Source organism: Medicago sativa, chromosome 4 (genome assembly GCF_051527215.1).
Source record: "Medicago sativa cultivar Bolivia chromosome 4, Bolivia_mono, whole genome shotgun sequence".
Classification (NCBI taxonomy): domain Eukaryota; kingdom Viridiplantae; phylum Streptophyta; class Magnoliopsida; order Fabales; family Fabaceae; genus Medicago; species Medicago sativa.
In genome coordinates this window covers 28,576,807-28,648,895 of record NC_140752.1, presented here as the reverse complement: position 1 = coordinate 28,648,895, position 72,089 = coordinate 28,576,807, and the positions used below count along the sequence as shown (strand labels likewise).

The following is a 72,089-nucleotide window of genomic DNA, read 5'->3' as shown; positions in this document are numbered from 1 at the left end:
GTCCATATGACCGAGAGGTTCACATGATCGATTTCGATTTGACAAAACAAAGAACGCCTACAATGTGTTGAGTTATGAAGGACACATTGATTTTCTTTTGTTTTTGTTGAACCGAGATTGATCAAGTCACCATCTCGAATGCGAGGACGACAGGAAATTTGAGCTTCTACTCGCAAAAGCTGTTATCTATCGTTATTGAAATTTCAGACAATTTTCAACAATAAATAAAGTAGTCAACCCTATACTTTGCCATTATTCACTAACGAATAAAGTAGTCACCGTTAGAACTTCACAGTACATCTCGTTTTTCCGGTTGAGACAATGACTAAATAGGTATTGGTTCAACAAAAACCAAGAAAAGCAATCATGAATTGAAATTTGAAAATCACATATTTGTTTATTATAGTCAAACTAGCACCGATCAAGCCCATGTCTCAACCGCGAGAACATGGAGAATTATGAACTTCTACTTCTAAAATCAAAGCCATAAGAGTACTCAAGCCAAAATTAATTTATGTGAAGAGAAAACTTACAATTTTAAGTTGGCCAATCTTTTCATAATCTGGATTTTCATTACCAAACACTTGAAAAGCTTCCTCCCTAGCCTTTGCTTGCCACTCAGGATTCTTGGCAAGTAACAACAAAGTCCAAACAAGCAATTCTGCATTTGCTTCTTGGCCTGCTAAATAGAATAGCTTCACTTCTTCAACAACTTCCCTTAAACTCATTCCTCCACCACCATTACCTTTTTCAGATTCCTTATAATTTGATTCCAAAAGTATGCCTAATAGGTCATTGTTAGTAGGTTCCCCTGCTTTTATTGCTTTTAACCTTCTGTTTATGATTTTCATTAGTGATGTTCTTATTTCTAAGTCAATTGCTTTCATCCTCCTGTTGGTATATGTTGGAAGGAACCTAACAATAAGTAAATAAGCATGATTAGAATCTACTTCATCTTTATGTTATCGATGTAACATTATTTATCGACACTGAAGTAGTCGATAATTATACTTCAAAATCAATTACACTCACATATTCATATATGACGACAATGATTATCAGTCGATAACTAAATAGTTTAATGAAAATGAATTGTCGATGAAAATTGCTTATCGACATCTAATGAGAACTTGTCATATTGTCGATGAAAAATGTATTTAAGTTGCTAAACAGTTGAAGGCTTACCTGTAACCTGGAATGAAAGCAAACTTAAAAAGTGTCATTGTAAGTGTAAGCATTTCTCTCTGAAGTTCAAAAACTCTTTTTCCTTCTTCAAAGCTACTTCCAAAGCCTGCACGAGCTAGGACATCACTTGAAACATTTTGGACAAAAGGCCATATATCTAACTCACAAGGCCCATTTGATGAAGACACTACTTTGTCCAATTTGTTGATCATATCATCGCATGAATGGCAAAATATTGGTATCAACATCTGTGAAAATTTTCAAAAGAAACATAAAACACCCATCATAACTATATGCATTTTGTCAAAGAAAAACAACTAAACCACAATAATGATATTATTTAAAAGCCATATTTCCCTACACAAACGACTCATGAAGCATGGATACAAACATGGATGCCGGACACTGACACGAACACGTCGACAACGATAAAAGTTTAAGAAATGATCTAATTCAATGTAATCACAAGTGTCAATGTCGTGTCTGTGTTTGACCCGACATGTGTCGCTTCAATCATAAGTGTAGGTGCAACAAAGCATACCACACTTGGTTTATCTAGTTTAAAAATATGTTTAATTCAATTAAGTATGTGATTGTTTACTTCTAATTAGTGTCAAAATTGTGGTGAATTCAATTACATAATTAACCACTATTTCACAATTTTCAACGTTATCCAAATTAACGATCCAGACAATTGAATTAACCATAATTTTGCATGTGATTAACCAGATGTCGCAAACTACCTTCATTTTCTCAACATTGAATGCTGGGCTGACAATTTTTCTGTGTTTGGCCCATTTGTCTCCATCATAATTTGCAAAGCCTGATGCTAGAAGCTTGAAAAGTGGACTTGTGTCAGGTTTTTGAAAATCATAAACCTTAGTAGTCATTTCTTTGATTTTGTCTGGTTCCATTATGAATACCCTTGGTCTTGGACCAAGCCACATAAATGAACTCTTCCCTGTATTTATATCATAGTATTCAGGTGTTCTGGTAATAATTAGCAATATTTATACTAAAAAAATACCAATATTTGGCCAAAAAATAAACACTAAATAAACAGCAAAATCAGTTGTAATGATCGATGCTACAATCTCATAAAAAGCTGAGTTAAGTAAGTTCAATAAATCATAGCAAAATAGAAGTTAATAATGAATTTAAGAAGAATTCTTCTTGAGAACCCAAATTTAAATCCTAAATAAAACAATCGTTCATCATACTTTACTCAACTTTCGATTGAATTATCAGAGATCAGGTCTCCATAACTGAAGGATTAATAAAAATAAGGCTAAATTGTATATTTGGTCCCTTAATTAATTTATGAGTTTCATTTTGATCCCCTAATTAATAAAAGTTTAGTTTTGGTCCCTTAATTCTATCTCAGTTTGCCAAATTGGTCCCTTCTGTTAGTCTAAAGTTCTTAATGAGTTTTTTTTTTTTTTAAGATTGAACCAAGGTGGTTAGAGTAAAGTTGGTAATGAGTTTTTTTTTTTTTAAAAGATTGAACCGATTGACAATAGTCGAATTTGATATCTAACTTATATAATCTTTTAAAAAACACACTTGGGTTTGGTCTGGTGTCTTGATTTAGAACTTTGGAGTATGTTCCTCTAAAGATACCATCTTCGATTCTTCTCGGTACCATTTTCGATATTCTTAGAAAAATAAGTATATAATCTTTAACCAAAATTTACTTACATCTCGCCCAATGTCAAACTAGCAAGTCTCATTTTCTTCAAAACATAGAGGATCAATACAAAAAACAGAGGAACCAAAAAATAAATGCAACTAAAGTAGAAAAGCTTGAATATATTGTAGTAACATACCGTATTTAGCAATAGTGTGAACAACATAAGGCAAAACACGAGGAGCAATATCATTAGAGTAAGGATCCATAGGTTTAGATTTAGCTTCTTTGATCATCTTAACCATATCTCTAATATCTCCAACCATGAGTCTATATGAATTTCCTTTTAGACCTTGTTGTTTGAGACGTTTCTCTATCCTTTTTGGTGTGAACCAAATCCAATCCAGTGCACTCCAAATCCACCATATCAACACTGAACTAATCACAGTGATGATTGCAACTTTTGTTGGCTGCAAATTTAATGATGATAATAATGTTCCTAAGTTTTCCATTATTTCTATGTGTGTGTGATAGTGCTCATGGAAACTCATCGTTGTTGCAATATAATGCTAGGATGGTTTATAAACTAATATTATTTTTATGATTATATAATACCACGTGAGTGACCCACGAGAGCCACGCAGTAATAATATAATATATGATACCATGATATAGGTTTGTAAAAAGGAAAAGAAATACACTTGAACGGTGCATATTTTTTGTAAGGAAAAAAAAATACAAAAGTATTCATCACAACAAAAGCAAAAAAAAAAACACAAAAGTATGATGTCATTTGTTACTGGCGTCTAGCGTTGTATCAGGTCGGTCTGCTAAATATAAACTATTTCCCAATTAAATAGTTTTTTTTTTGAGAGAATCCAATTAAATAGTTGTCAATAAAAAAAAAAAAAAAAACCTCTATATATTAGTCATGAGAAAAAACCTCTATTTTGATAGTTGAACGTCACATAAACGGTCCAAGTTGTCATGTAAATTCCATTAGGACATGTCTTGGCAACCGTATCCAGGAAATAATTATTGATGATGTGTAGGATGTGGAAGAAATGACATTGTTTTTTCTGACAAAATTGCTTGCAAGGGATTTTTTTACTATAATCACACAAGATTACAATTTTCTCAAACACACAGTAAGAGAACTTTTACAATCAAAGTTTTTCAAATAAAAGAAATTTTTTTCCACATAATATACAATCAGAAGGGTAATTAACTTAAAGAACAAGTCATTTTTGAACACTTAATGAATTATAGGATTGAAAGTTTGTATGAATTTTTCTATGCGTGATGCACTTTTGAATTTGACAAAGTATTGGAATTTGTAAAATGATAGAAGTCTATTATGATTCTTCAATTGTTCATATCCTTATATAGGAGAGAATAATAGAGCCATTGTTGAAGAGGAGCCAACACATCACTTAAATCCTTGAGAAGCTTGATCAAAGTCGTTGAAATTTTGCCTCTTATGGATAATGTCGTTGAGTAATATTCAAATATCCTTTGCTTATTATAGAATGATCTATTACATTCTTTTTGTCTTTGAATTTTCTTGTTTGTTTCTAGACATGGTCAGAAGAAGACAAACAGAAGCTTCAAGATGAAATTTCTCTTATGGTAAGAGCCTTGACTTTTGGGTTTATCTTTCTTCAATTTTTTTTTTGAAGTCACCAATGCTTCTATTTTGTATCAGATGATTTCCATTGCGTTCAGAGTCTTGATATATCAGAACCAAAACTTGAGTTTGAGAGTCAAAATTTAATTTTATGGTGTTGTGTACTTGAACTCAAACTAGCATATTAAATTGTTGTCTCATACTTTGTTATCATCAAAACATCAGAGACATTATTCAAAATCCATTCTGGTTCAACACACTCTACCACCTAAACTAACATATTTATTTTCCTATAAATTCAATCTTCGAGAGATAGTATATAATAGGGGCCTCAATGTTTTACCATGATAAAGGTATGCCCCTATAGGTAATCCTAAGTATATTAATGGTAAAGATCCCACTCTTCAATGAAGAAAACACTCAGCTATCCCTAGGAACTCGTCACTAACATTTACCCTCGTTACATTACACTTAGCAAAATTAACCTTCAAACAAGAGGCAAGCTTAAAACACAGAATAATAGACTTTAGGGTCCATAGGTTTCAAACATAGGCGTCTCCTAAAAAATGGTGTCCTCCGCATACCGAAGATGAGATACTGACAAACCTCCATTACCAATCTTGAAACAAGAGTACAAACTATGCTCATCCTCTGTCCTAATTCCCGCTCTAAGGCCTCCCACAACTAGAAGAAAAAGAAAAGAAGCCAAAGGGTCCCCTTACTAAAAGCCTATATGAATTTTGATTTCCTCATTCGAGCTTCCCTTTACCACAACTGACACGTTTCTGCAAAAAAGACATGTTCTAATCCACCCACACCACCTCTCCCCAAAACCAAACATTCTCATCGTATAATGAATAAAACTCCAACTAACAGAGTCATAAGCCTTTTAAGAATCCACCTTGAAAATAAGGCACTCCCTTATGGAATTTCTTGCCAAATCGATGATCTCATTGACATCCACCACTCCATCCACCAAGTGTCAACCTATAATAAAAGTGGATTGATTTTGCAAAATCTTATCCATAACCTTGGCCAATCTACCAACCAAACCCTTGGCAACTAGTTTATGGAGTGAGCCCCCTAAGGAAATAAGACGATAGTCCCCAATACCAAGGTGTTATCATCAACATAGAGGGGTGCATTATTCGCCTTCAAATCTAGATCTCTCAAAAACTTCATTTGTAACTTAATCCTCCTATTCAAGTCACCAAAAACCTCCTTGTTCCATCTTTTAAAATCCCCTTTAAGAGCTTTGAGCTTCTCTTTGAGATACCAATCCATCCAACCAGACATGGTAGGCCTATCCCAACTTTCTGTCAATATACTCTCAATATTTCCCTGTTCAAGCCAGAGACCATTGAATTGCATCAGTTTTGGACCCCAAGTTTATGATGAATACCACAAGAAAATTCGGTAATGATCAGAGACATATTAAGGGATACCCCACTGAGTCACCTCTCCCCAGAGATCACCATACCCATCTGAAAGTAAAAAACGGTTCAATCAACTCATAACTCTACCTTTAAGTTGGAACCAATTGTTAGACCAAAATTGGTTAATAAACCAAAGCCCTTAAAAAATTTATGATAACGAGGAAATGTACGAATGAAGCATGTTTTAGAACAATTAGGATTCTCTAAGGGTGTGTTTGGTTGTGAGAAGAAATTAAGAAGAGAGAAATAGGCAAGAGAGAATATAGTAAGAAAGATAAGATAAATAGTGTAGATTTGAGATGTTGTTTGGTTTAAAAGAGAGAGAAGAGAAATAGAAGAGAGAGAATTGTTGATTATGTTTAAAAATTCTAAAATACCTCTTCATTAAAAAACCTATCAATCTTACATTTTTATTTTACTTTAATTAATTTCAGTTAATTAATTAAGTCATTGTTTTCTATTTGGTAATCTAAAATATAATCAAATTAATTAAATTATTCAAATGCTTTAGGTATTTTATTTTGTTAAAAAAATAATTAATTAAGAGTTAAATTAATATTTAATTAACCACAAACGGAGGTTGTATACAAGGGAACAAATATTTATGTGTTACTCTCCTCTTTCAAAAACATAAAAAAATGTTGTTACTCTTCGTCTTTCAAAATAAAATGTGTGTTACTATCCTTTAAAAAAAAAATATTTATGTGTGTTGCTAAAAAAAATCCATATTTACCGTAAAGAAATAACAATATTTATGTGTGAAAAAAGGAATGTCACTGTATGCAGAACAAAAACGTATGGCAAAATGCTTTTCTCAAAAAAAAAAAAGAAATTTTTCTTTTTTGCAAAATGCTGTAAAAAAAATATTGCAAAATAAACAAAAATGAGGAAAGGGTGGGAAAAGGGTATCTAGTGGAAAGTGAAAACAGAAGTAGCCTTCCCCCAAATCTCTTCGCACATTAGCGAAGAAAGGAAAAAGTGATAGGTTCTACCATAAACATTTATCTCTTTCTTATTTCTTGGCATACCAAACATGAGAAGTTAGATATCTCTCAACAATTTCTCTCTCAGCAATTTCTCTCTCCCCTATTTCACTACAACCAAACACAATGTAAATGTGTGTTTGAATGTGCTAGAAATTTTAAGAATAGGTGAAGTAATATCTCTACACCAAGTCAAACCCATGGACCAAGTTAATCTCTGGAGAAGATGTCAAAGCTCTGTACTACCGGTCAAAGCTCTGAACTTGTGTTGCATGCTACACCAAGTATTTGGAAGTTGTGGAACTTGATGAGCTATGTGTCATAGATAAAGGCAAAGTTGTGTACCAAGACAAAGGTCAATTGTGAAAGTGAATGCTGATGTTCAATCCTTTGTACCAAAAATCCGACTTAACTAAATCATCATTGATTTATACAACAACTATCTTAAGAACGAAAGTTTATTTTGACTTATAGAAGGGAATTAAACTTCTTAAAAATCATCATTAATTGAATTGAATGACTGAAGTGTTAACCTTCAAATCTCCAAGATATCTTAGTATTCATTCAGGCATTTAAAGACGAATGATTTCTTCATGAACGATCATCTACTTCATCTCTATATAATGGACCAAGTTTGACTGAAGAAAGTTAAGAAACTCAAGAATACTCATGTATATATAAATGTTTAACCTATTCATATATATTATTCTAATTACGTGCATACTTGTTCATAATACATACCTTGTATAAGTAAAAGAAACATAGGTAGTGTATTGAGCTTCATGTTTACTACTCCTAGAGTTTGTGCAAGCACTGTCTCTTTGTAAACAAATTGTTGTATATCTATAGGTTGACTAAGGAAATCTAGGACAATGTTGTCTTAGTACTGTTGTTGAAATTAGGATTTGATAATACTGGAAAAATTCCTTGGAAGTGCAAGAGTACTTGGAAGTAATCCCGGGTTGTGCGTTGAACCAAGATAAATTATTTGTGTTGTCTCTTTCCCTTATCTCTTTACTTTCTGATGTTATCTGTGTTTTTGAAAGAGTTGCGAAAGCGTCAAACTCAATTCAAAGCTCACTTTCTTGTGTTTTTCTCATCTTCATCAGTGATGACATATCATTTTACGTTATTCTAAGCATATTTTTCAGTCATTTTTATTTAGTTTTAATCAAAAATAGAGAAGTTTTAGAGAAATTGCATATGGTTTTCAAGACATTTTGTAATGTTTTAGTTTCGAGTCATGTAATTCTAGTTTTCTGATGACAGTCTATCATATCATATTTTTTTTTTACATTCAATCAAGTTTTTACTCAATTTTTATTAGTTTCATATTTAAATAAGAATAATTTTGAAGAAACTGTAGTTTTTGATTTATTGAGTTAAGTAGTGTATCATTACCTATTATTACTATTGATCAATGTCCACATGACTTAAGAAGAGAAAGGAAGGTGTTGCATTGCATGCATTGGAGACTAAGGGAATTGGAAGAAATATGTCCTTGTATGATGGATCATTGAATAAAATCAAAGAAATTGGTTTGCACTTAGCTGATCTATTAATTAAAGGAGGCGTGAATATTAAAGAGAAAAAAACGAAGCAACATGTGCCTATGTTATATTGGAAGAAGCAAGTGGGCAATTGATCCAATTTCGGTTGGATAACCCGAGAGCACTAAAATGAGAATATTGCTTTTCTGACACTCAAAGTTTGTTAACAAGACATTGAATTGACGCAAATACCTCCGGCGGTAGTTAACTACCATTCGGCTTTTTCGACGGTAGTTAACTATCGCCGCACGAACGGTAGTTAACTGTAGTTGGGCCAACTGCACTTATACAAACTAATTCTCAAACTAACATGATAAAGATTTTTGAAGATGGTGTTTTTGAGCTAGAACCTACTGGCCCGTGCAATCTAACATACTTTTATATTAGTAACGGCATACCATTAAAATCTAGCTCATAATAACCTCTTTGTATTTCCAACTTTCCCGCATAAATTTTTCACAATTCTTTGTTGAGTTTTTAAGATACATGGTGATGTTTGAGAAGGTATTCATAACAACGATGTTAAGACATCTTTCCACCACCACGCATCTTATAACAAACATCGTGTTTAAATCCGCCCGAGAACATTTTGTATGTTGAGTTTAAGGGAAGAAAAGACATGAAATGAGAAGCAATATTATCGCCACTACTTATTTATAGACATGTGTGGATTGTGGACCACAAAAACTGTCGATGGATCAAAATCCACACAAATTGGCCCCTAAATGCAGCTGACCTAGCTGCAATTAACTACACCTGGCCTCAATGGTAGTTAACTACCTCTGACTCAACTGCAGTTAATTGCAGATGTACTCTGAAGGTAAAGGCAGTGGCTGCAACATTTTCAAAGGCATACATTTTCCTGTATACATTCAAACATACAATTTTTCAATCATTTTCTAATTGAAACGTACATTCATTCAATTAAATTATAAAACGAACACATTAAAGTTAACACAATTAATCATATAAGCACAATCAATTGTCATTAAATTAGATTAGAACCAAGTCAAAGTGCATTAGTACGAAATGGCATTAGGTTACATCAACAAAGTCAAAATGTAGATAAAATGAAATAAAAGTCAAGGTTTCCTAGGTTGCCTCCGCTTCGGCATCTGCCTCGTGTCCTAGTGATAAAATATGTCAAGGATGGCATACCCGCACTTCGAATCTGGCTTAAGGCCTCCATCAGATCCTCCCTGCTCAACTCGTCCTTCTGAGCCAACGCCTGATCTGCAATCTGAATGTAGGCCTTGATAATCTCTAATGAGTCAGGCCTAATTTTAGCATGCTCCTCCGCAATAATTTGCTCCCGATTCGTCGGTATGGGAGGAGATCCATCAATAGGCGGTAGAATCTTTGGGTGAGATACCCGGCCATACCAAACGATATAACCAGGGACATGATGCCACTGATCATCTACCCTCAAACCCCACTGATATGGAGGAATGCAATGCACATTGAAGTTTATGAAAGCATGTACGACCTGCTTTGTAGGAATATGGTGCACAAATGATGGATATTTAAGGATGTCCTGCACAAACCCATACTACCTTTTTACCCACTCAGGAAACTGATAGTACACCTCCGCTGCTCGTAGAGCACCATCCGTAATAACAATAGATCTCCTCAAACAGATGGGCCTCCAGATGACATCATGAACCTATATGCGATCAAGCGCAAATCGTAGGAAGCCATCTCCTGACACATGGCTTATGAGGGGCCCACTTAGTATTGCGCCTCCTTGGATAGAAGTTGGAGGAAAGTTTAGATTCCAGTTACGTGTGAGTCGGTTGATGATGAAGTTTAGGTGATTTGTTGTGGTTATGTTGATTTGATTATGGTGGTTGAGAAAAAGATAACCTAGTTGATTATGTTCGAATTAGCAGAATTGTGTGCAGGGGAGGTCCTGTCGTCTTCTCCGGCGTGCTCAGAGGCTCCAACATATTTTTTGGGTGGTTCTGATGGCATAGGTTTTTGTTCCAATGAAGAAGATTGGGAAGAGTGGGATAAAGGTGAAAGTATGGTCTCTGTACGGATGGGACTTGGTGTAAGTCGCTAGCTGGGGGTAAGCTTGTGAACTTTTTGATGGGACTATTTTCTTCTTTTGTACAACATCCAAATAGTCAACCTAACAATTTCTAGTTTTTATGTTGCAGTGCCACTCTGGTATAACACTGATAATGTAAGTTCTTTTAGTCTTTTAACTTTTTATTTAATATTATTGATTTATTAAAATTTAAAAGTTAAGTGTTTATGTGTTTACTTGATACATTTTTTATTGTTAAGTGATTAAATGTTAAGTATTTAAGTGATTAATTTATTTGTTTTCAGATTTGCTTTGACTGCGGATTTAGATGCACAAATGATGGGCCTAAGGTGGGAGAGCTTAGCCTCCCAGCTATGAGTATGGATTGGTTTTGGAATCCTGTCAGGGCATCTGGATTACATGAGTTGCTATATACATGGTATAAGAGTGTGACACATGCAAATATCACAACATTGTGCGATAGGTGGCACTCGGAGACTAGCAGTTTCCATCTACCGGTGGGAGAGATGACCATCACCTTGGATGATGTGGCTAATCTTCTCCACGTTCCCATTGAAGGGCTGCTAGACTATGAGAAGAAGGTGTCTCAGGAGCATGGAGTGAACTTGATGGTGAGGTGGTGAGGAGGCTGTTGCAGTGAAGGCGTACAAGAAGGAGTTCGGCGCATATATTACTTATACTATATCGCAGGAGCTTTATGAGGAAAATATGATTATAGCTACACTGCTGGAGGTGCCACATCGAGGGAGTAGTTGCATTAGAGAAATAGGAGGAGGTTGTGTTGTGTTAAGAGTTTTTTGCTTTATCTTCTCGGGTGTACGTTGTTCTAAGACGAACAAACACTCTGAGTTGATATTTTTTGAAGCGATGGTGGACCTGACTCAGGTGAATAGGTGGTCGTGGGAAGGGATGACTTTGGTTCACCTTTATCATTATGAGCATGAGTCCATCCTAACGGGAACGAGGACGATGGTTGGCAGCGCGATCCTCCCGATGGTAATAATTTAATTTTTTTCGCCTATTTAATTTTTGATTTTACTAGATTATTATTTTGTTTGTTCGTCTATTAATTAATTTATAATTGTCATACCCCAAATTTTGACCACTTTGCTCTGTTTTTACCTATTTTTGTCCGTATTTTAAAACGGCTCAATTTCTCTTCTTTTCGCCTTAACCGGTAAAAATTTCTTCAGTCGTTGTTTAATAATTTAAAGTCTTTTCTCTTGCAAGTAAAATTTTGTTCACACTTTATCTAGTTGAAATCGCTTTATTTGTTTTTTTTGACATTTTAAATTTTTACGCGTGCTTTTAAAGTCTTTTATTCATTTCTTCGATAAATAAACCTTTTTAGGTAATTTCCTTTTGTTCGTATGACTAAACTGTTTAAAAAGTTTTGTTCGTGTTTTAAAAACACCGCGAGTCTTAGTCGTCTCAGTCGAAGTTTCGACAGCTTTAAATTTTATTACTCTTTTATCACTTTTATTTTATTTTACAATTCTATTCTATTTTATTTTCATTTTTACTATTTATTCTTTTTGCTTTTAATGTCATTTTTATTTTGTTTTTATCAACAATTTGTTTTGTCTTAAGTCCACTTGTTATATTGTTATTGGTCCAAAGAGCATCCAAAGCATTTTCTTTCTCTCCAAGTTTCATTAAGGGCAGTCTTGTCTTTTGTCCATTCATTCCATTTAACCTAGTTGGTCCCTATATATAGACCCCCAATCATTGGTGAAAGGGGGGCTGCATAAACTTTTACACCAACACATTTTTTCACGGCAGCTGCTCCCTTTTGGATCAAAACCCCTTTTATTCACAAAAACTTATGAACAATCTCAAAAACATTCAACCAATTTCCAGCAACTATCATACAATCATCTCCACACAATAGTTCATTTTCGTTTCACACACAAATCATTCACAAACAATCACCAATAATCCAACACAAACTGTTCATTTTTTTCCTTTTTCCTTCGATTCTAACAAGAACACCACTACAAAGTTTGAAAACTCATAAACCTCCATTAATCCGTTTTATTTTCAAATCCAAACCGAATCGGTTGTTTCTTCATACTAACAACAACAACTGAATCTCAAACAAGGCACGCACAGGGACACAAATCTTTCAAGGTCATCATGAACTTGTAAATTCGAAATTCAGCCACAGTAGGAACTCGAATCCACTCAATCTCAAGTAATAACTTCGAATCAGCATCAACAACAACAACTGTGAGCTTGCCAATAGAACCAAATTCGTGAAACTCAAAAAGGAGAAGAGCATGAGTTCGTGCTGTACAAATCGGAACCGGATCGGAGCTCAACGCCGCCGTTATCAACGTAAGCATACTGTCTGGAACCGGATCGGAGCAAGGAGAGAAGAGTGGAAGTTTTCCGTCTCGTAACACATTTCCTCCGATTTGAATAGAGGTAACATCTCACATACGTTTCAGTCTGTTTAATCCCGTCGCATTTTATTGCTGTTTAGTAAAAATTGTTGAAAAAACCCACTGTAATTTGTAGATCCATGTTCCTGTGTTTGTTTTTTTTTTTAGGATTTTAAGTGCAGATTTGTATTTTATATGAAAAAGGATGTCTGATTTTGTCGTTTGATTTTAAAAAGAAGGAGTTAGGGGGCGCTGGTTTTGTTTCAGTAGAGAGGGAAGAGAGTTTGTTTAACTGATAGAGAGGAACGTGAAAGCAATTTAATCAGTATGCTGCAACTTCTTTTCTTTATGTTTTTTTTAATCCAATGTGTGCCAATCTTTTAATCCCATGCTCCCTCCTGCTCCTAGCTCTTTGATTTAAATTTGATGGCTGTGATGAGACAGTCTGAGCCCATTTGTCTTTGAGAAGTTTCTCTACAGCTTTGCTGCACACACACCCCTGTGGTACTGGTAGTTCTTTTGTCTCGTAAATCTTTCTTTGAAAACTCATGCATTTTAGAAAGAAAAAACTCATAGAATTTTAATTATGCTTCATGCATTTGTAATGATTCAATTTGCATAACATGCATTCTTTTGATTTTGTTTTAAGCGTTTTTTGGTTACTTTGTTTTGAGTGTTTCAAGACTCCATTTCATGCATTTCTTAATTTTTAGTATCATACGTGTTTATTTGGTAGCTTGTTCCAGTATATGATATTTTTAAGCATTTCGTACGTTATCTCTAGTTTTAACTCATGCATCTTATTTTTAGCTATATTTCATACATTTTAAATGTTTTTTACTCCATAATATCTTGTGTTGATTTTGCTTTAATATTTCAATTTCCACTTCATGCATTGCTTTAATATTTTGACATCATGCTTTCTTTTGATAATCCATGCAATGTTTTTTAAGTTTTTTATCATCTTATTATGATTGCTTTACTTCTAGTATAATCCCATGCTTTTTCTACTCTTGCAATTTATTTAATATCAATGTAGTGTGTATAATAGGCTTATGTAATGTCATTCATGCTTTATTTTCTTGCTTTAGAATGCCCCTAGGATGGTATGTAATAGCTTAGTAATTGCACACACCGACACTTGCACCGACACCATATCACTTTACTTATCGCTTTTATCTTGCTTTATTTTTCGCATTGTCACGCTAGCTTTTCGTTAATTAGAAAAAATCATTTTCATCTCAAAAATCAAATAAGCAAAAATCAAATCCTTTTCTTAATAAACCTTGGATCCAAATCCAAGAGATTTTTCCTTTATTTTCTTAATCAAATTTTCAATGAAGCTTTAATTAAACTTAGACTAAATTTCTCAAATAAAAATGAAACAACCTCACTTCTATTTTATTCTTCTATCCCTTGAGGTCTCGCAACCCTTCTCAAAAATCATGGCAGAGGCTTTATTCCTTCCAAATCAACCAAAAAAAAAAACAACAAAGCTCATACTTCTTCTCCCTCCATTCTTTCACTCATACTTTAATCAATAAATTTTCAAATAAAATAAAGTTAGAAAGAGGTTCTCACGGAGTACCGTGAACGACGCGGGTGCCTAACACCTTCCCGAATCGTAACTAACCCCCGGATCCAAAAAAAGGGTTTTTCAATCTCTTTTTCCCTTCCCAAGAATAAAATCGAGCAAGTCCGGTAGATTGAAGGTTCAAGTCCAATAAATGGCTTGACACCCGAAAATCTTGGTCTACAATAATTTTATTAGATTATTATTTTGTTTGTTCGTCTATTAAAATATGATTATTATTTTGTCTCATACAAGTTGCCTCATCCACTTCTAAGACTTTGCCAAAAGAACTCCCGAGGGGTTTGAAAAATTCAACACACCATATATGAGGTTGTACATCGTAAATATTCAACCAAACATATACCTGGGAAACCTTCACATCTGATGACCACGGTTGAAGGCAGCGAAACTACTTTATCCACCAGCCCTGATGTCACTTTGTAATAGAAAGGGATAAGGCCTCCACCCAAGTTGGTGGCAATGGTATTAAAAAAAACCTCCAATAGAAATATTTTATTTAAGAACTTCAACACATGTCATCTTTTAGGAGGTGGACGAGAATTTGTTTTTCCTTTAATTTGGTTTTTGTTGTTTTTTTTCCTTTATTTGTGTGTTGGGTTTATTTCCTCCGAAGTTTTATTATTAGAAAATACTTATTAATTGAAGAAAATATAATTTTAGTAATTAAAAAAATATTTCTTTGACTCCTTTAAATATTTCAATTACTTTTTAAAGAAAATAATAAATGATTATTATAATTTATAATAAAGTTGGAAAACATTTATTATTAAATACCATTCTAAAAATAATTGAAAAATTGCAAACATAACATAAATATTTTTAATTACTTACACTTGAGGTTGAGGTGTTAGTTCAGCGGTATGAATCTAGCCTTGTAAAGTTACAGCCTTACGGTACTGAGTTAAAATTCTTCGGAGGAGGTTGTAAAATGATCATTAGAGTTTCTTTATTCAATAAAAATTTCACCCTTCCTCAATTCAAAAAAATACTTTTAATTACTTTAAAAAGGATGCATTGAATGATAATATATTGTTAATTTAGTAAATATATTTCATTAAATATTTTTACTTTATTTTCACATTAAACATTTCCTTTAATTGAAAAATTAACATTAAAAAAATTAGGGGAGTTAAAAGATGAAGAACAATAAAGGGTGATGGAGGCAGCCGAATAAAGTAGATTATGTGGAATGATTCACACTCAAGCACTTCCTCCGATATAAAAAATTTAGTTACAAAACCTTGAACTAACATGCTCACGTTATTTAAAATAATATTCATGTTGTTATAATTTCTAGCAGTTGAGGTTTCAATTGTAGGATGAAGATCAAACCGTTTAGATTTTAAGTTGCATGTTATATTTCAGTTTAATAAAATAAAATTATTAGTTTTTTGATATTCCTCTAACCACATACATTCACCGACAACAATAATTATATTGCTCCTTAAATAAAAAACACAATTATTATATACAGAAAATATATAATTTCAAACGTACACTCCCTTATAGTCTAGTCACATCACTCATTCCTATGTAAACAAGTAAATCCACTTTTCATCTCTCTCTCTCTCTCTCTCTCTCTCTCTCTCTCTCTCTCTCTCTCTCTCTCCCCATCCAAAGAAATAACTCAACAATTTCCTTGTGATAGCCAAGGTATTTGTATCATATGCAAGGCCCAATCTGCAGAAGTTAAGATGGAATTTTCATTTGCGTCACCTCGTAGTATGTGTGTTATCTCTTTGTGGATCTTCCAACAACTCTATAGCTAACACAAACAACCAGATCTGACCTGACAGGTTGATCTTCAAGACATCAACAGTCTCTTCTCTATTCCACACCCAATTGATATGATGTAGATGTAGATCATCAAGGGGTTGCAATGCTGACATGAATTATCATAGAGATCCATCGGGGTATCATCTCTCTCTCAAATAACTCCCATTTTTTTTTTTGTCATTTTATTTCTCTCCTTCTACATTATAGACATCATTCAAATTTTTATTTCGTTTTAGTTTGTGAAATATTAAACCATAAATTATTTTATAATTGACTTACTATATACAAATCATCTAGATACCGTGTACTTTCGTTTTAATTTTTGAAATATTAAACCATAAAGTATTTTACAATTGACTTACTTTATACAAATTGTCCCGATAATGTGTATCTTTCGTTTATATCTGTGTACGATTGAATCATAAATTATTTTACAATTAAATTCTTTATACAAATCATCTAAATACCGTGTATCTTACTAGTGAAATCGAAATATATGTTCAACAAGTCATATAATTTGACTTTTGTGCATGAAAAAACATGATTGACAACATATACTTCTAAAGATGATTAAAATAAACCCTCTAACAAAGATTAATAATTGAAGATCGATGCTACAGATAAATACCATAATTTTTTTAAATCATTAATAAGCTAGTAGTAGTCAAAAGCAAACAATTTAATTTTTCACAAATTTAATTTAATTTAATTTAATTTAATTTTGGATGGGTAAAAAAAGAATGAATGAAATCTATCTATATAAAGAGATTGAATTGTAACAAACAAGAGAATATGAGAGACTTGAGGAGGACGACCTTGTTTGGGAAGTATAATGAATTGGTGAATATGACGGAATTGCCCTTAAATGTTTATTGTTATGACGGTGTTTCAAGTGTTGTACCGTCCAATAAGAGAATAGACACCTTGGTTCCAAGAGTTGCCATATGATTACTTGCAACGCTTCATTTGTGTGCTTGTTTGTTATAGTTCAATCTCTTTATATAGATAGATTTCATTCATTCTTTTTTATTCATCCAAAATTAAATTAAATTAAAATTAAATTGTTTACTTTTGACTACTACTATCTTATTAATGATTTAAAAAAAAATTATGGTATTTATCTGTAGCATCGATCTTCGGTTATCAATCTTTGTTAGAGGGTTTATTTTAATCATCTTTAGAAGTATATGTTGTCTCGATCATGTTTTTTCATGCACAAAAGTCAAATTATATGACTTGTTGAACCCATATTTCGATTTCACTAGTAAGATACACGGTATTTAGATGATTTGTATAAATAATTTAATTGTAAAATAGTTTATGATTCAATCGTACACAAATATAAATGAAAGATACACGATATTGGGACAATTTATATAAAGTAAGTCAGTTGTAAAATACTTTATGGTTTAATATTTCATAAATTAAAACGAAAGTACACGGTATGTAGATGATTTGTATAAAGTAAGTCAATTATAAAATAATTTATGGTTTAATATTTCACAAATTAAAACGAAAATACACGGTATCATCTCTCATTATATACATCATTCGAATTTTTATTTATCTATTTGATTTTAATATGTTACACTGATTACATTTCCTTTGGTATATGTCTAATATTGACCTAAGTGACATGGTACTCATGAGAATCGCAGTGATGTTATAAAATAAATTCCGATGTTTTGTTTCAAACTTTTTTTTTGTTGGTAGAAGCTTAGTTTTGTTGGTAGAAATGTTGTTTCAACACCTTTTCTACGCATGATGGATCTACCTTATACCGTTAAATTTTCATAAAAAAAAATATACCGTTAAATTTGGTTTTAGTGATGGATCTACTCAGATCTGGTGACTATCCAATGGCTATACTATGACTTGAATTGTGATTGCATAAATTGATGCAGGTGCATATCCTAGGTGGAGAAGCATAAAAAAAAAACTATCAATAGTGTGATGTATGTTGAACTCGCAAATCTCTTCCAAAAACCCTAATTATTTTATTTTGATTTTTGATTCTTTTTTAATTTCTCTCTTTTGCTGATTTTATCATTGTTTTTTTTTAAAAGTGATTTCATCAAAGTTAAAACATGGTTTACAAAATTAAACCATGCTTCTAAATAATAAACTATAGTTTTCCTACATTATTTTGTAACTAAACCATGCTTCTCAATTGATATCTACATATGTTCTTATTCGAGATATAGGTTAGTTACAAGTTAGCATTAGTCATATAGTAGTTTATAGTTTTAACCATCTCACTAGAAGGTATCTTTTATCATTTGTAACATTCACTTTTATCATCAATAGAAGAATTCTTGAGTTTTCTTTCCTTCCTTCCATAGATATCATGTTTCCTAATAGTCATATAGTAGTTTATGGTTTTTGTGTAGTCAGATAATGGTTAACAATCAATTGCTCTTGCTGGTGGTTATGTTAATAATCATGATCAAGGTGCATGGTTTTTATCTATACAAAAAGGTATACAACTAGTTAAGTAATCGTGTGATTTATATAATGACAAATTCTTATTTACCCATCAACAAAATGTAAATATAGTTACCCATTTTGAGCTCATTAATGATGGGTAACGTTGTCACCATATATAATTAATCTTGGTTAATTATTTTGCTTAGTTCCACTATTAGTTATAAGTAATGTGAATTGTGAATTGCAGTTTTAGTCCACACTTTTAGTTCTCAAGTATCATATTATTCAGTTTTGATCGCATTATTTTACATAACTTACGATTATACAAAACAAAATAGAAGACTAAAATTTAACAATCACAATATTTTCTGAGAAATGACTTACTACAAAAAGAGAAAAGACAAGGATTACAACACTAAAAACGTTTAAAACAAAAATTGCACAATAACAATACTTACATAGACTAATGTGAAAAAGTACAATTATTTAAACATACTTTTTTTAATACCCCACTATACACCCATACGTGGCATTTTTTTTTACTAATCCAACAAAAAAAGACAAAACACTCATATTTCATCATCTTTCCACTCTCTCTCTCTCTCTCTCTCTTGGCCACACCCTCCACCCTCTGTCACCACCACCAATGCCTACCGACGTCATCACCTAAAACATCATCTTTTATCATCTCCCCTTTCTCTCTCTCTCTCTCGCCACTGGCCATGCTTTGATACTCGCTCCCCTCATCTACGCCCCACCTTTGTCCTTCCCCCTCGTCTCCTCTGACCTCTCTCTACAAAAAACTGATTGTTCTCGTCTCCTCCAACCTCTGCATATAATTGATTGTTCTTATCATCTCTCTTCTCTTTTTCTCTTCGCCTCACCCCTGTCTAAATCGGTTCTCCCACCATAGTACTCATCGTCACACCCCGTCCACAATCATTGTTGTCCTCGTCACTGATGTCCCAAACTCCGTCCTGATCTGGAGAACACCTCCGCCATTGAATGCTCACCCCGTTGAGATCTCGTGAACCACAATGTCGTTGCCTCATCAGTGTTCATCTTGTTTTATGTTCTGATTTGTGTTTTTTTTTTATTTGGGTAGATTTGGGGGGGGGGGGGGGAGATATATATATATATATATATATATATATATATAGAGAGAGAGAGAGAGAGAGAGAGAGAGAGAGAGAAGGAGGGAGAATGAGATGAAAAGGGAGACAAAAGGGAGAGTGAGAGTCACGAGGGACCGTGGAATCGATAAGGAAATGAGAGGGACGACGGCGGTAGTTTCGATCTGTTTCTCACAACTGAGAGGACAAAGAGAGAGAAGAGAGGGTGGGAAAGAGAAACTTGCAGAGAGAGTATTTTACTAAATGACCCGTTGTTTTTTGAGTTGGTATTATTTTATAATTTTATATTAAATTGTGACATGTGGGATGGTGTAGAAGAGAGGTATGCCACATAAGGATGTACATATATCACCATTAAATATGAAATTAAACCGATATATATATATATATATATATATATATATATATATATATATATTGTTGGATCAATTCTTAATGTTTAACCATATGAGTCTTCATTTTATTTACCATTGCAGTGGCGGTAAGAAGGATCTTGGCGGAAACACAAACAAGAAACACTCTTTTGAGGTATAATAACTCTCTAGCTCTGTAGTTATTATGCTAATTATAACGCTCTAGGTATATAGTTATTATGCTAATTAATTCTAAGCTTGAACAACAAGTTTATTTATGTGGCTCAATTGGAAAATAAAATCATATGCATGACAATTAATTAAACTTATGTATATAACTTTAAGGTTATATTGAATCGAAAGAAAAAAAGTTCTTACAATTGGATTGCAAAAGATTTAGTGTTGTTAAATTAGAGTTCAAGTTTGTTCCATTTATATGGATATCATTATGATGGAATTTATTGAATTGAAGAGTGTTTTTTTGAAGGGAAATTGAAAAGTGTTGCCAATGGTAGGAAAATAGGTAAATATACATGTCAAATTTCATGCGCGTACTAAAAACATACTTTGTAACACAATATTTTCTTTAGTTGAAATTAAAATAGATTCTACTAAATTATATGGATTTCATATAAATTTAATGGCTAATGTATAAATTTGATGATATATCATTTTATCGATTTCATGCAACCTATGAATCTGATCGATCATATTTTCTGTACTAGGGTGTATTAGTTTGTCGTTGTTTGTTTGTAAGATGTGACAATGAACATTCATCTTCGACAGTGATGTTTGTGGGGATTGACCAAGACCCTTATTGGTAGTTCCTGGAGCTCTATTTTAGAATTTCGATGTAAGTGATCTAGTTTTCCTTTTTCAATATTAAAACATTTACATTTTCATTTAATTTTATTTTAAAAATTTGTTATTGTGCTCAATGACTGACTAATATGAAAGGTCACCGTTTATTTCCGCGGAGCCCATATAATATAGAAAATTACACAGTTTAAAAGGTTAACACATGTTTTTCATACTCACAAAATTATAATAAATGCATTTCAATCTCCGAAAAAAATCATTCATGTTTTTGCCCACTTGAAATACTAAAGTTGTGTATTTTTTTTCACCCTAAAGAAAATACATAATTTTTCTATTTAACAAAAATGAAGAAAATGTTTATGAGTTTAAGAGGGAAATTCTTGTGTGAGATTGAATTTTGATGACTGTAGTGTATTTTTATGAGAAAGAATGATAGATGAATCATTAAAATAAATTATTGATGAGAGAGAATGATTGAGAAGAGAGATAAAGATATAGTCACCCATATCACCAAAACTCAATACTAGTTAAGCGGAACCCGTTTATGAGGTATACATTGTATTGTCTGACATCCAATGAGATACCATTATTTCTTATATTATATCAATAATTTTGTGATGCTCATGTATAATTGATTATAGAAAAACTCCAAGAATCCTCCGGATTCTTCTTCTTGGTTCCCTTCCCTATAATAGAAAGTGCAGCTTCATAGAATAAAATGTTGAACAATTGAGTTTTGATTTTAAACAAAACTCCGGATTTTACTTATACTTTTTTATTTAAATTATTTTTTAAGAAACCAAAACTCTTTGTTCAACATCTTAATCTATCAATTTACACTTTCTATCAAGTAGACTAAAGATAAGTATTTTTTCTTTTTCTACTTTTAGTATAGGAGAATATTATTGTCTTTTTTTGTTTGGTTGTCTACATATTCCATGGGCATGGTAGGAACCGCTTTTAATTCTCCGATAGAAGTGTTCCACAATTAATCTTATATTGGATTGTGAAGCACTAGTTAGACTAAATATCCCATTAATACTACTAGATCATAAATTTTATAATCGACAGTTATCCTCTTGAAATAGATTTGACCAATTTAATTTTGTTGCATTCATAACATCTCACCATAACGAGAATACAACACAAATTTATTATAAGCCATTGGCTTATGTAGGAGGAGAGATGACCCGTCAGGTTAAGAAGAATTATTGGACAAGAATATTGTGCAGAACAACTTTAAGAAAATAGGTTTTTCAAACAAGAGGGTCCATGATTTGCAAACACACCGAAAACGTTTCAAATCTTTAAAAGATATATTTGGTTAAATGGAAAAGGGTAGTTCATGATGTATGTAATACCAAAATATAAACTTCTCGGTGATGGGTCGTCGTGGAACAGGGTGGTGCTTTTGCAGCTCTGTTTTGGTTTCTTCTTCACCTTGGACGACCTTGGATCTCTGGTTTGTTTCAGATCTGTTGAGATCTGCAGTGTTCTTGGCTGTTGTTTCGTAGTCATCGCACCGAAATGTTTGGAGGCTGCTTTTGTTTTCGTTTTCATGTTCTGTGTTGTGTTTGTTTATGTTGTTGGCTTTGTTTCGTTGCTGATCATAGACTGGTGGGATTGGATTTGGCTCTTTTTTGCAGTGATCTGAGTTCGTAAACCCGAAAGGGTCTGGTGTGTTCTAAAAACCCGAAAGGGTCTGGTTCGTTTAACCCGTAAGAGTTTGGTTGCTGACGTATTGGACTCATCCCTCGATCTGAGTTCTTACACGTTGTTTTGCTCGAAAGAGCATTTGAAGCTTGCTGTTGAACAGGGAGCTATTGGCAGTTGGATTTTGTTACCGTGTTGGCGGTCAATCCATTCGCCATAATTATACTCTAACTGTCTGATGCGGATGTTCATTTTTCATTCTTTTTTGTAACTTGGTTTCGCGCCCGTACACGGGTTCGCTGGGTTGCGCATGTGATTAATGAACTTTTGTTAGGATAGATTAGAGTTGATCCACTTGGACTGATTTATCATGTTGTATTTTCACTTGGGTTATTCCTGGGTCAGGTCCTATGTCGCCCAGTCTTTGTATCACTTTCTTTTTATTTATTAAAAAAAAATACCAAAAAAATAATTATTTTTTGCAGCCTTGGGTTTCTCCATCGTAATAAAATTTAGAGTTTTTCCTCAAATAGTAGCCAATTGCAAGGAAAACTCTAAATTAAATAACTCGTGACCCAACCTTGTCCATTCTAACATTGCTAAATATCTTCAGAATGTACATTTGTGACAATTTTTTTTCTTGATGTATATGATTTGTTTGTATGATTTTGTCTCAAAAACAAACCGAACACTAAAGAAAAAAATAATACGAAAATGATAAACCAATTAATTGCAAAGTTTTTCAATTGTGTTGATGTCTTTGTATTAGAGTGACTATTTAATTATCATCGTATGTTTAAAGTTACAAAATACAAAGTTGTGATTAACTAGTAAGTTCTAGTTTCTTGTTGCTCTTTCATCTTCACCTTCTCAATTACGCTACTCTTGAGGGTCTATCTCGACGCAGTTGAATATGAGTCACACAAAATAATTAGTTTTAGTTCTATAAAATCATATCTTTGAGGAATGGTTTATGATCAAATTATTGTGTTTTATGTGTTTCTCTAACAAGTTGATGAAGATTTGAAGAAATCAATTCAACCAATGACAGCCAGGGAGATTAGGAGAACAATAGTGGTTCAAGTAGACTAAAGATAAGCAATATTTCTCTTTCTACTTTTATTTTACAAGCTATTATTGTTGTCTTTTTTATTTTGGTAGGCTACAAACTCAATAAGGATGGTAGGAACAACCTTGAATTCATAGATAGATGGGTTCCAAAATACAACGATTATATTGTTTTGCGAAACACTAATTCGACTAAATATCTCATTAATACTACCAGAACCTAAATTTAAAAATTGACGATTATCCTCTTGACGATTAAACATCTCACCACAAAGAGAATACAACACACATTCATTATAAGCCATCGGCTTATGTAGGAGGAGAGATGACACGTCATGTTAGGAATAATTATTGGACAAAAATATTGTGCATAACAACTTTATGAAATAAGGCTTTTCAAATAAGAGGGACCATGATTTACATACACACCCAAAACGTGATATTGGCGAATCAAAATTCAAGTCAAGGGAGAGAAAACCCAAACACATGTAAATTTTGAATGAATTGCACAGAGGTACGTAACATGTAGCGTTGGTGAATTGCATTAAAATTGGTTTTTTTTAAAAACAAACTGTATTGAACATCATTTTAAGCCAAGAATCTGCACTTTCTATCATAGGGTTATAGGAATAGTTAAATCGATGTGTAGGTCATGTTCAAGCAATAGCTTGGAATTTAATTAGTTCTTATCTTGAATCAAAATGTCTCACTAGTTAAATTTTTTAAATATTGGTTGAAAGGAAAACATTTTGTAACAAAGACTTACATATTTATATGTATGGTTCTCATTCTTAACATGCAAAAATATTATGGTTTCTTGACCAAAAAAAAAAATAAATATTATGGTTTCACTGGTGAAAACACCATGTTGCCATAACTTTTTCAAGGCATTTTTGGAAGGGGTTTTCATCGGACAAGTTCTCGTGAAAGAAAAAATTCGAATGGAAGAGATCTTTGTTCTCAAAAAATTATAATGAAATATCTTACTTTACGTACAAACATTACTATATATCTTTAGAATGTACATGGTGACAAATTTTTTTTTTTTTTTGATGTATATAATTTGTTTGTATGATTTTGTCTGAAAAACAAACCCAACGCTAAAGAAAAAAATACCAAAATGATAAACGAGATTAATTGCAAAGTTTTCTAATTGTGTCGATGTCTCTGAATTAAAGTGACTATTTAATCATTTATCATTGTATGTTTAAAGTTATAAAATACGAAGTTGTGATTAACTAATAAGGTCCAGTTTCTAGGTGCTCTTTCAATTTGACCTTCTCAATTACCCTACTCTTGAGCGTCTATCTCAACACAATTGAATATGAGTCGCACCAAAAAATTAGTTTTAGTTCTATAAAATCATATCTTTGATGAATGGTTTATGATCAAATTATTGTGTTTTATGTGTTTGTTTAGTGAACTAATCTATTCCAACTAAAAACACTACCAAAAAAAAAAAAATCTATTCCAACTAAAATAAAATGATGTCCTCCAGATGAAGCATGATGAATATCACCAATTATATCTAAAGTCCAACCTCTAAATGGCCAAAGTTTTATTATGGAATGTAATTCACTTGCAGGTATATGTTGAATTCCTGCATGTTTCTGGCACTATTGACACCCTTTTGCAAACTCAATGCAATCTTTCAACATGGATGGTCAATACAATCCTTGTCGAAATATTAACCATTTCATTTTCTGACCTGCTTGATAGGAACTACATGCCCCACTATGTACCCCAGAAACAGCTAGGTACGCCTCATTTTCATTGATGCACTTAAGTAAAACGCCTTCAGCGGTTTTCTTAAACAATTCATGTCCAATGATCACATAGCTTAAGGCTCTATATCTAATCTTTCGACTAACTGTTCCTGACGGATTCTCAAGGTAATCTACAATTGGTTTTCTCCAATCATTATTTGACAAATTATCAATGGCAAAAATTTCAAAAATTTCAGGATAGGAATAATTAGAATAGGCATATGGCTCACCAAAGTCCGATTCTCCTTCTTCCCCCACAAGTTTTGTCATTGACAATATAATTCTGTCGAAGGACATCCAGTAGGAACCAATTTATCCTTGATTTCTATCAATTCCTGAAATTTCTGTTTAGAAACTTTATATCCTGAAGCAACTTGTGCTAAATCATTTGCCACTTGATTCTCAATTCTCAATTCTTGGCACATGTTGAATATTGACAGATTCCAAATTATTTAACAAAGAATTAGCAGAAACAAAATAATAAAACAAATTCTCACTTATGCATTTGTACTCCTTTGTTAGCTATTTCACCACCAATTCTGAATATCCCTTAATCACAACATTCCTTGCCCCCAGTTCAAGCAGTATCTCTAATCTCACTATTAAGGCTTCATATTCGGCCTCATTATTGGAGCAAGTGCCATTAATTTTATACTCCCTCCGTCCCTATATGTAAACCCTCTTTGCCTTTTTCACATTTCTTAAGAAAAGTTGTTAGTGTTATTAATGTGTCTATTTTGTGTGTTAGTATTACCAAATTGTCCTTTGTTTGTATGTGTATTAAATTTGACTTTACATATTTCAAGACAAGTTAGTAGTATTAATTAGGGGCATGTTTAGGAAAAATAATAATAAATGCATCTAGTAATTTGAAAAGGAGTTTACATTTAGGGACAAATATAAAATCAAATGGGTGGTTACATATAGGGACGGAGGGAGTACTTAAAATTTGTTGGTATATTTAATGGATATATTATGAAAATACCAACTCCAATACCATTTTTATGGTTATAGCCATCAAATTATAAAGTTCAAGGCTGATTTTCCTCTAGTTGCATATCATATTGTGAATAATTTTTGAAGCAACCAAAACATTATCAAGGATGGATCTATTTTCCACAAAAGCTGATTGTTCTTGAGAAATGCATTTTGATAAATTCATTCTATTCGCCAAAACCTTTGAAATGATTTTGTAGATTACATTGCACAAAGAAATAGGTCTCAAGTCCTTCATGGATTTTGGGTTATCCTTCTTCGGAATAAGGACTATATTGGTTTTGACAAGACTAGACGAAAACTCACCATGGTTAAGCCACAAGACGCATGTATGAAAAATTTCAGGTTCACATAGGTGCCAAAAATTTTTAAAGAACGTCGGATTGAGACCGTGCGGTTCTGGAGCTTTAGCAGAGTGCATTTGAAATAAAGCTTGTCTAAACTCTTCCATGGTAAATGGCTTCATCATTTTCTGATTAGCTTCCTCCGTGATGGCTGGTTGGACTATCTCTATTATTTCTTGCATATTCCCTTCTTTTTCAGTGAAAAGCTCGTCAAAATATTGCTTTGTGTAACGCCCGTCGTAAATTATTTAATTATTTAGAAATATATCTTAATCTTAATAATATACAAACATGAAGCAACAAATAGCAAAAAATCTTGCACCAATCCAATGTGTCAATTTCTTAAGCATCCAATGCCAAATCATCAATTCTTGAAAGCTCATTTTATCATCAAATATAGTAATAGGGACCACAAAACCATAAGAATTTCAAATTTACACAATAAAAAAACATCAAAATTCAATGTAGATCATGAAAATTTGAATGTGTTAATTTCCCTCTAAGAAATGTCATTTTCAGGTGTATTATTAAGAAAAAAAACAAATGTTCAATTTGAAATGAGGCCCAATTATGTTAAGCCCAACACTCAAACCCTCCTATTTTCAGAACCATTAAATGCAAAGGCAACAAAAGGATAAAGTTTTCTCTGCCATTCTTCCTGGTCTCACGCTTGCATCTCTTATTCACCATCATAGTGAAAAAATTTCATCTCTCAATCTCATTACACCTACTCAATTCAAATTCAAAATTCAAATCTTCAAACTCAATCTTTCTCTTTCTTCTTCTCTCTCTCTACAAATTAATCTCCCAGTCTCTCTTGAAGCATCTTCCTTTCTACGAAATTAATCGGAACCGGGACAAATACAGTTCTACTGAAAATTGCATGACGGCTTCGAAGGTAATGATTCTAAATACAATTATTGTATTGAATTCCTGATCCATGTTCATGTTCAAACTATAAAACCATTCTCTGAATCTCTCACTCTGTCCCTCTGGTTTTGTTGTTGTTCTTATAGTTATAAAACGACGACATCCAATCAAAAATTTGGATTTGGCTTCATTGAAATTTCAAACTATAAGGTACTGTATACACTCCTTAATCTTCCTATGATTTTTGTTTTGTTTTGTGATTTTATATTTTAGATTATTGAGTTTTGATGGTTTATTATCAAAATAGTCATAATTTTCCTTTCTTAATTACCCTCTGGTTTTGATTATTTTGTTGTGAAATTTATCACTCACAAAGTGTTTGAGAAAACGTCTCAAAGTGTTTGATGACCGATATTGTTAGTCTTGAATGGTACTACAGATTGTTAATAATGTGTTTGGATTGTTTTGTTATAAGTTTGTATGTGTCTCATTTTATTTGTTCTAATTTGTTTTTTGATAAATGGCTTTGTCACGCTTATATCATGTAGTTTGGATACCACTATATTTGATAAAATATTCATGGTGCTCTTATAAAATTGGTTTAATGTTAAATATTTGTGGTTAGTATTGTTGTGTTATATTCCATGTTTGTATAAACTGTCTTTGAATTACTTGCTTCAAATAAACTTGATTTTCTAGAAGGGGACAAATTTAAGTGTATTGTTTTGAGACAATCGATATCACCGTCGAACCCGAAATCGCCGACCTCAAAACATACTTCAAATCCCACTTTCCGGTGGATTCACTGCTAAAGCTATCATCGTCCAATCATTCAAAACACATCGAAAGGTAACTAACTCGAAATCCCTAAATTTATTTCATCACAATCACTTTAAATCGTGTTTTGATTTTTAAAACTTGGTGTAGTGGCAACACGTTGAAGAAGATATGAACAAAATGGTTTTGAGAATCAAGCTGGCTTTAGTCGTTTGAAGGTAAAGCTCTGATTATTATTAGTTTTTTATTCATTATTATTAGTTCTTTTAATCGTTTGTAATTTTAATAGTGGATTTCAGTTTATTTTTTTTGTTATTCACATGTTTGCAAACACTCAGATTCACTTCACTAAGCTTTATTTTGCATAACTATGTGATTTTGAATTGTTACTTTGTTTTAGCTTATGCAATGATGATTTATTTCATTATCTGTTTTGGGGTTTTGGATTTTTGTTCTAAAAATTGTGATTTTAATTACACTTATTGATGGGTCTTCAAGGCTATAATTGCATGGTTTTTGCGATTCTTAATTAATTTTCATGAGGTTTGAATTGAATCCTAATTAAAAGAAGTCATAGTAATAGAGTGTAATATGAAGGATTCATATTAACAAAATAGTTTATAACCCTGTTTGGATAATACAAATTTTGGCCCTCATTACATACTTTAGTAAATCTAAAGATTGTTAAATGTGTAAAACAGTCCACATGTTTGGCACCTTAATTAGATTCTCATAACCTTAATTTGATGTCTCAATGAAATATTTTGCTGTCATATTGTGTATATGACCTAAAAAAAATTCCTATCCAATTATGGATTGAATATTTGCTACCTTTTTGTTCTTTTTTTTTTGTTATTCTGCTTTTATAAATCTATCCAACACTTCCACTTTTGAATTTGTAATAACAACTATTTTTTGATAATTTTCACTTCCAAGTATCTTAATTCATCATCTTTTGATGCTATTATTTGAGGAAGAACTTATTTTTTCAGTTTTAATTATTAAAAAATCATTCTTGGTACTAACACACATTCAAATTTCAAATTTTCCCTCCATTATCAATTTGCAATTCAAACATAGATATGATTACACACACAATGCTTACATCACACATGCTACACAAAAAGCAAAAGGGACAATAATTAGTCAAACAAAATCAATTTTCACTCTCTCAAATCACTAGCCCAATAGATTTATATGGTAGGGAAGATAAAATCCATTCTTTTAAATCTTCTTTTAACTAATGAATGCGCTGACATCAACTATCTTTGGTTTATTTTTGTAAATGATTTGTTAAGGTAGTAGCTTCATATTGGTTTGAGAGTTTTGATTTATATTTTTATATTTTATTTCACGACATGAATTGAAACAAAAAGTGACATATTGACTAGCTATTTTTGATTTTTTCATTGATAATCTTTGTGTTTGGATTTTTTGCTATAAAAGGGTAGTCTTTGATTGAATATAATTTATCAAGAGCAATCAAACATTGCTTCCTCTCTTATTCTTCCTTTGTTGCTTCTTTTGTTAATTTGAGCTTTAAATCAACTTTCTTAGTTTCTAAAGATGTTCTTTATCATTTTGTTCCGATTACTTTCTATCTGAATATGCAAGCCATGCTATTTTGACTAAATATATGATGACCTGTTTTATTCAATTTTTAATCTCTGGTTTTGTTTGGTGACAGGTTTTATGCATCAATTTTAAAAGAGTTCAAATAAATGACGTTGGAGAGACAATCAAACTGAAGGTATAATCATGGTTTTAAATCATGGCTTGAAATTTATTGTTAAACAAAACTTTTTGGAGCCTACATTTTATATTTTATATAGTACCTTAGATGGAGGTGATATTCACCTTTTATGGTTCTATTCCACTAAGTAGAGGAATGGAGACTAATTTTTCCTTTTGGAAACTATCTGTTGATTTGGTTTTAAAATGTTAGTTCCCTTCATCCACGAGATATCATGAAATCAATCCCTTTATCAAATTGTGTATTAAATGATTTGTTAGACCTGTGCACTTTTTGTAAGTGAAACTGATGAGTATTTTCAAGCCTAACAAAATTAACAATCTCACATCCCATGTCCTTCTTTCGATGGTTTTAGTTTGAATGTTTTTAAAATTTTACGGATGCGTCTTTTTATTCTTTTATGACTTTAGTTATTGATGTTTTTTTGCGTGTGTAGAGATAGAGACGAGTGAAGAAAAACATGTGATACTATCTACATCTTGGAAGCTGATTCCAACTCTGACTTATGTGCTTTCTCAATTCTACAGAAATAAAAAGATAAGTAATTTATCTACATTTCCTCTTCTGATGATGAGAAAAAATGATCTAACTAAGAGTTAGTATCTTATTTCATCATGTTATGAGGTAGTATCTGCCATTTTCTCTAATCTACCACTTTCTTGAAATTCGATTTCGATTCAAATTAAAACATTTGCATAATGTTAATGTTCAAAATTTGGATCTAAATATGACACATCTGAATCTTTTGGTTTTTTCTTTGATACGATGTCGAGATTTTTGGCTATAAAATGGTAGTTTGTGATTTGTATTAAGTTGACCCACGAAGTTTAGAATCTTTTACCATTTTCTTGAGATAGTGATTCAGCCAAAAATATAAATATTTGCACGATCAAAATTTGAATCTAAATATGACACTTCTCTTTCTTTTGGTTTTTTCTTTGATAATCTGTGTTTGGATTTTTTTGCTATAAAAGGGTAGTCTTTGATTGAATATAATTGTACAAAAGCAAATCAAACATTGCTTGCTTTCTTATACTTCCTCTGTTGTTTCTTTTGTTAATCTGAGATTTAAATCAACTTTCTTAGTTTATAAAGATGTTTATTATTTTGTTCCGATTACTTTCTGTCTGAATATGCAATGCATGCTATTTTGACTAAATATATGATGACATGTTTTATTCATCTTTTTAATCTCTGGTTTTGTTTGGTGACAGGTTTTATGCATCAATTTTAGAAGAGTTCAAATAAATGACGTTGGAGGGACAATCAAACTGAAGGTATAATCATGGTTTTAAATCATGGCTTGAAATTTATTGTTAAACTAAACTTTTTGGAGCCTACATTTTATATTTTATATAGTTTACATATATGTGGCTGCGTCTTACCCATGAGTAGTTCTCACAAAGTGTCAGCATTGAAAATTAGAAACATTTTATTTGAAGAAAGTCTTTGCCTTGGAATCATTCACAACTTTGTTGTTTAGTTCACGTGTAGTTCTCACAAAGTGATATGCTTACTATTCACGTCCATAAAATAAACTTGAAAAGTTAAATTTAGAGGACATAATTGTTATATATTGACTTCTTTTTTTCCAGGTGGTTGGTTGCAGAGGTATAAGCAATAATTTTTGCAAATCTTTCTTCGGTTAGTTAACTTGGTATGTTGTTTATCTTTTCAAACATTCATTTATATATAGATTGCCATGCTGAGGAAGTCGTAGTCTCAAGTGAAAGGAAAAGTTATTTTGAGTTTCTAATTGACTATATATAGTTTGCATATATGAGACTGCTCCTCTAAAAATAAATCTGATGCAAAAATTAGTAGGAACATTTTAACTTATTAGTGACTTTCTCTTGAAACAAAATAGATATGATTCTAATTCATTTTGATCTATTTCCCCCCTTCTTAAATTGGTTTGATTTCAGATTTTTTTTTTGTTGAAATTTTAATGTGATTTGAGTAGTATATACCTGGCGCGTGGGGTTGGACTAACCATAACAAACCAAAGTACAGTTAGAAACATATTCCTTTGTTCAAACCTGAATACAATCAAGTATATTCCTTTGGTTTTGGCAATGAGTCTCAATTACTACTTTGCATAGACTGCAAGTAAGCATCCGATCTTTTTTTTTTTTTTTTTTGAGAGAAAGTAAGCATCCGATCTGATTAGTCTTTGTTAGCAATCATGTCCTCTTTTGCAAAGCCATTTTTGAAAAAGGAATTTTTCCTTCGGTTGACTATTCCTATAAGTTTGGGTGGGGCTGATTGCATGGTTTAGTTTCTTTTAATATCACATTTTGCTTTACAAAATTATCAAATGGATGTGGCCTTAATAATCATTACGTGGTTAGCACTTCATCTGTATACTTTTTTATCATCCTAAAAATTTAATCTATGCAAGCTTGCTATTGGACTTTAATCTAATTATATTAGTAAGTATCAAAATACATATACATCCAATATTTATTTTTTTTGACACAATATACATCCAATATTTTATTAAGGAAGATTTTGTAGGAATTCCTCATACATGGGGGCCATAGGTATTTGATTTAAGTCCAAATGTTTATATTCCTCAAACATGAGTCTATACATATTTAGTTCATGTTTCTATTTATTATATAGTAGGTATAAATATTACTGTTATTAACTATTATATTCAATAAATTGTTGACTTTTGACTAATAGTTCTCATAATTTCTTTTGTAGTGACATTTGGAGCCATCAAGAGATGTTGAACCTATTTATTGAGAATGACTTTTTTGATTAGTTTATCTTTTATCTGTTATTTTTGTTTTTGTGACTTTTAACTTATGTTATCATTGGATGATTATTACTCAATGTTGTTGTGTAATGGAACTAAAGTAGACTAAAGGATATGTTGTTTGTTGATTTTTTTATTTCTTACAAGATAGTCATATTTAAATTATCTACGAATTATATTATATTTTAAGTATTTTGTATTGTATTGAGAGTTAACATCTACATCTTTACAAAAAATATTCATTTCGCCCGTGCGTTGCACGGGTGTAAATCCTAGTTTATATATATATATATGATTTATGAATTTAAGTGATTTATGAGGTTTACGTGATTTTATGAGAGATATATGATTTATCTGAAAATTATGTGATATATGCGATGTTATGATTTTTAGAGATGTTATGAGGTGTTGAGACTTATTTTATTATTTAATAAAATAAGATATGAAAATAAAATAAAAATATTAAAAGTGGGGCTGTGTTGTGAGATGAGTAAATTAGTAGTGAGAAGAGTAATATGAAAAGATAAATAGGCAGACATAAGTTAGTAACACAGTACGTACGTTTTTGGAGAAAAAGAGAGAAAAGTCAGAAGAGGAGAACAAGAGAGAGAGGGCTGCGATTTCTGCAATTACCAGGTAAGGGTGGGACTAACTTTCAATACTATTAAGGGTATGATTCTGAAAAATGATTTTTAGCATGATTAGGTTGAGTTTTGGTGAGAATTGGGAATTAGGTTTAAGACCGATTTTGATGATTGAACCATGAAAAGATGTTAGATTGATGCAAAATTAGTGTACAGACCTTAGATATTGCCTAGGGTGATAATTAGATGCTATTTGGATGAAAGAATCATGAAGATAGGTGAAAAGTTGTAATTTTTAGGTTTCTGGCCGTACTGACATTCATCGCTCGCAACCGCGAGCAGGAACACTCGCAATTGCGAGCTAAGAACCCCCGCTCGCCACTGCGAGCAACGCAACTCGCAACTGCGAGTAACCTGTAAGCTCGCCATTGCGAGCAAAGTGGCTCGCCATTGCGAGCAAGGCCTTAGGAGTCCAGAATGCACGCTTTGCTCGCCGTTGTGAGCAAAGTTACTCGCCACTGCGAGTTAGGATGTTAGTTGCCCAAAATTGTTCCGATGCGATCCTTTCGCATGTGTAGTCATGAGTTGATCTTAGAAGTAAAAATGAGGGTTGTTTAGGATACTTTCAGAAGTTCCAGAAGTCTGTTTAGGTGACTGAGATTAGTAGTGATGTTGTATAAGTATTATTTATGATACTTTATGATGATAAGTTGATATGATTCATTCCCTTTACTGATGATATGTTATTTAAGCACTGTTACATGCTGTAATTGTTGTTGTTTGCTGCTGTTGATTGTTAATGTCTTGAAGTTGCATGAGTCGGTCTAAGTTGCAAGAATTTAAGAAGTTGTCCATGATTATGGAGTTGTATAAGATGTTCACGTTGTTGTCTAAGTTGTAGGAAGATTGAGTCCATTGCATACTCATTAAAGTTGGGGGCTTTAGGCCCGGCAGCCTTGTGCTCATTAAAGTTGGGGGCTTTAGGCCCGATAGCCTTGTGCTCAAACTACGTTGGGGGCTTTAAGCCCGGCAGCTGTATGCTCACACGTTGAAGAGCCTAATTACGCTCATTTATGTTGTTGATTGGTACCACATGCATTTGCATATCAAGAAGTTTCACGATGGTTTAAGTTGTTAAGTTGCTAAGTTGATAAGAGTTGCATTGTCAAGTTGAGTCGTGTTGTCGAGTCAAGTGTTAAGTTGAACATGATATTTAATGATGATGATATTTGATGATGGTATTTGATTATGAAATGATAATATGCTAAGTGATAAATGTTTGATATGTTAATAATGTTTTATGTTGCTAAATGCATTTTAATGAATTATATGCTTAATTTATTGACTGTGAAATCTCACCCCTTCTGCTTGAAAATGTTGCCCTTCGTATGGGTAACTTGCAGGTAATAAAGACTAGAGGCGTACGTGAGTGGACTCCTCACATTTTGTCTAGGTGCTCTGATACGTAACGGGATGGGGGCTTGCTTTTACTTCTGTTCCTTACGTGTCTTTATGAACTCTTTATGAATAAATGTCGAACTAAAACTATGAGATTTCTGATGAGGCATGCGTGCCAAGACTTTTATCATGTTGAACTATTCTCCGCTGCGTAGTTTCAGATTTTTGATGTTGAATTTTGAAGGATAATTATTATTATATGTCTTATGACTTTCAAGATTTATGTGACATTCCGTTTATGACTTAAATACTCTGATTTATGATAAAATTTTTATGTTGGGAAAACGGGGTGTTACACTTTGCAACCCCCACACATATCAACGTGATTGTCCATGACCTCCCCGTAATTTCTTCTCAACTTTATAATATGATTCCTCTTTCTGCGTGCGCTAGCCATGGCATGAATTTTTTTAGAATTTCTATCACCATCCTACAATGAATTTACCTTGACTCTCTGTTTCCAGAAGGCGCCCTATTGAGCTAAAAGATAGCTCATTCGGTTTCTAACCTCGTTGTACTTCCTCCAAGAATCCTCATCATTTCTTTCTCATAACGCTTCCATATCCCGACGACATTCATCTATAGCCTTGCTAAATTTTCTTCTAATGTTCAAAACCCATTTCTCTAGCTCTTTTGAACAATTGTTCAACTTCTCGAGAACAACTCCTTTCTAATTGGTGAATGATCTGATCTATCTGCAATGAAGTTAGTAAGCGTAGCATGTGGGAATAAATCAAACCATGCTTGTGTGACCATAGCTCGATCCAAACGTTCTTTCGTTCCTTCATTGCCATCTCTCCCTTTTCTCCATCTGAATTGGTAACCTCTCAACGGTAAATCTACTAGGTTACAATCTTGAACAACTTCTCTAAAGCCTCTGATTCTCTAAGGTGGGTGATCAACATGACTATATTTGTCTTCGTTTGATAGAATGTCATCAAAATCCCCCATTATGCACCATGGGAGATTGTTGTCTTGGTCTAGGGTTCTCAATAAATCCCAAGAATCCCTCCTCCTTTCTATTTCTGGAAAGACATAGAAACCAGTAAAGCGCCAACGATGTTGTTGTTGTTGTTGTTGTTGTTGTTGCTGTTGTTGTTGTTGTTTTGTTACTTCCAAGTTGATGAAGTTTGTTGCATAATTAATCAAGTTGCATTCAAAAGGTTGCCTCCATAGACACACAATTCCTCCAATCCTACCAATACGATTAACTACAAAAGCTCCATCAAAACCAAGACGAGCTCGATTTCTTCTACTTTGTTTGCATGAACAAGTGTTTCACTTAAAAAAATTACATCCGGTCTATATTTTCGGACGAGGCTGGGTAAAGTTGGAACAACACTCGGGTTGCTCAGGCCCCGGCAATTCCAGCTCATAAAACTCATGATTTCCGACAGGCCTGACTGCCAGGGCCTGTCGATAAAAAATGAGTTTCATAAGCCTTCTCCACCGTTGCCCGTTCGTTCAAAAGCACATCTGATGATCTAAACACACTTACTCTGCTAACTACTATATTAGTAAAAATATTTTAGTAAATGAAACTCATTTTATGATAAAAATCAGCCCACTCAATAAATTTCTTAACAAGTTATCTTAAAAGACACGTAATATAAGGCAGATGAAGTATTATATAAACTTAAGAGGAAATAATTATAATATATGGTGATGAAGAGGTACAAATTTACTAGCCAAAGTAACAAAACTGACATAACAAACAGCATAGTAAAAAGCCAAGAGTTTCAAATAAAAGAAGCCTAATTATTTGGTACGATAACCAAGGAGAGTAATAACTGCAATACACTCTAAAGTGAGGTATTCTTCCATTGTGACTCACAAGATCAAATAAACAGTGTTTGGACACACATATAAAAAGATTATCATTAAAATATTCAATCATTTTTTTATCATTTTTTTCTTTATTATCAAAAAATACTTCTTTATGTGTGTAAACACTGTATTTGGTCTTGTGACCATATTAGAATTCCTCCTCTAAAGTTTATGCAAAATGAGATGTGCACCATGCTCAGGCTGAAGAGTAACAATAAAGGAAGGAGCATGAGTATAGGAAGGTGAAAACTCTAAAGAAAATTGTTTAAGGATAATGGACACAACAATTTTAGCTTCTAATAAGCCAAAGTTTTGTCCAATACAGACTCTAGGACCCCAACCAAAAGGCAAGTATGAAACTTTGCCATTTGTTGCCTTTGAAACTCCTTCAGAGAATCTTTCTGGTTTGAACTCTCCAGCATCATCTCCCCAAAATTCCTTCTCTTGGTGCATCATTGATATAGGAATTATGAGTTCTACTCCTGCAGGAAGTGTTAGGTCTCCAAGTTTGGTGTCTTTACGAAGATATCTAGATATCATAATAGCTGGTGGGTACAACCTTAGACTTTCTTGAAGAATCATTGATACCTGTTTCATAAAAATGATAATTAGTGTACCAAAATAAAGTAAAGGTGTCTCCCTTGTGTTTACGTTTGAGATGGTGACTTGATCGGTGTCATTGTGACAGAAACAAGAATAAGCAAATATGAATTTAGGTTTGAAACATGGATATTTGTTTTCTTTTATTTTACAAGAATCATCAACTGATTGATTAACCGTCTCTGTCATAAGAACGGTCAACTTCTACTATCGAAAGAGGGCGTCTGTCGTGGTTAGAGTTTTGAACGATTTTCAAGTATTTGTACTACTATAAAAGCGATCTATCCTAAAGTTTGTCATTATTCAATACTTCTTCCATTCTTAAATACATGTCTCAATTTTACAATATGCATTATTCACATAACTTACTTTAAACATATTTTTTAACTAATATATATTAATACAAATGTTTTATTTTTGAAAGGTGGTCATATTAATACAAATGTTAGCATGTAATATTTTGTTCGATTTGTCTCAACAAATACTTTCAAAATATCAAATTTTTATATTTTTTTACTATAGATAATTAAAATATTAATAGTCGAAGAGTTAAGTATTGCCTTGTGTGTTGTGGTTGACTGCGAATATCGGGGAGGCACACTCAATGCAAAGTCGGGGAGATTCACCAACCTCATTAAAGATAGCAATTGCAGAATTCTAGATAAGAAGTCAAGTCACAACCATCTATTTACTAAGCGGTAGATTTAATATTTTTTTCATCACTAATTTTTGTCGCAAATTTATTACTCCTTCCGGTCCTATTTATAAGAAAAATTTGACTTTTTAGATTCATTGAGTAATTGATGTATCCTGCCTAGAATATAGATCAAATACATCATTTATGCAATGAATAAAAAAAGTCAAATGTTTCTTATAAATAGGACCGAAGGGAGTATTTTTAAGCATTGAATACTCATAATCAAAGCATAAGTAATTTATGTGAAGAGAAAACTTACAATTTTAAGTTGACCAATCTTTTCATAATCTGGATTTTCATTACCAAACACTTGAAAAGCTTCCTCCCTTGCCTTTGCTTGCCACTCAGGATGTTTGGCAAGTAACAACAAAGTCCAAACAAGCAATTCTGCATTTGCTTCTTGCCCTGCTAAATAGAATAGTTTCACCTCATCAACTACATCCCTTAAACTCATTCCTCCACCACCATTGGCTTTCTCAGATTCCTTATAATTTGATTCCAAAAGTATGCCTAATATGTCATTGTTAGTAGGTTCTCCTGCTTTTATTGCTTTTAATCTCCTGTTTATGATCTTCATTAGTGATGTTCTTATTTCTAAGTCAATTGCTTTCATCCTCCTCTTGGTATAAGTTGGCAAGAACCTACCAATAAATAAATAAATAAGCATAAATAGAACTCTAAAAGTGATATTCATCATATGATTTACTGAAACTAGAAGGCTAGAAAGTAACAAATCAAAAGAAACAAAAAACTAATTCATCTATCACATACTAAATGGCACATTATATTATGTACCATTAATTATTTTATTTAATCTCTACATTTATACAATGTGAATCAATTCAGAATCAGTTAAACTGTTGAGAATCATGGGATGAGATGGCCAAAGATCATAATCTCATAGGAAAGATGGAGAGCATATGAATACTCTTCAGAATTCATTAAAATAGATGATGAAATGAGTACATATTAGTCCTATTTATATGACTCAACAGATTAACCAATTGTGTAACAACTTCTAATTTCGCTAGATAATTCTGGGAAATGCTAACGAGTACACTAAGAAACACTCTTTAACGGTCTAAAATAGTAAATTAATGATGTTGAAACTTGTGTATTCAAAATGTATTGAAAATTGAAGTGTTTGGATTTTTCAGCGAATAGTTTCCTAAATTGGAATCCTTAACTATTGGTCAAAAAAATCACTAAATAATTATGTAACTAACTAATAACTAATCATCGTTAACCAACCATTCCTAAGAATCTTAACATATGCAATGATTAACAATAGTTAAATAATTTAACGCGAACTCATCATATTGACTCATAAGAGCATCCACAATGGCAGTCCATTAATAAGGACTATTTAAACGGATCTCATGTATACACAACACTTATTTATAGTTTTTCAATAAAAGTATCTATTAAGGATTAAATGACTCAAATTGCAATACACATATAAGAACTTCAATAAAAAGTACTTAAATAGGTTCCACTAACTTTATATATTTAAACAAAAATAATTTATTTTTTCTTTTGCAAGTGGGACCAAGTAGTACATATTTTATTACTTCTTTTAAACGTGACATCCGTTAGTTGCTCATGAGAGAGAGTCCGTATATAATTGTTCGTTGCTTAATAGAAACTCATTTTTCTTTCTCCAATGGGGGGTCCTTAACAAGGAGTGATCCTTGTTGAGTAAGAACCCCCCATTGGAGATGCTATGAGGACCTTAATATGCAAAAAGACCTTTGTTTATTTATAATTTAATCATTTGTAATTATCACACTCTTTTATTTATAACCTTTGTTTATAATGTGTAGAAAAACATAAAAGACACTTAATATGCAGGTAATTTGAGTATGTCTCAATTTTGAAATACCAAACCCTTAATTTTGACTGTTTTTCTTCTGAAATTCATATTCCAGAATAAATCCTACATATATAACCACCAAAACAGGTGAAGCCTTACCTGTAACCTGGAATGAAAGCAAACTTAAAAAGTGTCATTGTAAGTGTAAGCATTTCTCTCTGAAGTTCAAAAACTCTTTTTCCTTCTTCAAAGCTACTTCCAAAGCCTGCACGAGCCAGGATATCACTTGAAACATTTAGGACAAAAGGCCATACATCTAACTCACAAGGCCCATTGGATGAAGACACTACTTTATCCAATTTGTTGATCATATCATCACATGATTGGCAAAATATTGGTATCAACATCTGTGAAAATTTTCAAAAGAAACATAAAACACCCTCATAACTATTAGCATTTTAAGAAAGAAAAAAAAAACTAAACGTAAATTCATTTACAACACATGATATTTGGACACCAATTTTTTCCAACACATGTGGCACTTGGTTAATCTCATTTAAAAATATGGTTAATTCAGTTGAATAGATGATTTATTCAAGTTACGGTCAAAATTATGGTGAATTCATTTACAAAATTAACCACAATATTACAATTTTAAACGTGATCCAAATTAACGATGTAGTCAACTGACCTAAAGGTAATTTTGCATCTGATTAATAAAGTGTCGTAAATCTATATCTATATCTATATTTAGGGATGGCAATGGGTACCCAATGGGCAGGGTACTATGGTGCCCATCCCCATACCCACGTTTGTAAAAAATACCCGTACGCGAGCCCGTACCCTCGTGGACAACAACTTTAGTGCCCTTCCCCATACCCTATGGGTACTTAAGTGCCCATATCCGCACCCATTACCCGCACTTTAACCATGAAAAGACAATTAAATAACCACAATTGAAATAAATTATGATCCAAAAAATTTCAAATCATCTTTTTTTGGTAGTGAAAAAATTTAAAAACATGTAATAAAATAGTATGAATCGTAGTATTTAGCCAAATAAAAAAACAACGAAAATATCCCTAGAAAGAAAGAAAAGATAGATACTTTACATCAGTTATACGTTAAAAAGTTGCAGTTGCATATTAAAGTCATAATAAATTGTTATTAAAGTTTTTATTAAGTTGCATTAAGCTGTTTTAGGGTTAGGCTTAAATAGTTAAATAAATTAATTAATTGTACACAAAAAATAAATAAATTATTTATCATATTATATAAATACATACATGCGGGTTGCGGGGCTGGGTAGTACAGTGACCATACCCGTGCCCATACCCATTCAAATTTGCGGGTAATTACCCATACCCAAGTCCGGACCCATGAAAGCGGGGTTTTACCCTACCCATAGCGGGTATTTTTTACGGGTGCCCATAGGGTCTGGGTCCAATTGCCATCCCTATCTATATTATATATATTTGAGGGTTTTCCTCAAATATATATGGTATCACATGGCATCCTGAATTCATTTGTTTTGTTTTTTATTTTCATAGTAATAATGTGAGGCAATTGTAATATTTTTGTTTTTAATGCTTGCCAAGCAAATATAGATACAATATATATCTTACTTCATGTTTTGAGATTTTATTTTAGTTTGGTAGCCAAGATGAAATACACATTATAATATTTTTAATTGCAATATTTGTATTGTGTTTTGAGATTTTATTTTAGTTTGGTAGCCAAGATGAAATACACATTATAATATTTTTAATTGCAATATTTGTATTGTAGTGACTAAGTTTCCAAATAATTTTGTCAAAAAAAAAAAGTTTCCAAATAATTTTTTTTAGTAACTAAATTTCCAATTTTTATTTTTTTGTTTCCTTAACAAGGATGAGACCTGGACTGATTTTCATATTTGGTTTCATAATAATAATAATAATAGTTTTGTTACAAAAAATAATAATATCCATGGTGGTAAAAATATATTTTGTTGGCCAATGATGATAAAAAAAAAAAACGGATTTGATAACCATATAATCATAAATGTATCATTATGTTAATTTCAATTGATTTTTTTTTAAGGATGTTAATTTTAATTGATTGTTTTAACCAAATTGCTAAAAAAAGTAGTAATTATGCGCTAATTGGCCAAGTTAATGATGATAAGCAAAAAATGATAATATCAATAGGGGTAAAAATATCTTTTGTTGGCCAATGATGATATAAAAAACGGAATTGATAACCATATAATAAGAAACGTATAATCTATATTAATTTCAATTGATTTTTTTAGATATATTTTCGCTTAAATTTGTAGTATCTATGTAATTTCTATATCCACTCAAAAAAATAAACAAAAGTATACAATTCAAATGTTTATGTGTTTTTAATTAAAAAATTTCTAATTTTAGAAATATATTGAGTTTAAATATGCATTAAACTTACGTTTGTCAAAAAAATTTCGCTTAAATTTGTAGTATCTATGTAATTTCTATATCCACTCAAAAAAATAAACAAAAGTATACAATTCAAATGTTTATGTGTTTTTAATTAAAAAATTTCTAATTTTAGAAATATATTGAGTTTAAATATGCATTAAACTTACGTTTGTCAAAAAAAGAATTACGTTAAACAATTCGAAATTACATTGACCAATTTTTACGCATCATTTTTTTTTATAATGTAAAAAAATGGTCTTATTACCTCTCTAAAAAACGGTCATGAACATCCAAAATATAATGGAAAAAGTATCTGTATATGTAAAAAATGTATACGTATATTTTTTTTTTTGAGGGACGTATATATCTTAAAAAAGCATTAGCATTATTCCAATATACCTATATATCAAAAATGTATCCGTGATAGTAGAAAAATTTAAAAAAAATAATATTTGAGTTTAAATATTTGCTAAAAATACTTTTATAAAACTAACTTCAATTGAGACATAGGTTCTTACCATAATGTACTGTAAATGTGAGCTTGTGAAAAAAATAAGTTTGAAAAATTCTTGGTCTAATAGGGAAAAAGAAATTATATCAAGATTAATCTAAAAAAAATTAGATCAAGAATAATTCCGAGGGATTTTGCGATTACAGTGAACGCGTTTGTTCTATACTTTTGAACGCGTTTCCATGGCTCAGCTAGGGTTTTGCGATTCTGATTACTGAAAGCGTTTCCCTGTGATTCTAATTCTGATTACTAAACATTTTCTTCTGGTTCGTTTCTTCACATAAGTTTGGTTACAACACAGCCTGCTTGGCCATGTTTGATTGACAGGCTGAACTTGTGGCACCGGTTACTATTTTACCATATGCGTAGACACGGATCACTACCTCTTCTCAGAATGTTACAAACTCTTCTCTGAATGTCATGGTACCTCACAAGTCCTTTGCAACGGCATTAGGGGGCAGTAGGTTATCTCCCTCAGATGAGGTTCCTTTTCGGGTTCCCTGCATCAAGGGTGTTGCTTTTTGTATTCGAATTAGACAGGAGGAATATTCTAAAGGATTGGTTGAATGACAGAATGCCCTTCGGGGAAGACTGACTTTGAATAAAGGCGACAAACCTTACATGGCAAGAGATTTAACTGCTAAATTAAGCAAGTTACGGAGGATGGTTAACAAATGGAAAATGGTTTTTTCCTTTTTGAATAGGCCGATGACTTACGCATAGTTTGGGCGGCTGGTAACATTGCTCTTAATCCGGGTCTCCTTCGTCTTTCTCAATGGACGAAGGACATTAATCATTATTCTCAGAGGCAGACTCATGCCTCCATTTGGATCAGATTGGTTGAATTGCCACAAGAGTATTGACGGGAACGAACTTTGAAGGAAATTGTGAGTATCGTTGGTACTCCGATATATCTGGATGCTCCGACACGAAATAGGGCTTTCGTACACTATACGAGAATTTTGGAGGACATTAACTTATCTAAAATAGCCTATGATGAGATTCTTGTGGAACGAGAAGGTTTTGCCTTTAAGGTTGGAGTACAATATGAGAGTAGACTGCTCTTTTGCCATCACTATTATGTCATTGGATATAATGTTTTGACTTGCAAGTGGTTGCACCCGAAGGCAACTAAGGTGAATGGCCATGGTAAGCAACCTATAGCGGATGAACCACTTACTAAGAAAGCTCCTCTTCGGCAGCACTGTAGTGATAGAGGTGCTTCTACTTTAGGTACCATGCAATATGTTGATGTTGCATCCCCTTCAACTTCAGCTACTATCATAGATACACAAGAACGACCTACAACTCAAAACATTGCTCCTCCTAAGGATGTTTCGAGCAACTCATTTAGCTTTGCTTTACAAAATGTTTCAGATGCAATTCCTCATGGCATGTTACCTCAATCAGTTATGCTCGCATTGGAATTGGTTACTGATGTTGCGCACGATGACGTGCACCCCTTTGAAGTGGAGAGAATGCAGCAGGAATCTCGGGACGACAATTTTTCAAAGCTTCCTGTTGCTGTTGCTCCTCTTTTGACTTATGTAGAGCACGTTCATGTGCATGAGAATTTTGATGGCTCTACCTTGGATTCAATTAAGGATGTGAGCTCTTCGTCGATTATGAACTTGGTAGTGCACGAGGAAGTCACTGCCTCTTCTAAAGACATACCCTCGGCCATAGTTGTGCATCCACACCATATTGCGGTGCACACAGTCCATACAACACCGGTTGATGGTTCAGTCACACCAACCTATGCCATTAATTCGGTTCCAGACCCCGTCCCAGTAGTCCCTGCCTTTGTTGCGTACTCGGTTCCCGTGGACAGCAGCACATGCACGCAAATCCTGTTGACAGATGTTGCAGTTCTAGCAGCTGCAGCCATTATGTCCTGCTCGACTCCCAATGCAAGTTAATTAGCCACGCATGAAGTTGGTATTGTGAAGCACAGTAATCCAAGGACTCAACATGATATGGAACTTTGACAATGAATCAAAGACTATGACAAGAGGGATGCTGAAGCTCCTTTCACTCCCGTCTTGTCAAAAAAGAAAAAACATAATTTAAAGAAACAACAACTTACTGGGAAGCCGCCATATAGAACCTGTTCCACGAGAGAGCCCTCACCATCTGCCTAATGAATTTTTTTTTCTATTAGAATATTATAGGTATTGGTAACTCAGACACGAGAGTTGCTTTAAAAAATTTATTTTTGTCTCATAAACCGGTATTAATTTTTATTGCGGAACTAATGGGTCCAGTTTGGTTGACGGCTTTACCTCCATAATTGAACTTTGATTTCTTTCGAGACAGATGTTGTATGCATAATTACAGATTCCCCTAGTCGGTTAGTTTTCTTTTCTTGTTTCTTTCTTGTTTTGAGGGTTGTGGTCTAGTCCCCCCTCTTTGTATATACTAGTTGGGATGTCGGTGCTACCTCTAGGTGAATTCATTGAAATTTTTTATTCAAAAATATGAATTATACATATGAGTTTATTTTAAAGGAGGGGCCAAAAGTGAAGATGAAAAACAATAAAAGTTGAAAAAAAATTAGAGGAACTAAAACAAAAAATTGATATATTTATAGGGAACAAAAACATATTTAACCCTTTTTTATGTTAAATTTAGTTTATAATCATTCTTATAATTTTAGAATAACATAATATTAAATCAAATCATTTGATAAAAACAATATATTATTTCCGCATGCAGTGCACAAGTCTTACATTAGTATAGCAAAAATTGGGTTTACATTAAACAAATTAGATGAATTAACTACCTTCATTTTCTCAACATTGAATGCTGGGCTGATAATTTTTCTATGTTTGGCCCATTTGTCTCCCTCATAATTTATAAAGCCAGATGCTAGAAGCTTGAAAAGTGGACTTGTGTCAGGTTTTTGAAAATCATAAATCTTAGTGGTCATTTCTTTGATTTTGTCTGGTTCCATTATGAATACCCTTGGTCTTGGACCAAGCCACATAAATGAACTCTTCCCTGCATTTTTATCATAGTATTCAGATGTATAAGTTAAAAACACAAAAAGTACCAATATTTTAAGCTATATTTATACTAAAAAAGTACCAATATTTAACCAAAAAAAAATTAAAAACACTAAATCTCTTAGTTTCTTCTCACACTCCTATAATCTTATTCTAAGCTAGCAAAAGATTTGACCAGCACTTAGCTTCTGGTCATCTATTTGTTTGTTCTACTTTTTATCTTTATAAAACAAAAAAAAAACCTTGTAAATATTTAAAATTAAATTTATTAATTTATTTTAATAGAAAATACCAATAAAATATAAGTTAATGAATTCAAGAAGAATTCTTTTTAAGAACCAAAATTTAATTCTAACTAAAACAATCCTTGACCATATTTTACTCAACTTCCAATGGAATTATGGGAGATCCATTCTCCATAAGTGAAGGATTAATAAAAAGAATATAAAAGAAAAGCAACTAGAAACCAAAGGTGGTTAGACTAAAGTTCTAAATGAGTTTTATTTAAGATTGAACCGATTTACTCAATTTTCGACCGAATTATCATAGATTCATTCTCCATAACTGAATGGTTAATAAAAATTATAAAAAATAAAAGCAACTACAAACCAAGGTGGTAACGAGTAACGAGAGAGAGAGATAGAGGCGGCAGTCGTAGGGTTTACCTAAGGCCACTACGCAGACACTTTTCGCCGGAGGTCAGGAACAATGGGGGGGGAAGGGGTCCTGTCAGGGTGACACAAATTGGGGGGGGGGGGGGGGGGGGGGATGACTGGACTGTTGTGAGTTCACGACATCGGAAAGCAATCCCACCGGGCGATTGAGGACGGAACAGATCAAGGGAGCATCGGCGACAAGGTAGTTTAGGCTGGGATAGGCACCAACATCTAGGGTTTCGTGAGCATGGTAACTACCAAGAACAACATCGAATTGCAGCATGGTGAGAGAGGTACTGCGCGCAACACAAGTCTTAAGGCAAGGGCTTTGCATGAATGTTCATCACGCCAACATAATTCACCAAACAGATTGGTAGTTAACTACAACTCTCAGCAACGTGACAGATTTCTTGACCATTACTACTGCACCCGTGACTCATTACCTTGTTCCAGAACTCATTACCGTTCACGTTCCAGAATTCACTATCAGTCATGTTCAAATTCTTTTCTTAGGCATAACAATTCATGGAGAAGCAAGTCAAGGGCTTATTCCATAATTAATTACCACTCACGCGGAAGATCACGGGTCCATAAACATTACCATCATTCTCACTCACAACATCATTCACGACATCATTCCACACCGAAGTCAGAAGTTCGTCACAACTCACCGACAACGACAACTTTTTACTTTACAAACTTTCCTGAACCAACACAGTATGTGACGTTGAGGCAAGGCTTTGAGGTTTGTGGTATTCTAACTGAACTTTAGGTTTCCTGGAATAGAAACGTTAGAGGCCAACTTTTTGGATTTGTGCGATTCACAAATGTTCGGGATGTTGTTAAATTGAACAAAGCTTTAAATAATGTTGTTTTTGGGAATCTAAAGGTTTGGGCAAATGTGGCGAGATTTGATAGATTTGGAGACATATATTTTAATAACAGGGAGAGGAAGCAGTTGAGGAATTCTAGTGTTAATACGATCAAAGGTGCTGATGGAGAAAAAAGAAAGCATGTAGAGGGAGAAAAAAATCAGCATATTGAGGGAGATAATAAGTTGGTTGGAGAAAGAAAAAAAAGAGCATCTTGGGGGAAATAATCAGATGGTGGATGTTGCAAAAAATATTAAGGGTGGAGACGTTAAGATACTTTCCAGGAAGGAGGAACTTGAGTTGGTGAAAAGACGAGCTCGGGTAAGTAAGGTTGTTCGGGAAAGAGTTAGATTAGAAGTTGCTACTGGCAAGGGACCTACGATTGTTGCTAACTCGGTAATGGATGATGTTACTTATGCTGAGGTTACTGAGGGAAAGGAAAGGAAAGATTGTGCATTAGGGGTGAAGAAGATTTCCGATAGTGTTATGAAATTCTCATCTGATTCTAAAGTTTTTAAGTGGGCAAGTAATGGTGTTGTTGCAAGGGTTATAAATGGAGAACATATCCATTCAGTTGAGCAAAAATTTAGAGATGCAGGTTTTGATAATGTCTGAATTATTCCCATGGGTGGAAATTTTTGGAACCCATAAACATGGTGGAAATTTTTTTAATTGATGATATTTTAAGTAAAATAAAATTTGTGGGGGATTAGAACTTGGACTACCAGTTGACATTCGTTTTGAGGATACGAATTCAGATTCGGTCTTCAAATTTTCAGAGCCGGTTGAAGCACAAGATGATGAGCCTAAGGAAGGGTAAATTAACTCTTGTCAATGAGCTTAAGGAAGTTTGGGACAACACCATGGGGAATAAATCACAAGTGGCGAAAGCACTCAACACTATTCCGGATTCATCTCTAAAAGTTCCCACCAAATTTTGTTCGAACTCTTACTCATCGCCAAAAACTAATGAAAAAAGAAAAGTATCTCTAAAGTGGAAAACACTAAATCAATGGGGGTTGACAAGTCTTCTTCAACTATAGACAGTGACAGGAAAAATTCGCTAAATTTACATGGTAAACAGATGCTCTTCAGGATGTGGTGGACATTGGTAATTCTATTGGGATTCAGTCAATTAATATGTTTAGTGCTCTTGCTCGCCCAAGTAATAAATCAAATTCGGGAGGCGGTGAACATGCTAGGTCTCCAACCGTTTTGAAGGATTGTTAGTGTTATGTGAAACATAACACTAAAGTTAGTCTCAGAGTTTGGAATCAAAATCATACCTAAATTTTAGATGCTCATATATCTGATATCCAAACTAACATAGCTGTTCTCGATTCTAAAGGAGAGAATTCTACTCTTGAGGTGGATGAAGTTGAAGACCTTCATTCTCTATCGGCTGATCTGCATTCTTTGTTCAAGCTTAATACTAGTATCCAATGGCAAAAATCTAGAATTACTTGGTTGAAAGAGGGTGACGCTGTAACATCCCGCTCGTCTGCTAATGGGAATTTACCTGTTAAATATATCAGAGGACTCAAATTCATGGAAATGTTAGTTAAGGGAAAATATTTTATGACATGTCGGATTTATACGGATAAAGTATCAGTGCCAGATTAAACACGTTTAAGGCAGGGGCGATTTGGTAATTGCACGGGAAAGGATATTTATTTGGTTTAAGCACCAAAATATCTCATTATCTCTTCTCCTTTCTCTCTTAAGGTTGGCAAGAGCTTCTCTCCCTCCTCTCTTCTCTCTCACGCCCTCAATCCTTTCTTCTCCTCTTCACAAATCTTCCTAAACTTCAATCCCTCATGGTAAATCTCAAACTATGTTCCTTCATGGTCTCTAAGCATGAAGAAGTTTGGTCTTGGTTGATTCCTCTACTCCTCCTCATCAAGAAAAGTTCAAAGAGTTAGGGTTTTGATGAAGAAGCTTTGGGTTGGAATAAAGATGATTAAGCAAGGATTATGGTGTCTTAGGTTGCAAGAAAACAACAAGAGTGAGATGGTGTGTTCAAAGGAAACAAGTTGATCAAAGCTAAGGTTATGGCTTGCTTGGGCTTGAGGCTTGGAGTTATTGCTAGAGCTTTGATAGGTGAGTTCCATAGATAGATTACCTACCTTTGGGTTTGATAATCATGTGAACAAAATCATGTTTTATGCTAGTTTTATTTTTATGAAAACTTAAGTAACCCCAATGGAATTCTTGTTGTTTACATGATAAAATTGCCATGAGATATGTTTAAATGAAGCTATATATGTTGCTGGATGTATTGGTGCATTACAGGGTCCAATTGGTCGAGTTTTGGGTCGAAAATGGCGAAAACCCGTAGCCGAAAGCACCGAAAACGCAAAAGTTCGCAGCGCTGCGCCTGTACAAGGGCGCTAGGCGCCCACACACAGGGAGCCAGCGCTAGGCGCCCCACTCCTGGCGCCAGGCGCCCCAGACAGGACAACCTCCGCGTTGTTCTGCGTTCGGGTGCTTGGGGGCAGTCGTGTGGGGGTCCGTAGCGATCGTTTCGGAGTGTTCTTTCACTGTTTTTACTTATCTTTCTACTGGAACAAGTTTGGCTTTATCAAATCATGAATTTATAAACGGCTCGAAACTTGGGTTTATTGCATTTTCGGTCCTTAAAAAGTATTGAAAATTGCACACATCGTCAATTGATCCTTGCATCATTAATCATGGCAATCTTAGCATGTAACACGAGGATGGCTCAAGAGAGTTTAAGTATGATGGGGTAGTATTGAACTAAGAATGGGAATGTATTAGAGCCTCGACATAGTAGTCGAGAACTAGCATGTTTAACAAGAACTTCTAGGATGTTAAGACGCGAAGAATGTCATCTTCGCATACGACTAAGAATGATATGACAAGTTTGTGAGCCGTGGATTGACTAGTTGATCTATCCACCATGATTAGGTATGTTTATGAACAAGTATAGGTTACCGATAATCGGATCGATCAAGGTTCCGAGGTAAACATGTATGTATGATTATGTTTAACTTATATGCACGACAAGACTATGACTAATAAGTGTAGGTGACATGTCTCTTGATATCCACATCAGGGGGATACAAGGGGTTCTCATTATGAGAACGATTCAAGCCGTAAGGGACCCGCATGTCACTGAGTAACAAGACGTAGGTGCTCGTGTCTCTTGTTATCCACACCAGGGGGATACGGGAGGTTCTCGACCTAAGGGGAATGGTTCAAGCCGCAAGGGACCCGCACGACACCGAGGGAGTCCGATGTACGTACATCGGTCATGTATGGGATTGATTTCGGGGTTACTCCACCCGGGACTATCCGTAAAATGAATCAAGATAATAACTGTTTGTTCAACGCTAACCCATAAATGAACTTAGACACGATTATGTTTATTATGATTATGATTATGTTATGTTTATGCTCATGATCGAGCCCATGTATGATATGTTTAAGAACAAGAATAAGAGCATAAAATGCTATTAGACGAGAGCAGGATATGTATAGAACAAGCTATGTACATGATACCGATGACGATCCTAGGTTCCCCTAATCGTCCAGTTTAGCATCGTGTCATGAGTATGATATGTTTAGGCCTCAATACATAGAGTGTATTCTTGGCTACGCGGTTCTAGGTTCCCCTCGACCGCCATGACACGGATAGGTGAGAAGCCTATAACACGTGAGATAAGACTATGACGGCCCTAGTATGCACTACCGTCTAAGTATGCAAGTCCCCACACACGTATAATCAACCGTCAGGTTGTAATGTAGACACGTGGTGACCGTAGGTTTCCCCTTGAGGTTGCCTATAGCCTAGGATTTAGGGGAACTCACTGAGACATTATGTCTCATCCCAATCCTTATTTGTTTCAGATAAGCAGGATGATTATGCATGTTCGGAGCCGAATGGATATTACTTCAAGGGTTCGTTCGTGAAGCTGCAGGATGTTATGGACTTCAAGGATGCATTTTTATGTATGGATGAGTTGTATTGTATTATTATTTATACGAACGGAACTTGATGTAAATATTATTCATTCGAAGATTTTAATTGTTGTATATTTTAATGTATCCAGTACTAATATTAACGCACGTGCCAGACTTTCTAGATACGTCTGGTATGGGTGTTACAATTGGTATCAGAGCAGGTCGATTCAGACCGTGCCTTGGGTCATTAAATTACAACTAAGGTAGTGGGACCATTGGGTTCCGGGTAAATGTTCTAGTTGTTGATGTTAGTTGAGCCTGATCAACTCAATTTAACATTCAGTGATTAGAATGGATGCCTGAGAGCTGAATAGGACCCAGGAGGAATGAAGTATATGATGAAGTAGTTTGATCGTGCCAAAAGGTGGCCGGTGAACTAATCAAGTAGAAGTGTGAATCCTCTGGGAATGTAAAGCATGTTAAGAAGAAACGTTTCGACAATGTCAGGTAAGATGATAACGATACTCCATGTACCCGTAAGTGAAGAAGTTGGATATGTGTATCTAACTATGACCGAAAGTTTTGGTAAGAGTTGTTGTTGGAACGGGTTTAAGATATTCTAGAATGTCCGAACAAGGCTACAAGGAAGTAAGAGGTCGGTGTATGTTGGCGAGTCAGCAGTCTCTCAGGAATAACATTATATGAATGAAGTTAACTGTATGTATGTTTGGAAGTTGCATAAGTAGCAACGTAATGAAGTAAGCCGTTCTTAGCAGATGAAGTTAAGGTTTATGTGGAAATTTTATGTTAGGAAAATATGATGACAAGATATCAGTTTCTAATGTGCCTTGAATGGAACCGAATGATGTTAATGCTTGCCATGCAAATGTTATAGAATTGTTTTAAAATGTTTGGAAGGAATGATATGCATTGGGATACTTGAGGAAATAAATTTTTTATGTAAAATACGATTTTCCTTTTGGAAAGCTGAGTTGAAGAAAATACGCCAATAGCGAACCTGGATCGAATTTTTTTCAGTTTTTCTTCGAAAACTGTTATTTCCACTCTAGGGTCAGTAGTAGCTATTGGGGGTTGTTTTCACAATCTTTTATATAACCAACACTCTCTATAACATCAAGTATCGAATGTACATCACATCCTATGATTTCTGAGGAAGAAAATGCATGGACAAGTATTAACGGAAATCAATCCGGTTTAAGGTAGCTTTGGAGGTTAATGTGTCAAGAGCCAGGATCAATAGTACAAGGTTCCGACATATGACTAGATAAAGTGAATGCGTATGCATGAGGTATGAAGTAAGAAGTTAAAGCGGTGTAAAGTTATAAGAAATCAAAAGGTTCTCGGATTATATGGAATTATGGTGTATTTCTCGAACCTATGTTTTGCTTAATAGACTTGCTAAGGCTCGATATTATGTTGAGTTATAAAGTTTAAAAGAATTTAGAAAAGAATTACGCGTATGGGTGATTGAAGTTGACATTTTGAAAATTCATAAAAGTTTTTCTAGGAACCGGTTTGCTATGATACTCGTAGAGCGAGCTAGACTTATTAGAATCTAGAATTGATGACACGTATGTGTTATCAACTCGTTCTATGATTGTATAGCAACGGCCGGGACCTAAACTCAATATATTTATAAAGTAGAAAATCATCAACGTCAATGACCCGTGCGCTAGTTTACGAAGTTTTCTTTAAAAGAAAAAAAAAATTAATGAGCAAGCATTGGTATGATTAAGCAAAATATAGTTCGCGAGAATGCGAAGGTACAAAGATTAGATGTTCAAGAAAGTTATGTTCAAGTGCTAGATGGGTTGTTAATGGAAATTGAGTTTACTCGAAAATAAGTTCAGATATGATATGTATGGGAAGTGCAACCAGCAAGAAAGCAAGGTTACGCCCGAGTCAAGTATTATGAGAATAAGATAAACCATCACGAGTTTTGAATTCACAAGACAAGTGTAAGGTTGTGATGTTGGTTACAACATGGAAGATCTTGAGAACAGTTCAAGAAGTTAGTATTCAAGTGGTAATTAGGAATATGAAGTCTCAGTCGCTCTAACGGATTAGAGTAATGGTTTAAACCAACCGGTGGGAATCAGAGTAGCGCCATGGAAGCTAATCGTTAATTATGAAACATGGAAAATTTTTTGGTATGTATGAATCTTCGTGGAGAATGTTCGGTTGGTAATTCAAGTTTAACAAGAAGCATCATAAGCCAAGCGAGGAGTTCTCGATGTGATAAGTAAGTATGGATGTTTATATAGTCAGTGTTGGCTAAGGTAAAAGTTGAAAGTATGTATCTCTACCTAGGTAAGATGAGAAAGACGAGTGTTGCCATATATTGATTGGCCAGGATGCATAAATGATGATATGGGAAATATGTAAGGTTCAGAAGGTACCTTTCGTGACTCAAGTAAAGAATTAAAGCATGTTATCAAGAAAGGAAATGCAACCCTTGAGCTTTATGCTCTTGTATGCAATACTTGTTGAATGAAACGATACTTGTTAAGACATGTCGAGTCAAGATTTTGTAACTTTTAAAAGTTAAGGTTGGTATTAAGGAACTTGGGAACGATGCTTATTTTAAACATGAAACTTTTCATTGTCGAAACTGAGGAGGTATGTCGCAAGCAAGTTTACATAAGACGAGCAGTAAGACCTTTTTCAAAATTTAAAGACTCGTCTTGTGGTTATGAAGTACCATTACTGACTCAGTTTCGAAATGATAATTTTATTTAGCTAAGTGTTTATCCGTTCCAAGAACCCGTATACCATAGTTAAGAAAAAATTTCTTAAAACAAGAAAGATTTTAGAACACGTATTGTTATCATTTAACAAGGGGCGGCACTTGACAGTATGCATATGTTATGGAAACGATAATGTTCGTATGAAGTCAATATCCTACGGGATACACGAAAATGTGTTAAGAATGTATGATGTAAGTGCAAGTAAAATTGCTAGAAAGTTTCAAGAATATGTTGACCACAACGTTGTTTATTAGATTGTCAGATGAAGTAACAATTTGATTTCACTCCTTTATGTCAAGCTATATGAGATACCCACTAGTTCGGATGTGATGAGATGCAATAAGTTTTCAATGAGAACGGAAGATTTCTTAAGACTCGGAAGGAGATTCGTGGAATCGTCTAGATGAGTAATGGAAATAAGAGACATATGCCTCAAGGTACAGTACGTAAACTGATGTATGAATTATATGTTTATCCGATAAGATTATGTATGCATGAAAGAATGATTTAATGTTGCAAGTAAGCACCGCAGGGCAAACCTGGTTTCCGGTAGGATTCCAGTTAAAAGACAAATCTTGAGTGTTCATGTTTATGATAAGATCCATTTATGAATGTTTTATGTTAAGTGGGTAAGACACAACCCGAAACAATGAATCTATGTTTAACATGGAATGTCCCAAATCATGATGTAATGTGATAACTCCGATTTTGAATGATTTTAAGATCAAGAAGGTGATGTTCAGTTACATGTGGGTTAAGAAACAAGATGAGGACATGATAAGACGAGCCTTTTGAATATGTATGAATAGAAAACGTATGGCTCAGACCAAAGATAGTAAGTTTTGTCAAGATGATTGGTAGTCGATCTCTAAATTTCGAGGACGAAATTTCTTTAAGGGAGGTAGAGTGTAACATCCCGCTCGTCTGCTAATGGGAATTTACCTGTTAAATATATCAGAGGACTCAAATTCATGGAAATGTTAGTTAAGGGAAAATATTTTATGACATGTCGGATTTATACGGATAAAGTATCAGTGCCAGATTAAACACGTTTAAGGCAGGGGCGATTTGGTAATTGCACGGGAAAGGATATTTATTTGGTTTAAGCACCAAAATATCTCATTATCTCTTCTCCTTTCTCTCTTAAGGTTGGCAAGAGCTTCTCTCCCTCCTCTCTTCTCTCTCACGCCCTCAATCCTTTCTTCTCCTCTTCACAAATCTTCCTAAACTTCAATCCCTCATGGTAAATCTCAAACTATGTTCCTTCATGGTCTCTAAGCATGAAGAAGTTTGGTCTTGGTTGATTCCTCTACTCCTCCTCATCAAGAAAAGTTCAAAGAGTTAGGGTTTTGATGAAGAAGCTTTGGGTTGGAATAAAGATGATTAAGCAAGGATTATGGTGTCTTAGGTTGCAAGAAAACAACAAGAGTGAGATGGTGTGTTCAAAGGAAACAAGTTGATCAAAGCTAAGGTTATGGCTTGCTTGGGCTTGAGGCTTGGAGTTATTGCTAGAGCTTTGATAGGTGAGTTCCATAGATAGATTACCTACCTTTGGGTTTGATAATCATGTGAACAAAATCATGTTTTATGCTAGTTTTATTTTTATGAAAACTTAAGTAACCCCAATGGAATTCTTGTTGTTTACATGATAAAATTGCCATGAGATATGTTTAAATGAAGCTATATATGTTGCTGGATGTATTGGTGCATTACAGGGTCCAATTGGTCGAGTTTTGGGTCGAAAATGGCGAAAACCCGTAGCCGAAAGCACCGAAAACGCAAAAGTTCGCAGCGCTGCGCCTGTACAAGGGCGCTAGGCGCCCACACACAGGGAGCCAGCGCTAGGCGCCCCACTCCTGGCGCCAGGCGCCCCAGACAGGACAACCTCCGCGTTGTTCTGCGTTCGGGTGCTTGGGGGCAGTCGTGTGGGGGTCCGTAGCGATCGTTTCGGAGTGTTCTTTCACTGTTTTTACTTATCTTTCTACTGGAACAAGTTTGGCTTTATCAAATCATGAATTTATAAACGGCTCGAAACTTGGGTTTATTGCATTTTCGGTCCTTAAAAAGTATTGAAAATTGCACACATCGTCAATTGATCCTTGCATCATTAATCATGGCAATCTTAGCATGTAACACGAGGATGGCTCAAGAGAGTTTAAGTATGATGGGGTAGTATTGAACTAAGAATGGGAATGTATTAGAGCCTCGACATAGTAGTCGAGAACTAGCATGTTTAACAAGAACTTCTAGGATGTTAAGACGCGAAGAATGTCATCTTCGCATACGACTAAGAATGATATGACAAGTTTGTGAGCCGTGGATTGACTAGTTGATCTATCCACCATGATTAGGTATGTTTATGAACAAGTATAGGTTACCGATAATCGGATCGATCAAGGTTCCGAGGTAAACATGTATGTATGATTATGTTTAACTTATATGCACGACAAGACTATGACTAATAAGTGTAGGTGACATGTCTCTTGATATCCACATCAGGGGGATACAAGGGGTTCTCATTATGAGAACGATTCAAGCCGTAAGGGACCCGCATGTCACTGAGTAACAAGACGTAGGTGCTCGTGTCTCTTGTTATCCACACCAGGGGGATACGGGAGGTTCTCGACCTAAGGGGAATGGTTCAAGCCGCAAGGGACCCGCACGACACCGAGGGAGTCCGATGTACGTACATCGGTCATGTATGGGATTGATTTCGTGGTTACTCCACCCGGGACTATCCGTAAAATGAATCAAGATAATAACTGTTTGTTCAACGCTAACCCATAAATGAACTTAGACACGATTATGTTTATTATGATTATGATTATGTTATGTTTATGCTCATGATCGAGCCCATGTATGATATGTTTAAGAACAAGAATAAGAGCATAAAATGCTATTAGACGAGAGCAGGATATGTATAGAACAAGCTATGTACATGATACCGATGACGATCCTAGGTTCCCCTAATCGTCCAGTTTAGCATCGTGTCATGAGTATGATATGTTTAGGCCTCAATACATAGAGTGTATTCTTGGCTACGCGGTTCTAGGTTCCCCTCGACCGCCATGACACGGATAGGTGAGAAGCCTATAACACGTGAGATAAGACTATGACGGCCCTAGTATGCACTACCGTCTAAGTATGCAAGTCCCCACACACGTATAATCAACCGTCAGGTTGTAATGTAGACACGTGGTGACCGTAGGTTTCCCCTTGAGGTTGCCTATAGCCTAGGATTTAGGGGAACTCACTGAGACATTATGTCTCATCCCAATCCTTATTTGTTTCAGATAAGCAGGATGATTATGCATGTTCGGAGCCGAATGGATATTACTTCAAGGGTTCGTTCGTGAAGCTGCAGGATGTTATGGACTTCAAGGATGCATTTTTATGTATGGATGAGTTGTATTGTATTATTATTTATACGAACGGAACTTGATGTAAATATTATTCATTCGAAGATTTTAATTGTTGTATATTTTAATGTATCCAGTACTAATATTAACGCACGTGCCAGACTTTCTAGATACGTCTGGTATGGGTGTTACAATTGGTATCAGAGCAGGTCGATTCAGACCGTGCCTTGGGTCATTAAATTACAACTAAGGTAGTGGGACCATTGGGTTCCGGGTAAATGTTCTAGTTGTTGATGTTAGTTGAGCCTGATCAACTCAATTTAACATTCAGTGATTAGAATGGATGCCTGAGAGCTGAATAGGACCCAGGAGGAATGAAGTATATGATGAAGTAGTTTGATCGTGCCAAAAGGTGGCCGGTGAACTAATCAAGTAGAAGTGTGAATCCTCTGGGAATGTAAAGCATGTTAAGAAGAAACGTTTCGACAATGTCAGGTAAGATGATAACGATACTCCATGTACCCGTAAGTGAAGAAGTTGGATATGTGTATCTAACTATGACCGAAAGTTTTGGTAAGAGTTGTTGTTGGAACGGGTTTAAGATATTCTAGAATGTCCGAACAAGGCTACAAGGAAGTAAGAGGTCGGTGTATGTTGGCGAGTCAGCAGTCTCTCAGGAATAACATTATATGAATGAAGTTAACTGTATGTATGTTTGGAAGTTGCATAAGTAGCAACGTAATGAAGTAAGCCGTTCTTAGCAGATGAAGTTAAGGTTTATGTGGAAATTTTATGTTAGGAAAATATGATGACAAGATATCAGTTTCTAATGTGCCTTGAATGGAACCGAATGATGTTAATGCTTGCCATGCAAATGTTATAGAATTGTTTTAAAATGTTTGGAAGGAATGATATGCATTGGGATACTTGAGGAAATAAATTTTTTATGTAAAATACGATTTTCCTTTTGGAAAGCTGAGTTGAAGAAAATACGCCAATAGCGAACCTGGATCGAATTTTTTTCAGTTTTTCTTCGAAAACTGTTATTTCCACTCTAGGGTCAGTAGTAGCTATTGGGGGTTGTTTTCACAATCTTTTATATAACCAACACTCTCTATAACATCAAGTATCGAATGTACATCACATCCTATGATTTCTGAGGAAGAAAATGCATGGACAAGTATTAACGGAAATCAATCCGGTTTAAGGTAGCTTTGGAGGTTAATGTGTCAAGAGCCAGGATCAATAGTACAAGGTTCCGACATATGACTAGATAAAGTGAATGCGTATGCATGAGGTATGAAGTAAGAAGTTAAAGCGGTGTAAAGTTATAAGAAATCAAAAGGTTCTCGGATTATATGGAATTATGGTGTATTTCTCGAACCTATGTTTTGCTTAATAGACTTGCTAAGGCTCGATATTATGTTGAGTTATAAAGTTTAAAAGAATTTAGAAAAGAATTACGCGTATGGGTGATTGAAGTTGACATTTTGAAAATTCATAAAAGTTTTTCTAGGAACCGGTTTGCTATGATACTCGTAGAGCGAGCTAGACTTATTAGAATCTAGAATTGATGACACGTATGTGTTATCAACTCGTTCTATGATTGTATAGCAACGGCCGGGACCTAAACTCAATATATTTATAAAGTAGAAAATCATCAACGTCAATGACCCGTGCGCTAGTTTACGAAGTTTTCTTTAAAAGAAAAAAAAAATTAATGAGCAAGCATTGGTATGATTAAGCAAAATATAGTTCGCGAGAATGCGAAGGTACAAAGATTAGATGTTCAAGAAAGTTATGTTCAAGTGCTAGATGGGTTGTTAATGGAAATTGAGTTTACTCGAAAATAAGTTCAGATATGATATGTATGGGAAGTGCAACCAGCAAGAAAGCAAGGTTACGCCCGAGTCAAGTATTATGAGAATAAGATAAACCATCACGAGTTTTGAATTCACAAGACAAGTGTAAGGTTGTGATGTTGGTTACAACATGGAAGATCTTGAGAACAGTTCAAGAAGTTAGTATTCAAGTGGTAATTAGGAATATGAAGTCTCAGTCGCTCTAACGGATTAGAGTAATGGTTTAAACCAACCGGTGGGAATCAGAGTAGCGCCATGGAAGCTAATCGTTAATTATGAAACATGGAAAAATTTTTGGTATGTATGAATCTTCGTGGAGAATGTTCGGTTGGTAATTCAAGTTTAACAAGAAGCATCATAAGCCAAGCGAGGAGTTCTCGATGTGATAAGTAAGTATGGATGTTTATATAGTCAGTGTTGGCTAAGGTAAAAGTTGAAAGTATGTATCTCTACCTAGGTAAGATGAGAAAGACGAGTGTTGCCATATATTGATTGGCCAGGATGCATAAATGATGATATGGGAAATATGTAAGGTTCAGAAGGTACCTTTCGTGACTCAAGTAAAGAATTAAAGCATGTTATCAAGAAAGGAAATGCAACCCTTGAGCTTTATGCTCTTGTATGCAATACTTGTTGAATGAAACGATACTTGTTAAGACATGTCGAGTCAAGATTTTGTAACTTTTAAAAGTTAAGGTTGGTATTAAGGAACTTGGGAACGATGCTTATTTTAAACATGAAACTTTTCATTGTCGAAACTGAGGAGGTATGTCGCAAGCAAGTTTACATAAGACGAGCAGTAAGACCTTTTTCAAAATTTAAAGACTCGTCTTGTGGTTATGAAGTACCATTACTGACTCAGTTTCGAAATGATAATTTTATTTAGCTAAGTGTTTATCCGTTCCAAGAACCCGTATACCATAGTTAAGAAAAAATTTCTTAAAACAAGAAAGATTTTAGAACACGTATTGTTATCATTTAACAAGGGGCGGCACTTGACAGTATGCATATGTTATGGAAACGATAATGTTCGTATGAAGTCAATATCCTACGGGATACACGAAAATGTGTTAAGAATGTATGATGTAAGTGCAAGTAAAATTGCTAGAAAGTTTCAAGAATATGTTGACCACAACGTTGTTTATTAGATTGTCAGATGAAGTAACAATTTGATTTCACTCCTTTATGTCAAGCTATATGAGATACCCACTAGTTCGGATGTGATGAGATGCAATAAGTTTTCAATGAGAACGGAAGATTTCTTAAGACTCGGAAGGAGATTCGTGGAATCGTCTAGATGAGTAATGGAAATAAGAGACATATGCCTCAAGGTACAGTACGTAAACTGATGTATGAATTATATGTTTATCCGATAAGATTATGTATGCATGAAAGAATGATTTAATGTTGCAAGTAAGCACCGCAGGGCAAACCTGGTTTCCGGTAGGATTCCAGTTAAAAGACAAATCTTGAGTGTTCATGTTTATGATAAGATCCATTTATGAATGTTTTATGTTAAGTGGGTAAGACACAACCCGAAACAATGAATCTATGTTTAACATGGAATGTCCCAAATCATGATGTAATGTGATAACTCCGATTTTGAATGATTTTAAGATCAAGAAGGTGATGTTCAGTTACATGTGGGTTAAGAAACAAGATGAGGACATGATAAGACGAGCCTTTTGAATATGTATGAATAGAAAACGTATGGCTCAGACCAAAGATAGTAAGTTTTGTCAAGATGATTGGTAGTCGATCTCTAAATTTCGAGGACGAAATTTCTTTAAGGGAGGTAGAGTGTAACATCCCGCTCGTCTGCTAATGGGAATTTACCTGTTAAATATATCAGAGGACTCAAATTCATGGAAATGTTAGTTAAGGGAAAATATTTTATGACATGTCGGATTTATACGGATAAAGTATCAGTGCCAGATTAAACACGTTTAAGGCAGGGGCGATTTGGTAATTGCACGGGAAAGGATATTTATTTGGTTTAAGCACCAAAATATCTCATTATCTCTTCTCCTTTCTCTCTTAAGGTTGGCAAGAGCTTCTCTCCCTCCTCTCTTCTCTCTCACGCCCTCAATCCTTTCTTCTCCTCTTCACAAATCTTCCTAAACTTCAATCCCTCATGGTAAATCTCAAACTATGTTCCTTCATGGTCTCTAAGCATGAAGAAGTTTGGTCTTGGTTGATTCCTCTACTCCTCCTCATCAAGAAAAGTTCAAAGAGTTAGGGTTTTGATGAAGAAGCTTTGGGTTGGAATAAAGATGATTAAGCAAGGATTATGGTGTCTTAGGTTGCAAGAAAACAACAAGAGTGAGATGGTGTGTTCAAAGGAAACAAGTTGATCAAAGCTAAGGTTATGGCTTGCTTGGGCTTGAGGCTTGGAGTTATTGCTAGAGCTTTGATAGGTGAGTTCCATAGATAGATTACCTACCTTTGGGTTTGATAATCATGTGAACAAAATCATGTTTTATGCTAGTTTTATTTTTATGAAAACTTAAGTAACCCCAATGGAATTCTTGTTGTTTACATGATAAAATTGCCATGAGATATGTTTAAATGAAGCTATATATGTTGCTGGATGTATTGGTGCATTACAGGGTCCAATTGGTCGAGTTTTGGGTCGAAAATGGCGAAAACCCGTAGCCGAAAGCACCGAAAACGCAAAAGTTCGCAGCGCTGCGCCTGTACAAGGGCGCTAGGCGCCCACACACAGGGAGCCAGCGCTAGGCGCCCCACTCCTGGCGCCAGGCGCCCCAGACAGGACAACCTCCGCGTTGTTCTGCGTTCGGGTGCTTGGGGGCAGTCGTGTGGGGGTCCGTAGCGATCGTTTCGGAGTGTTCTTTCACTGTTTTTACTTATCTTTCTACTGGAACAAGTTTGGCTTTATCAAATCATGAATTTATAAACGGCTCGAAACTTGGGTTTATTGCATTTTCGGTCCTTAAAAAGTATTGAAAATTGCACACATCGTCAATTGATCCTTGCATCATTAATCATGGCAATCTTAGCATGTAACACGAGGATGGCTCAAGAGAGTTTAAGTATGATGGGGTAGTATTGAACTAAGAATGGGAATGTATTAGAGCCTCGACATAGTAGTCGAGAACTAGCATGTTTAACAAGAACTTCTAGGATGTTAAGACGCGAAGAATGTCATCTTCGCATACGACTAAGAATGATATGACAAGTTTGTGAGCCGTGGATTGACTAGTTGATCTATCCACCATGATTAGGTATGTTTATGAACAAGTATAGGTTACCGATAATCGGATCGATCAAGGTTCCGAGGTAAACATGTATGTATGATTATGTTTAACTTATATGCACGACAAGACTATGACTAATAAGTGTAGGTGACATGTCTCTTGATATCCACATCAGGGGGATACAAGGGGTTCTCATTATGAGAACGATTCAAGCCGTAAGGGACCCGCATGTCACTGAGTAACAAGACGTAGGTGCTCGTGTCTCTTGTTATCCACACCAGGGGGATACGGGAGGTTCTCGACTTAAGGGGAATGGTTCAAGCCGCAAGGGACCCGCACGACACCGAGGGAGTCCGATGTACGTACATCGGTCATGTATGGGATTGATTTCGGGGTTACTCCACCCGGGACTATCCGTAAAATGAATCAAGATAATAACTGTTTGTTCAACGCTAACCCATAAATGAACTTAGACACGATTATGTTTATTATGATTATGATTATGTTATGTTTATGCTCATGATCGAGCCCATGTATGATATGTTTAAGAACAAGAATAAGAGCATAAAATGCTATTAGACGAGAGCAGGATATGTATAGAACAAGCTATGTACATGATACCGATGACGATCCTAGGTTCCCCTAATCGTCCAGTTTAGCATCGTGTCATGAGTATGATATGTTTAGGCCTCAATACATAGAGTGTATTCTTGGCTACGCGGTTCTAGGTTCCCCTCGACCGCCATGACACGGATAGGTGAGAAGCCTATAACACGTGAGATAAGACTATGACGGCCCTAGTATGCACTACCGTCTAAGTATGCAAGTCCCCACACACGTATAATCAACCGTCAGGTTGTAATGTAGACACGTGGTGACCGTAGGTTTCCCCTTGAGGTTGCCTATAGCCTAGGATTTAGGGGAACTCACTGAGACATTATGTCTCATCCCAATCCTTATTTGTTTCAGATAAGCAGGATGATTATGCATGTTCGGAGCCGAATGGATATTACTTCAAGGGTTCGTTCGTGAAGCTGCAGGATGTTATGGACTTCAAGGATGCATTTTTATGTATGGATGAGTTGTATTGTATTATTATTTATACGAACGGAACTTGATGTAAATATTATTCATTCGAAGATTTTAATTGTTGTATATTTTAATGTATCCAGTACTAATATTAACGCACGTGCCAGACTTTCTAGATACGTCTGGTATGGGTGTTACAGACGCTAACTCCAAGTTTTTCCACGGACACATGTCCTCTAGAAGAAGAGTGAATTCTATTATTTCTCTCTCAGTGAATGGTACGCAAATTGAGGGGATGTCAGATATCAAAAGCGTTGTTTTCAACCATTTTGCTGCTCACTTCAAAAAGTCAACTCTAACTCGGCCTAGTGTAGAGAATCCTCCATTCAAAACTATCTCTTGTGAACAATGTGGTGATTTAACAAAACCATTTTGTGTTGAATAGTTGAAACAAGCGGTTTTGAACTGTGACAACTAAAAGGGCTCGGGGTCGAATGGAATTAAGTTTGGCTTCATTAAGGACTTTTGGGGGGATCTTAAAGATGATTTTATGCGTTTCATTTCTGAATTTCATCGAATGGGAAGTTATCAAAAGGAATTAATAGCACTTTTATTGCCCTTATTCCTAAGGTAGCTAGTCCTCAACGACTGTCAGAATTTCGGCCTATCTTTCTGATTGGAAGTATGTATAAAGTGTTGGCTAAGGTGTTCGCTAATAGATTGTGGTCCGTTATTGGAAGTGTTACCTCTGAGTCTCAATCTGCATTTGTTCATGGTAGGCAAATCCTTGACGGTATCTGAATTTCTAATGAGTTGATTGATGACGCCGACGTTTAAAAAAGGAGTTGTTACTTTTTAAAGTTGATTTTGAGAAGGCTTTGACCCTGTAGACTGAGTTACCTTAATGTTGTTATGATTAAAATGAATTCCCCTGTCTTATGGCACAAATGGATCATGGAATGTGTTACTACATCAACTACTTCTGTGTTAGTGAATGGCTGCCCAACATATGAGTTCTAATTTGGACGAGGTCTTCGTAAAGGCGACCCCCTATCTACGTTTCTCTTTTTAATAGTGGCATAAGGTCTTAATGCTATGATGAATGCTTTAGTCTCTGATGATATATGTATTTCTCACTTACAATTTGCTGATGATACATTGTTACTTGGGCATAAATGTTGGGCAAACATTCGATTACTAAAAGCCTTGCTATTGCTTTTTGATATCTCAAAGTCAAATTTCATAAGAGCATGGTTATTGGAGTTAATGTATCGGAGTCCAGGCTGCACGAGGCTTCTATGGTTTTGAATTGTAAAATTGGTCATATTTGTTTCTTTTACTTGGGTCTTCCTATTGGCGGCGACTCTCGTAAATTGAATTTCTGAAAACCTCTGATCGATCGAGTTACATATAGACTGTCTGGGTGGAAAAGTCGTAATTTATCTTTGGGTGGCCGGCCGGTTGGTTCTTCTAAAATTTGTTATGTCCTCTCTCATGGTCTACTTCCTTTCCTTCTTCAATGGTCATACATGTATCATTACTTCCCTTAAATATATCTTTAGGTTGGGACACTATTTGTCGCAAACAGGAGGACGGAGGTTTGAGGGTGAGAAGAATTAGGGATTTTAATTTATCTTTAATTGGCAAATGGTGTTGGAGATTAAGGGAGGAAAAAGGTTGTTTGTGGTACAAAGTTTTAGCGACGGGATTTGGCGAAGACGGTGGGACCATTGGGGACGGGGGGAGAGTAGCATCGATGTGGTGGAGAAATTCGATTAGCATTAAGAGGGGTGACAGAGAGGGGGATGGCAGTTGGTTTAACGATCACTCACATAGGAAAGTGGAGGATGGTTTATACACTTTATTATGGCAGGATACTTGGTTGGACGGAGGTACTTTGAAGAGTAGATTCAGTTATTTTGTTTAACCTTTCTACTAGCAAAATGGCAACTCTGTCTGATATGTTTTTGTTAGGTTGGGGAGAGGGAGGTAGTGCTTGGAGGTGGCAGAGAAGGTTGTTTGTTTGGGAGGAAGAACTAGTGAGAGAGAGTGTTGTGTTCTTTTATCACCCATTTTTTTTTGCAGGATAATATGAACGACAAGTGGATTTGGTATCTTCATGTCTCTTCAAAATACAATGTTACCAGTGTTACAACCTTTTGACTTCAAGGGTCTCTTCTTCAACTCATGATCACAACACATATTTTTGCCACAAAGACGTTTTAAAAGTCAACATTTTTGCTTGGCGACTGTTACGTAATTGATTGCCTACACCTGACAATTTAATTAGGCGCAGGATCCTTCAACCAAACACTCATTATTGTTCAGGTTGTTGCGGTTCTTCAGAGGATATTGATCACCTCTTCCTGTCTTGTGACTTCTATGGACAAATTTGGTATGGTATTTACAAGTGGCTAGGTATTGTTACAGTCAAACCAGCTCATGTTAAAGACCATTGACTTCAATTTCGATCGCTAGGCGGATTTTCTAAAAACATTTGTAATGTTTTCTACTTGTTTTGACTCTCCTGTACTTGGATTGTTTGGCGTGATATGTATACTAGGATTTTTCAACAACAAGGGGACCCTTTTCATCTTCTCTTAGACAGAATTAAGCTGCAATGTTTCTGGTGGCTGAAGGCAAACCACCCTTCTTTTGCTTTCACTTACCACATGTGGTGGCTTAATCCCCTCTTTTGCTTGGGAGTTCACCTTTAGCTTCTTTTGCGTTTTTGTTCGTTTTTTGCTACTTGTTATGTGGCTTTTTCCTTTGTTTTCCTTTGGTTCCATGTTGTAACAAATTTTATTCTTTCTTAGTTCTCGTCTGGCACATCTTGTGCTAGAAAGACTAAGATGTTTGGTTAATTAAATCCATTTTAGCTTCTTAAAAAAAAAAACCAAGGTGGTTAGACTAAAGTTCTTAATGAGTTTCTTTAAGAGTTAACCAATTGACAATAAAGTATGTTAGACTACTTGATATCTAACTTATATAATCTTTTAAAAAACCCACTTGTATTGGTCTGAAAGTCTTTATTTAGAAGTCTTTAATTAGAACCTTAAAGTATGTTCCTCATCTTTGATTATTTTCGGTATCATTTTCGATGAGCTAGTATGACTTCTAAAAAAAGTACGTAAATAATCTTTAACCAGAGCTTACTTACATCTGGACCAATGTCAAACTAGCGAGTCTCATTTTCTCCAAAACAGATCAATACAAAAAACAGAGCAACCAAAAAATAATGCAACCAAAGTAGAAAAGCTTGAATATATTGTAGTATCATACCGTATTTAGCAATAGTGTGAACAACAAAAGGCAGAACACGAGGAGCAATGTCATTAGAGTAAGGATCCATAGGTTTAGATTTAGCTTCTTTGATCATTTTAACCATATCTCTAATATCACCAACCATGAGTCGATATGAATTTCCTTTTAGACCTTGTTGTTTGAGACGTTTCTCTATCCTTTTTGGTGTGAACCAAATCCAATCCAGTGCACTCCAAATCCACCATATCAACACTGAAGTAATCACAGTGATGATTGCAACTTTTGTTGGCTGCAAATTTAATGATGATAATAATGTTCCCAAGTTTTCCATTATTTCTGTGTTACAATATAATATTATGTTAAGTGCTACGAAAGCTTATAAACAACCAGTGTTGCTATATATAGGAGCCAATACAGGAGCCACCCATAATACAGGAGTAGTTGGCAGCATTCATGAGTGGGTCCCCTACCTACAAAGCTTTGTGATATTTAACATTTTTCATAAACAAACATTATTTTTATGATTACAATAATAATATAATAATACCACGTGAGCGACCCACGAGAGCCATTCAGAACAATATATGATACCCATGATATATTATTGTATGGTGTAGAATTAGTACCTTTAAATTTGTGACCCACCTAAACCCGTATGGTTGCACGTAAGCCCACTTGAAAATGGAAACTGATTATTGACTAAACATGCATGCATGGAAATGACAGTTGTATCTCCAGCGGAAATTACTGTTGGTGAAATTGGTCGCAGTTAATTACTATTGGATTTACCGGTAGTTAATTACCGCTGCGACCAGGGGCGGAGCCACTTAGGGTTGAGGGTGTGCACCTGCACACCCTGGAATTTCCAAATTTACCCCTAATATCATGCTATATTTCTATTTGCATACCCTGAATTTTGATTGTTGCACCGATCCAAAGGCTTTCTCATTTTAAAGCTGACGCAGAACAAGTTTGCAACTACTTGCTTTTTACATATTAAAACTGACATTTGCTAGCTATTTATGTGTTTAGTACTCCTATGTATTTATTCTTGTTATTTATATCATTTTGTTTGGTCGCTTTTTATTTTCAACTGAATGTTGCATAAGTGAAGAGGCCAAGTCTCCATCCGAAGGCCTGAGCTTCTACTAAAAAAAGTATTGCCACTACACCAAACTAAATCTTGCTTAGATACCTCGCAAACAATTAATATAAATCACAAATTAGCAGCATATAAATCACAAATCTATAACGTAATTTTAATTCACTTTACATATTTATTTTAAATTTGGAAATGCTAATATTATGTTTTATCATACAAATTATATAATTATTAATGAATTTGAAATTTTTTGCACCCCCTGAGCCAGGGTCCTGGATACGCCACTGGCTGCGACCTGTAATTTAACACATGCAAAAAGGTTTTTCCTCAACAAAAAAAAAAACACATGCAAAAACTTCAGTTTCTGCATTTCCCTTTTAATATTGTAATTATCATCCTACAAAAAAAAAATTGTAATTATCAAATTTTCTGCTACAAAAAAAAAATTGTAATTATCAAATTTTCTGCCAAAGTCAATTTGCACAAATTCATCCAATTTTTTGAAGAAAATCATAAGTAAGTAAACGTAATCCTCACGACTCAGATCTATAACAATGCATTGTTTTTTTAGATAGACGAAATAGCAAAATCATTATAAACTCACACACAGAAGTGGAGGTACTGAGATTCGAACCCCAGTTATAGCGTCCGGCTTAACAATTTCGACATATATATTACCAATTGAGCTAGGATTTGCAGACTAACAATGTATTTTTTTTTTTTAAGGAACAATGCATTGTTTTATTACTGCACCTAAAATAAAAGTGTTAGGCCAGAGTTATATTATATGCTTTAAATGTCAGAAGAGTACGTTTGCGTTGTAAAATCCTACTGATGCAAGCTTGAACCCTTATAACGAAATATTACTTTTTTGGACCCTAACATAACCATAACGAAATATTACTTTTTTGGAACCTAACATAACCATAACCATTATAAACATTTGATACCATGTGTCAGATTAACCACGTGTTCGATGAGTCATGAGTTCGCACATTACAATTTTTTTCTTTTATAATAAAAAATGGAGTATATTAAATTTGTAAATGATTTATTTTTAGGAAAATACACCTTAGATGATATTTCCAACTTTTTGTATATTGAAGTATAAAGAGAAGAGCAAAGAAAGACTATAAACTCGAATGGAATCAAGGTCTTGCGTTTGGTTAATGCTCCAAATTCGAGCTTCTATATTTTCACGTTTTTTAAGTCTTGGAACACAAGAAAAGAATACTCTAACGTCCAATTAAATATAGCATTGCGCCCACCTTTCTGGAATTACCTCTCAAACCTTAGCCACACCATAACCGGTCCCTGGATGTTAATAGCGGACTTCAACGAAACCATCTTCCCTGGTGATCAAAGAGGGGGAATTTACAACCACACCAGAGCTACCCTCTTCTCCAATCTTATGAGCAACTGCAACCTTCTTGACCTCACAATAACTGGAGGAAAATTTACCTGGCACCGCAGCTACAATGGTCTTCGCATTCTCTCAAAGAAGCTTGACAGGGCCATCACTAACATAAATTGGAGGCTATCTTTCCCTGAAGCTTTTGTGGAAGTTCTCTGCAGATTACACTCTGACCACAATCCTCTTCTTCTTCGTTTTGGTGGTCTTCCCCTTGCCAGGGGACCTAGACCGTTTTGTTTTGAAGCTGCCTAGATTGATCATGAGGAATATGCTGACTTGGTGAGTAGATCCTGGAATTCTTCTAACCATAATATTACTGTTGCACTTGATAAGGTTAGCGAAAATTCTATCAATTTCAACCATGAGGTTTTTGGCAACATCTTCCAAAGTAAGAAGCACATAGAAATAAGACTCAAAGGCATTCAAAATTATCTTGAAAGAGTTGACTCCCAAAGGCATACTCTCATTGAAAAGGATCTTCAACGGGAATATAATCACATCCTTTTCCAAGAAGAAATGCTCTGGTATCAAAAATCTAGAGAAAATTGGGTGAAATTTGGAGACAAAAACAGCTCTTTTTTTCATACTCAAACTATTATCAGAAGAAAGAAAAACAGGATTCACCAGCTTCAGCTTCCTAATGATAATTGGACATCGGATACTGACATTCTCCAAGATAAGGCTCAAGCTTTTTTCAAAAATCTGTTTTGTAGTGCTCAACACCATCAAAACCGCCACTTCAACTATGGCCCTCACCCCACCATTGATGAAGACGTTAAGAACACCCTCACCAAACCCATTTCCAAAGATGAAATATCAACCGCTTTAAACTCCATGAAGTCATATAAATCCCTAGGCCCAGATGGTTTCCATTGCATTTTTCTTTAAACAATATTAGCACATTGTCGGAGATGATGTTTTCCATCTTGTCAACACAGCTTTTCAAACTGGTTACTTTAACCCTGCCATATCTGACACTCTCATAGCCCTCATTCCTAAAAATGCCCCCCCCCCCAAACTTTCAAAGACTTTAGACCCATTAGCCTCTGCAACATCATTTACAAAATCATTACTAAAGTCCTTGTCCTTCGCCTAAGGCATATCCTTAATAAAATTATTGGTCCCTACCAAAGCAGTTTTCTGCCAGGTAGGGGCACCTCTGACAATTCCATTGTTTTGCAGGAAATTGTTCACTTTATGAGGAGATCTAAGAAGAAAAAAGGTTATGTTGCTTTCAAACTGGATCTTGAGAAAGCTTTTGACAATGTCAATTGGGAGTTCTTATGTGCTTGCCTTCATGATTTTGGTTTTCCTGACTCAATTGGGAGTTCTTATGTGCTTGCCTTCATGATTTCGGTTTTCCTGACATTACCATAAAGTTCATCATGCATTATGTCACCTCATCCACCTTCTCTATTCTTTGGAACGGGAACAAAATGCCTCCTTTCAAGCCAACTCATGGTCTCGGGCAAGGAGACCCCCTATCACCTTACCTCTTCATTCTTTGCATGGAAAAGCTTTCAATTGCTATTAACAATTCGGTCCTCCAAGGTGAATGGGATCCAATCAGAATGTCCGCCACAAGTCCTCATCTTTCTCACATTTTCTTTGCGGATGACATGCTCCTCTTCACCAAAGCTAAGAATTCTCAAATCAGATTGATCAAAGATCTCTTCGATCGGTTCAGCAAAGCTTCAGGGCTCAAGATTAATCTCTCTAAATCTAGAGCACTCTACTCATATGGTATCCCTCATCAAAAAATACAAACTCTCACTTCTATCTCAGGTATCCGAAGCACAACATCTCTTGACAAATACATGTGTTTCCATATCCTTAAAGGGCGACCCAAAAGAAGTGATTTCCATTTTGTGATTGATAAAATGCATACGAGACTTGCATCGTGGAAGAGTATGCTTTTAAATAAACCTGGCAGATTGGCACTTGCTACTTCTGTCCTCACCTCTATTCCATCTTATTATATGCAGAAAAATTGGCTTCCTGAAAGTATTTGCAATAGTATTGATCAGGCAACCCGGAACTTCGTTTGGAGAGGGCCTAATGATAAGGTAATACATTTAGTTGGCTGGAAAAAAAATTGCTAAGCCCAAAATTCATGGCGGTCTCGGTATTAGATCGGTGAGAGATGCAAATATTTGCCTTCTTGGAAAATTGGTTTGGGACATGATTCAAAATAATAACAAGCTTTGGGTGAATATGCTCTCAGATAAATATTCAGCAGGGGCGAACATGTTTAATGCAACATCCAACAGCAGCAGCTCCGCTATTTGGGCCTCCATCATCCGCGCTAAAAATGTCCTGATTAATGGTTTTTCTTGGAGAGCAGGTTCAGGATCCTCTTCATTTTGGTTCAGCCGTTGGAGTGCTTTTGGCTGCCTTGGAGCACAAACCCCCATCATAGATATCCATGACCTTCACCTCTCTGTAAAAGATGTCTTCAATACTGAGGGGAACAGAACTCAAGCGCTTTACACGACTCTCCTTCAAGAGGTATCAGATTTCATTATTAACACTGCTTTTATTTTTAATGATGCGATCGAAGGTTCTTTTATTTGGCCTCATAACAAGAATGGCATCATACCACCAAAAGTGGTTATAGATGGCTTCTCTCTCAATCCGATTTAGACAACAATTCCAGTCTCTCATGGTCATGGATTTGGAGGCTCAAAATTCCTGAAAATTATAAATTTCTCATCTCGCTTGTGTGTAACAATGTTGTTCCCACTTTAACTGTG

General features: G+C 34.6%; 2 protein-coding genes, 6 long non-coding RNA genes and 1 pseudogene across 9 annotated transcripts in view; 7 read left to right on the top strand and 2 right to left on the bottom strand.

Annotated features, from left to right (window-relative positions):
- The window catches only part of LOC146927521 (cytochrome P450 72A15-like), a 4,041-nt gene extending 674 nt beyond the window's left edge, over nt 1-3,367 (bottom strand). Inside the window, exons 1-4 of the mRNA XM_085700746.1 lie at nt 3,012-3,367; nt 1,929-2,146; nt 1,186-1,433; nt 534-915 (exon numbers count right to left, since the gene is read on the bottom strand). Of these exons, the coding sequence (XP_085556872.1) occupies nt 534-915; nt 1,186-1,433; nt 1,929-2,146; nt 3,012-3,363 (1,200 nt within the window). The 5' untranslated portion in view covers nt 3,364-3,367. The remainder of the gene's footprint in view (nt 1-533; nt 916-1,185; nt 1,434-1,928; nt 2,147-3,011) is intronic.
- Nucleotides 3,368-12,195: 8,828 nt separating this feature from the next.
- On the top strand, nt 12,196-14,289 carry LOC146927520 (uncharacterized). Its single transcript, XR_015005701.1, has 2 exons — nt 12,196-12,885; nt 13,011-14,289. It is a non-coding gene; the product is annotated as an uncharacterized LOC146927520 (long non-coding RNA).
- Nucleotides 14,290-19,797: 5,508 nt separating this feature from the next.
- On the top strand, nt 19,798-23,069 carry LOC146927519 (uncharacterized). Its single transcript, XR_015005700.1, has 3 exons — nt 19,798-20,300; nt 20,851-20,978; nt 22,591-23,069. It is a non-coding gene; the product is annotated as an uncharacterized LOC146927519 (long non-coding RNA).
- A 4,350-nt stretch (nt 23,070-27,419) lies between these two features.
- LOC146927518 (uncharacterized) lies at nt 27,420-33,063 on the top strand. 2 transcript variants are annotated; one of them, XR_015005698.1, is made up of 9 exons: nt 27,420-27,669; nt 27,788-27,851; nt 28,341-28,490; nt 28,569-28,636; nt 30,106-30,168; nt 30,608-30,795; nt 31,386-31,448; nt 31,767-31,828; nt 32,881-33,063. It is a non-coding gene; the product is annotated as an uncharacterized LOC146927518 (long non-coding RNA). The 2 variants fall into 2 exon arrangements; XR_015005699.1 differs by lacking the exon at nt 30,608-30,795.
- Nucleotides 33,064-36,603: 3,540 nt separating this feature from the next.
- LOC146927514 (cytochrome P450 72A15-like) lies at nt 36,604-67,190 on the bottom strand. The gene is made up of 5 exons (XM_085700747.1): nt 66,839-67,190; nt 45,646-45,863; nt 40,074-40,321; nt 38,361-38,742; nt 36,604-37,392 (listed from the first exon to the last, which is right to left on the bottom strand). Exons 1-5 carry the CDS (start codon nt 67,149-67,151, stop codon nt 36,967-36,969), a joined length of 1,587 nt encoding a protein of 528 aa, XP_085556873.1. The 5' UTR covers nt 67,152-67,190; the 3' UTR covers nt 36,604-36,966.
- On the top strand, nt 49,356-51,452 carry LOC146927517 (uncharacterized). Its single transcript, XR_015005705.1, has 2 exons — nt 49,356-49,496; nt 51,267-51,452. It is a non-coding gene; the product is annotated as an uncharacterized LOC146927517 (long non-coding RNA).
- Nucleotides 55,471-57,567, top strand: LOC146927516 (uncharacterized). Its single transcript, XR_015005704.1, has 2 exons — nt 55,471-55,611; nt 57,382-57,567. It is a non-coding gene; the product is annotated as an uncharacterized LOC146927516 (long non-coding RNA).
- Nucleotides 61,325-63,682, top strand: LOC146927515 (uncharacterized). Its single transcript, XR_015005703.1, has 2 exons — nt 61,325-61,726; nt 63,497-63,682. It is a non-coding gene; the product is annotated as an uncharacterized LOC146927515 (long non-coding RNA).
- Nucleotides 67,191-68,156: 966 nt separating the features above from the next.
- Nucleotides 68,157-70,103, top strand: LOC146927513 (uncharacterized; annotated as a pseudogene).
- Nucleotides 70,104-72,089: the final 1,986 nt, after the last annotated feature.

Excerpts from the sequence above, each read along its gene's own strand:
- LOC146927514 (XM_085700747.1), bottom strand. The coding sequence starts at position 67,151 with ATGGAAAACTTGGGAACATTATTATCATCATTAAATTTGCAGCCAACA. Across the intron at positions 45,864-66,838 it reads TCACACTATTGCTAAATACG|GGAAGAGTTCATTTATGTGG; the intron begins GTATGATACTAC and ends ATAAAAATGCAG. Across the intron at positions 40,322-45,645 it reads TCAATGTTGAGAAAATGAAG|ATGTTGATACCAATATTTTG; the intron begins GTAGTTAATTCA and ends AAATTTTCACAG.